This window comes from Hemiscyllium ocellatum, chromosome 22, assembly GCF_020745735.1.
Source record: "Hemiscyllium ocellatum isolate sHemOce1 chromosome 22, sHemOce1.pat.X.cur, whole genome shotgun sequence".
NCBI lineage: Eukaryota > Metazoa > Chordata > Chondrichthyes > Orectolobiformes > Hemiscylliidae > Hemiscyllium > Hemiscyllium ocellatum.
Window position 1 is genome coordinate 648,723 of NC_083422.1, and position 72,089 is coordinate 720,811.

General features: G+C 43.9%; 2 protein-coding genes across 4 annotated transcripts; one reads left to right on the top strand and one right to left on the bottom strand.

The window, feature by feature from the left end:
• Positions 1–37,915: 37,915 nt before the first annotated feature.
• On the bottom strand, positions 37,916–43,418 carry LOC132826398 (gastrula zinc finger protein XlCGF7.1-like). 2 transcript variants are annotated; one of them, XM_060842292.1, is made up of 3 exons: positions 43,280–43,418; positions 41,074–41,241; positions 37,916–40,995 (listed from the first exon to the last, which is right to left on the bottom strand). In XM_060842292.1, exon 3 carries the CDS (start codon positions 40,941–40,943, stop codon positions 39,990–39,992), a length of 954 nt encoding a protein of 317 aa, XP_060698275.1. In that variant the 5' UTR covers positions 40,944–40,995; positions 41,074–41,241; positions 43,280–43,418; the 3' UTR covers positions 37,916–39,989. The 2 variants fall into 2 exon arrangements, with proteins under 2 accessions (XP_060698275.1, XP_060698276.1); XM_060842293.1 differs by having other exon boundaries at positions 37,916–41,241; positions 43,333–43,417.
• A 7,034-nt stretch (positions 43,419–50,452) lies between these two features.
• On the top strand, positions 50,453–57,222 carry LOC132826399 (zinc finger protein 239-like). 2 transcript variants are annotated; one of them, XM_060842295.1, is made up of 3 exons: positions 50,453–50,608; positions 55,465–55,609; positions 55,712–57,222. In XM_060842295.1, the coding sequence occupies exon 3, from the start codon at positions 55,739–55,741 to the stop codon at positions 56,678–56,680; it is 942 nt and encodes a 313-aa protein (XP_060698278.1). In that variant the 5' UTR covers positions 50,453–50,608; positions 55,465–55,609; positions 55,712–55,738; the 3' UTR covers positions 56,681–57,222. The 2 variants fall into 2 exon arrangements, with proteins under 2 accessions (XP_060698278.1, XP_060698277.1); XM_060842294.1 differs by having other exon boundaries at positions 50,453–50,555; positions 55,465–57,222.
• The last annotated feature ends 14,867 nt before the right edge of the window (positions 57,223–72,089 follow it).

Consider the following 72,089-nt stretch of genomic DNA (forward strand, 5'->3'; position numbering starts at 1 on the left):
TGACCCATGAGGTTTTGGTATGGCCTCTATTACTATAGATTGACCTGGGCCACTTCATTCAGGACTTAGGCATATTATAGGGTTTTCTCACCTCCCCACATCAGGATTATTTCCAATGCAGGCAGAGGGAGTCAGGTATCAGTCGTCATAAGTCTTCCCATTAGAGTTTCAAACAGGGTGAGGTCAGTGGTTCTATTAAACTGGTTTCAGATGGTGTACAGGGGAATAGGCAAGGCTTCAGGCCACATAAGTCCAGTTTCCTGGAAAGTCTTTGCAAGGATATTTTTCATCATCCCATTGGTTTGTTCCACCATTCCTGAGGACTGGGGTTGATAGGGGCTATGAACTATCCACACACATTCCAATATTGCACATATTGCTGTTACAATTTTTCCTGGAAAGTGTGTGACATATGCAGGATAAAGCACTGCCCACAATAAGTTGTTGATAAGAGCCACATGTGGAAAAGGTTTATGGGATGAGATAATAAACCCACGATTTTTCCAGAGTGTACTGAAGTCATGAAAGACCCCAGAGGCATAATGGGAATCAGTGTAAATGTTAATGGATTTTCCCATGGCAAGGATACATACTTGAGTAAGGCCGAGGAGTTCAGCAACTGGGCTGCAGTCCCAGACAAGGGGCGACACGGTGGCACAGTGTTCAGCACTGCTGCCTCACAGCGCCAGAGACCTGGGTTCAATTCTCGCCTCAGGCAACTGTCTGTGTGGAGTTTGCACATTCTCTCCGTGTCTGCGTGGGTTTCCTCCAGGTGCTCCGGTTTCCTCTCACAGTCTAAAGATGTGCAGGTTAGGTGAATTGGCCATGCTAAATTGTCCATAGCGTTAGGTGAGGTGGTAAATGTATGGGTCTGGGTGGGTTACTCTTCGGAGGGTCGGTGTGGACTTATTGAGCCGAAGGGCCTGTTTCCACACTGTAAGTAATCTCATCTAAACTAAACAAGACAGCGCAAACCTTTAGTGTTTCGAAGGGAGTAACGACCGTGTAACTGGCAAGGGAATGACTTATTTATCCCGGTATTCCAAATCCAGGGATTATATCTTTCATATGACATTACCAACTGTTCGGGCATCGTCCCTTCTGGTGGAAAATGCCTCTATCCATCTAGAGAACATATCTAATATGACCACAATGTATTTAAATACTCCAGAGGGAGTCATATTTGACAAGATCAATCTGCAAGTTTGTAGGGAGAGGTAGATGATCAAAATGTGCAGGGGTTCTTCCTCTATTGTACTGTTGGCAAATAACACAGGTTTTGGCTTTTTTTTAACAGGGTAGGTATGCCGGAAGCAAAACATTGTTGGGCAATTTGATGTAACATCCCTCCTTTTTCTACAGGACCCTTCCCATGCACTAACTGGGCAAGGGTATGGAGAAAACTATGCGGACAGACCACCCTACCATCAGGATGCCGCCAAAGACCAGAAGCAGCAGGGGAACATCCAGCACGAGCCCAGAACTCGCGCTCCACCTCTGCAGCTGCATCCTGGATGTGGGGAGCTGCTGTAAGGCCGATAGTGGAGAGGACTTGTATCCTAATGAAGGAGGGTCCTGCACCTGAGAGCTGCTGTAATTCCAATGATGGAGGGGACTTGTATCTTAATGAAGGAGGATCCTGCACCAGGAAAGCAACTGTAAGGTTGATAGTTGAGGGGACCATGAACGCACATGTCCAAGTAGCCTTACTGGTGGCCGCTTCTGTGGCAGCGTTGCCATGGGACAACCCGTCCTGAGAGGTGGTATGAGTACATCATTTGAGTTCACAACCATGACACATGCAGGATAAAGCACTGCCGACAACAGTTTGTTGATAAAAGTCATGTGTTAAACCCATGATGTTTTTCAGCATGTACCAAAGTCATAGACTATCTCAGAGGCATAACAGGAATCAGTGTAAATGTTAATGCATTTTCCCATGGCAAACATGCTTGGGTAACGCCAAAGCATTCAGCAACCTTGGCTGCAGTCCCAGACGGGAGAGTGCATGCCTCTAGAGTTTTGAAGGGAGTAACAACCGCCTAGTTGGCAAGGGAATGATCATCAGAAGGACACATGGACGAGTCATCAATGAACAGGACAAGGTCAGGATTATCAAGGGGCAAGGAAAGGTCACGGAGACCACCACCTGTAGGCAGTCAAGGTGGTAGGATTCCAAGTCAGAGGAAGTAGGAAAAAGGGTAGTGAGATTCACTGGAGGGGCACGGCGAAATGATAGTTTTGGCTTGGACAACATCATGACCACATGCCCAATCCTGCAGGCTTGGGTGCCAGCATGGTAGCACTTGCAGCGATGGTGCAGAGGCAGGTTGGCAGGTTATGGACCACCCGTAGTAATTGAGATGGGTAACAGGCCACTGGGTGGTTCAGACTGCTATGATTTTGGATGAGGACTTCACTGGTGAAACCATCTCATTCATTAGCACAGAGGATGAAAGACTTACAGTAATCAGGTAAGCCCAAGGTTGAGCCCTTTGTCAGAGTTTCTCAAATGCTTGCAGCCGCTTGGGGGTTCAATCAATAGGACAAGGTTGACTCTTGAGGGTAACCTGATGCAAAATCACATCCATTCATTCAGGCACCCACTGGCAGCAATAGTTCACCATGTTGAGAAAAGGCAGCATCTCCTGTTGTGTAGAAGGTTGTCAAGCATCGAGAATGGCAGCAACATGATAGGACCCAGGCGATGGGTACTGTTCACCAGGATGCATCCTAAATATTCTACTGAGGTCTGACATCCCCATTGTAGCTTGGCAGCAGAAACGTGATACGCACAGGAGGCTGAGTGCATCAACAAGGTCACAGAGCCCCGCTGACAGTCAATGTGGGACTCCGAGATGATGAGCAGGTTGTCAGCATATTGCAACACAATGCTGCCACAAGGCAGAGAGAGCTGAGACAGATCCCTTCGCACCTTAACAGTGTACACTGCAAGGCTTTTCATACTCACCTGAGAAAGGCCAGTCCAGGTGAATTATTGTTTCCCATTGGTGAAAGCAAAGAGATCCTGGCTATCCTCATGCAGGGGAATGGAGAAAACTGCTAAGCAGAGGTCTATTACAATGGAACATGCCACATCAGAGGGCAGTGAAGAAAAGATGACTTGATATCAGGGACGACTAGGGGCCGAGGGAATAACAATCTGATTTACGGCACACAAATACTGAATAAACGGTCACTTATTGTTCCTGTCTAGTTTAGGAATAGGTAAAATGGGACTATTACAGGGACTTGGAGTACAATGCAACACCCCTGAGAGAGCAGAATATCAGTAACAGGCTGAAGGTATATTTCAGCACCAGGGGACAGTTATATTGACGGATGCAAGAAAGGACCACACCAGGAAGGACAGTAACACAGAGCAGAAAGCACCAACCCCACATGATTTTTAATGGAGTGACAACAGAGAGGAGGGGATGGACACGAGGAGCAGTGGTGGCACACGGTCATGGAACGAGGTTGGCTGATACCGGAGAAAAATCACCGGTCAGTGACTGGTGGAAGCCAGACGCAACCAGCCTCAACAGAAAATACAGTAATATGAAAGTTCCCGCAATGGGTCTCCCTTAGAGATTCATCGCAGGGCAAGCATCGGGTCACAGGACCAATTTCCTCAGGCTTATACGGGGACTTAACAGAGACAGTGACATGGGACCCATTGCGAACAAAGGTGATTTGTACAGTATCAAGCTGGACGGAAGCATCCCGGCTCACGGGACTGAAATAAACTCACCTTCTGAACTGCAGTGAACCTGACTGACCTAAACAAGGTGCCATGAGGCTTGCATGTAAGTCAGGGACTGGACAGTGGATAAAAAAGGCTGTGCAATGGGTGGTTTCGGGAGAGCAAGATGTAAGGAGTAGGTGATGGGGAAACTTTAAAAAGGGATCGGTGTTTCCTTCTAGATCTGCTATCAAGGGGTGCAGGACAGGTTCAACAGGATTATTCAGTAGCTGCCAGCTGTACAATACAGCCTGTGTCATAGGGTCAGAGCACTGCATCAGCAAACTCAGCTCTGCGCCACAGAGTGATCAGTGAGCACCAAGAACAAGCCCTGATCAGAACAGTGGATCAAAGCACTGGGTTTTCGTGACTATCGGAAGTTCCGGGCGGGGGTATACTGACAAAATGGTCACACTAAAGCCTTAACACACTTCCTCTCTTATCAATTTCCATCATTGGGTCTTCGAGGGGAGAGGAGAATAGCTAGATCAAGGCAGCCTGTACCAATAAAGCCTCACGGCACCTTTATTGTGTAAACTGGAAGGGGTCCGTGAGTGTCAATTGCGACAGGCAGAGAGCTGAATTCCTGCAGTTGTAGGGACACCAGCCAACTGCACCCAACAATCTCTAACCTAATAACAATTCTGACATCACTGATGGCAAATGTCATTATCCTTTGAATGAACCAGCCCCTGCCCCCCATCTATTCTAGGTGGGTATTATTTTTGGGGCCTTTTATTATACGATTGGTGATATTGGACAAACTGACCCTTGGGACCGCCAGACCTCTATTGAATAGAACTTGTCAGTCCATATTAGTGAGGGAGTAACTACAGCTCCCCCCTCCTCCCCCACCACTCAAATCCTGCTGTTGCCAGTTAAGATTAGTAAACTTGAAAGCCTGAGCTATCTGGGGCTCAACACAATTTGAGTCTGGACCGCCAAAGGACTGCTTTCTTCCGGAGACACTCCCTTGGGTGATTCTCATGTGTCCTTAAAATGGGCGACAAAATCGATAAAGGTTTCCCCTTTCTTTTGAAAGCTTCAAGTGACCCTCCCCAAAGTCACTATGCTTCCTGGCCCCATTGGAAATATCCTGCATAGCTCAGTTCTGGAGCCATGGGATATTCTCTTATCCCTCTGCTCCTCTGTGGGTTCCTGTATTCAATCCCAATTTTCCACAGCGTGGACTGAAAAGGAACCCTGAACTGCCGCCTGGAGGTGCCAGATGCAAATTTGAATAGGAGAAGAACATCTCCAGATAAGAGGCCATAAATGTGGCAGGGTTGGACCAGCCAGTTATGGAAGGGGATTTGTTTCTTCAATGGGTTAGGAGCCTCATTAATCATGCTTCTAACGTCAGGGGGACCCTAGGCTTCAGGACAGCTTTATCACTAACCATCAGTCAGGGCAGTTGGGTGGCAAGATGGGTGGAACTAGAAGGTTCATTAGCATCAGAGAGTATCCCAAATGTTATATTCAGGTGGCACATTTTAGTCTGATGACAAATCTCTTTTGTAGTAGGTTGGGTAGAACAGGTAGGGCATTCGGGAGGCTGGTAGAACGGACTAAATCCATTGAGGTTATTGAGGCCAGGGCGGCTGTTCTTGCACAGCCATTCCCAAGACAATGTTCTCCGAAACTGTATCCTCCTGAAATTCAAACGGGGATAGAGCCCCATCAAGGCACTGGAAGGTATCTCCTTTTGTGCACCAGCATCTTTCTGAGGTTTATATTTGGGAGATTAGTGATGGTTAGCAACCTCTAACCATTTAATGAAGCAATGCGTCATATAATAGGGAAAATCCTAGGAATTACAGAACAGTCAGTCTTACATGAGTGGTGGGCAAAGTATCGAAGAGGATTCTGAGAGACAGGATTTAGGATTACTTGGAAAACCAGAGTTTGATTAGAGGTAGTCAGCACAGCTTTGAGAGGGGCACGTCATGACTCATAAACCTCACTGAATTCTTTAAGGACGTCACAAAACACATTGATGAAGGGAGAGCAAAGGATATATTGCACATGGATTTTAGCAAGTCGTTTGATAAGGTTCCCCATGGTAAGCTCATTCAGATAGTAAAGAGGCATGGGATACGGGAAACCTGTCTATCTGGATACAGAATTGGCGGCCCATAGAAGGCGGAAGGTATATGGGAAGTCTTCAGCCTGGAGCTCGCTGACCAGTGGTGTTCCACAGGGATTGGTTCTGGGACCTTTGCTCTTTGTGAGTTTTATAAATGCCTTGGAAGGTGAATTGGAAGATTGGGTTAGTGAGTTTTCCAATAACTCAAAGGTTGGTGGAGTGGTGGATAGTGTGGAAAGCTGTTGTAGATTGCAACAGGACATTGACAGGATGCAGAACTGGGCTAATAAGCAGCAGATGGACTTCAACATGGAAAGGTATGAAGTCATTTACTTTGAAGGTCAAATTTGAATGCAGGGTTTAAAGGCAGGATTCTTGGCATTGTGGAGAAACAGAGGGATTCTAGAGTCCATATCAATAGATCCTTCAAAGCTGCCACCCATGTTGATAGGGTTGCTCAAAAAGCATATGGTGTGTTTGCTTTCATTAGTGGGGAGATTGAGTTTAAGAGCCATGAGGTTTTGCTGCAGCTCTATAGAGTTCTGGTTAAGCCACACTTGAAATTTTGTGTTCAGTTCTGGTCGCCTCATTATAAGGAGGATGTGGAAGCTTGAGAGAGGATGCAGAAGAGATTAACCAGGATGCTGCCTGGACTGGATGACATATCTTATAAAGAGATATTGAGGGAGCATTTCAAATTGGAGTGAAGAAGGATAAGAGGTGATTTGCTAGAGGTGTACAACATGTTGAGAGGCACAGATAGAATGGATAGCTAGAGACATTTTCCCATGGTGGAAATGTGTCTCATGAAAAGGCGTAATTTTAAGGTCATTGGAGGAAGGTTTAGGGGAGATGTCAGAGGCAGGTTCTTTACTCAGAGGGTGGTCAGTGCACTGCCAGCAGTGTAGTTGAGTCAGATACATTAGAGACACTTAAGTGACTCTTTGATAGGCACATGGAAGTAATTACAATGAAGGGCATGGAGGTTAGCCTGATCTAAGTTTAGGATAGCAGGCCGGCACAACATCAAGGGAACGAAGGGTCTGTACTGTTCTATGTTCTATGAAAGGTAAAGCTGGTATGATTAGAGAACAATGGTTAAATAAAGATATTAAGGCACTAGCCAAGAATGAAAAAGAATCATATATTAGATATAGATAACAACTACAGGACAAAGAGTGTAGGGGCTTTCTTAAGAGGGAGATCAGGAAAGCAAAGATGGGATAAGGAGATATGATACCTGCCAAGGATCAGGATGGTCCAAAGAGATTCTACAAGTACATAAGAGCAAGAAACCAAATAGAGAGAGAATTGGGCATCATAAACATTAAGGAGCTCATCGTTGTGTTGAAACTCGGGAGTTGGGAGAGTTATTAAATTAATATTTTGCATCAGTTTCTACTGTGGAAAAAGCTAGCCCAAATGTTCACTCTCCGACTATGATGCTGGAAAGTTCTTGTTGCCAAAGTCTTTGACCAAGCATCAAGGAAATAGACATTAGGTGATGTTTCTAGCGGCTAGGTTGACTTTCCACCCTGTGTGGCTCCATGCTATTCTCAGAGCCTATATGTTATTGGGACAGGAGGGTTTGAATTATGAGGAGAGACTGGATAGGCTGGGACCTTTTTCACTGGAAGTTGAGTGATGGATTTACAGAGGTTTATAAAATCATGAGGGGTTTAAAATAAGATGAACAGCAAAGATTTTTACCCTTGGATAGGGGAGTCCAAACCTGGCAGAGGTGGGCATGATAGTGTCATTTAAGATGTACCTAGACAGAAACATGAATGGGCAGGGAGCAGGGGATTTCAGATCCTTAGAAAATAGGCTCCAGGATTTAGATAGAGGATGTGGATCAGCGCAGGCTTAGAGGGTCAAAGGGCCTATTCCTGTGCTGTAATTTTTGTTTGTTCGTTGTTATAGATAGAGTCATAGAGATGTACAGCATGGAAACATACCCTTCGGTCCAACCTGTCCATGCGACCAGATATCCCAACCCAATCTAGTCCCACCTGCCACCACCCGGCCCATATCCCTCAAACCCTTCCTATTCATATGTCCATCCAAATGCCTCTTAAATATTGCAATTGTACCAGCCTCCACCAATTTCTCTGCAGCTCATTCCATACATGTACCAACCTCTGCGTCAAAAAGTTGCCCCTTGGGTCTCTTTTATATCTTTCCCCTCTCACCCTAAACCTATGTTCTCTAGTTCTGGACTCCCTGACCCCAGGGAAAAGACTTACCCTATCCAGGTCCTTCATAATTTTGTAAACCTCTATAAGGTCACCCCTCAGCCTCCGACGCTCCAGGGAAAACAGCCCCAGCCTGTTTAACCTCTCCCTATAGCTCAAATCCTCCAACCCTGGCAACATTCTTGTAAATCTTTTCTGAACCCTTTCAAATTTTACAACATCTTTCCAATAGGAAGTTCTTTGTTCTAGGTACATGAACAGGAGAGGTTCAGACAGACATAGACAAAATGCAAGCAAATGTGACTAATTCAGTTTGGGAAACCTGATCGCCACAGATGAGTTGAATTGAACGAGGCTGGAGAACTCAGGGAAATAAATATTGATGTTTTGAAAACAGCTCACATTCCAGGAGTGGTGCTGCTGGAGGTCTTAGAAAATATAAAAGTAGAACAATGTCCGATATCTGATCTATTATATCCCAGGTTATTGTGGGATGGAAGGAAGAAAATTGCGGGGCTCTGTGCAGAAATATTTGTGTCATCTACAAATATGGATGAGGTGCCGGATGGCTGGAGACTGGTTAATCTTGCAACTTTGTTTAAGAAGGGTTGGAGAGAGTAGCCTGGGAACTACAGACCTATGGGCTTGACTTTGGTGGTGGGTAGGTTTTTGGAGGTGATTCTGAAATATAGCACTTAGACAGGCAAGGAATGATTAGGGATAGTCAGCATGAATTTATCGAGGGAATTTGATTGAGTTTTTTGATAAAGTAACCAAGAAGAATGATGAGGCCAGAACAGTAGAAATTGTTTAATTGGACATTCCGAAAGACTTTGACAAGGTTCCATGTGGTCAACTAATTAGTAAAGTTAGATCATATGGGAATCAGGTTAATCTTGCGAATTGGTTACAAAAATTGCTGAAAGAAAGGAATCAGTGCGGTGATGGAGATTTGTTTTACCATCTGGAGGCACTGTTCAGTAGGGATTGATGCTGTTTGTCATTTATGTAAATGATTTAGATGAGAAGATAGAAGGCATGGTTAATACATTTGCAAATGACACCAAAACTATTCTCCACAACCATATGAAGAAGAAGCAGTGTTTGAAAGCTAGTGCTTCCAAATAAACCTGTTGGACTATAACCTGGTGTTGTGTGATTTTGAACTATGTCCATCCCAGTCCAACATCGGCACCTCCAAATCATGACCAAAATTGGTGGTATTGTGGACAGTGAAGAAGGTTATCAAAGATTACAAAGATATCTTGATCAATGGAGTGTATTGGGGAAGGAATGGCAGATGGAGTTTAACTTTGATAAGTTGGAGGTATTGCATTTTGGTAAAACAAACAAGGCAGGCAGGACTGGTACAATTAAAAATAGGGCCTTGGGTAGAGCAGTAGAATAGAGACACTCCGGAGTTCAATTGACTAATTCCTTGAAGTTTATTTATAAACAGGGTGGTTAAGAAAGCTTTTAGTATGCTTACCGTCATTGCTCAGACGTTGTGTACAGGATTTGGGATGTCATGTTGATGTTGAACATGACCTTTTTTTAGAGGATTGTGTCCAGTTCTGGTCACCTTGATATTAGAAAAGATATTATTAAGCTGGAGAGGGTTCAGAGAAGATTTACCAGGAAGAAAGCTAAGCAGGAATTTAAAAAGGAGATCTTTGAGGGTAGTAAAATCTGGATTACTCCCTGTGCTATGAGCTAGAGAGGGAGGGAATAGAAGAATGGAGCAGATGAATGCATGACTTAGGAGCTGGTGCAGAAGGGAAGAGTTCACATTTTTGGATCTTTTAAACCTCCTCTGGTGTAGATGTGATCTATGCAAAAAGGACGGATTGGAAGTCCTGAATTGGAAGGTGACTAATATACAGGCAGGGAGATTTGCTAGAGCTGCTCAGGAGGATTTAAACTTGTAAGGTGGAGCAGAGAGACCCAAGGAGATGGTGGGGAAAGAGATCAATCTGACACTGGTACAGTTTGGAGAAGGATGAGGCAAACTGTGAGGGGAAGCAGGAACAAAACAGAGAACAAGATAGGACTGATAAATTAAACTACATTTGTTTCAAGTAAAAAGTGAGGTCTGCAGATGCTGGAGATCAGAGCTGAAAATGTGTTGCTGGTTAAAGCACAGCAGGTCAGGCAGCATCCAAGGAACAGGAAGTTCGATGTTTCGGGCCAGAGCCCTTCATCAGGAATGAGGAGAGGGTGCCAGGCAGGCTAAGATAAAAGGTAGGGAGGAGGGACTTGGGGGAGGGGCGATGGAGATGTGATAGGTGGAAGGAGGTCAAGGTGAGGGTGATAGGCCGGAGTGGGGTGGGGGCGGAGAGGTCAGGAAGAGGATTGCAGGTTAGGAGGGCGGTGCTGAGTTGAGGGAACCGACTGAGACAAGGTGGGGGGAGGGGAAATGAGGAAACTGGAGAAATCTGAGTTCAAATTTCTCCAGTTTCCTCATTTCCCCTCCCCCCACCTTGTCTCAGTCGATTCCCTTGAACTCAGCACCGCCCTCCTAACCTGCAATCCTCTTCCTGACCTCTCCGCCCCCACCCCACGCCGGCCTATCACCCTCACCTTGACCTCCTTCCACCTATCACATCTCCATCGCCCCTCCCCCAAGTCCCTCCTCCCTACCTTTTATCTTAGCCTGCCTGGCACCCTCTCCTCATTCTTGATGAAGGGCTCTGGCCCGAAACGTCGAATTTCCTGTTCCTTGGATGCTGCCTGACCTGCTGTGCTTTAACCAGCAACACATTTTCAGCTACATTTGTTTCAATGCAACAGGCCGAACAGGGAAGTCAGATGAACTCAGGGCATGGTTATGAAAATGGGAATGGGATTACAGTGCTGAAAATGTGTTGCTGGTTAAAGCATAGCAGGTTAGGCAGCATCCAAGGAACAGGAAATTCAATGTTTTGGGCCAGAGCCCTTCATCAGGAATGATGAAGGGCTCTGGCCCGAAACGTCGAATTTCCTATTCCTTGGATGCTGCCCCTAACCTGCTGTGCTTTAACCAGCAACACATTTTCAGCTCTGATCTCCAGCATCTGCAGACCTCACTTTTTACTCAATGGGATTACAGTGACATGGCTCAGGAACAGACAGGACTGGCAGCTTAATGTTCAAGGATACAAATGCTATAAGAAGGATATGAAGGGTGACAAGATAGGAGGTGGAGTGGCTGTACTTAGGGAGGATATTTCTGGGAATACATTCAGGGATATTATTTGGGTGTAACTGAGAAATAAGAAAGGGATGATCACCGTATTGGGATGGTACTATATTTACCGCAACATTCAGCAGGAAATGGAGAAACAAATTTGTGAGGAGATTCCAGTTATCTGTAAGAATAATATGGTGGTTATGGTCGGGGATTTTAACTTTCCAAAGAGAGATTGGGACTGCCATAGTATTAAGGGTTTAGATGGAGAGGAATTTGTTAAGTGTGTACAAGAAAATTTTCTGATTTGGTATGCGATTATACCTAATAGAGAAGGTGCAAAACCTGACCTACACTTGGGAAATAAGACAGGGCAAGTGACAGAGGTTTCAGTGGAGGAGCACTTTGGGACCAGTGACGATAATTCTATTTTTAATGTAGTGACAGAAAAGTATAGACCAGACCTAAAAGTTGAAATTCTAAATTGGAGGGAGTTGATTGAGGGAGGATGTTTGCAGGTAAAGGGACAGTTGGAAAATAGGAAACCCTCAAAAATGACAGTCCAAAGACAATATATTCCTGTGAGGTTGTTCGGTGTAGGCAATACTGGATGACTAGAGAAATTGAGGTTTGATTAAGAAAAAGAAGGAAGCATATGTCATATATTGACTGCAGAGATTGAGTGAATCCTCAGAAGAGTATAAAGGCAGTAGGAGTATATTTAAGAAGGAAATCAGGAGGGCAAAAAAAGGGACATGAGATAGCTTTGGCAAAGAGGGAAGCTTGGAAAGGGATTGCTGGGCCCGTTGCTGAGATATATGTATCATCGATAGTCACAGTGAAGTGCCAAGAGACTGGAGGTTGCCCAGTTGGCCAAGGGATAGTGCTGGGTAAGCTAATGGATCTAAAGATAAACAACTCTCATGGCCCTGATGAAGTGCATCCCAGGGTACTAAAACATCTGGTGCGAGAGACAGGAAGTGGCCTTATGGTAATTTTCTAAAATTTGCTGGACGCTGGGGCAGTTCCAGCAGATTGGAAAACAGCAAACGTGACATCCTGGTTTAAAACAGTAGTAAACAAAAGATGGGGAATTATAGACCGGTTAGCTTAACTTCTGTAATTGAAAAATGCTTGAGTCTATTATCAAGGAAGAAATAACAAGACATCCAGGTAGAAAGTGTCCCATTGGGCAGACGCAGCAAGGACTCTTGAAGGGTAAGTAAAGCTGAATTAATCTTTTGGAATTCTATGAAGACATTTCAAGCAAGGTAGAAAACGAGGACCCAGTAGATAGTGTGTATCAAGATTTCCAAAAGACCTTCAACAAGGTGCTGCTGCATAACATCCAGATGCATGGCATCATGGGTTAAGTATTAACATGGATTGAGGATTAATTAACTAACAGGAAGAAAAAAGTGGGGGTAAATGAGTGCTATTTTGGTTGGCAATCAATAACTAGTAGTGTGGCTCAGAAATCAGCATTGGGACCACAATTATTCACAATTTATACAGATGCCTTGATGGAGTAACTTTAAACTAGATTGGCCAGGGTGCAGGATGCTGATAAATATTTCAGAGGGCAGATGGAATCCAAAATGCTAGTAACCCAGTCTGCCAGGCAGAGGAAATGTAGGCTAGCTAAAAAAAAGTTTTACACTAGATTAGATTCCCTACAGTGTGGAAACAGGCCCTTCAGCCCAACAAGTCCACACCAACCCTCTGAAGAGTAACCCATCCAGACCCACTTCCCTCTGACTAATGCACCTAACACTATGGGCAATTTAACATGGCCAATTCACCTGACCTGCACATCTTTGGACTGTGGGAGGAAACCGGAGCACCTGGAGGAAACCCATTCAGACACAGGGAGAATATGCAAACTCCACACAGACATTTGCCCGAGGCTGGAATTGAACTAGGGACCCTGGTGCTGTGAGGCAGCAGTGCTAACTACTGAGTCACCATGCCGCCCCTTTTAACTAGGTGTTGTTGCCTGTTACGGAGGGATGATTTTACAAGGAAAGGCTGAGGGACTTGAGGCTGTTTTCATTAGAGAGACATATAAGATTATCAATGGGTTAGATAGGGTGGACAGTGAGAGCCTTTTTCCTTGGATGGTGATGGCTACCATGAGGGGACATAGCTTTAAATTGAGGCATGATAGATATAGGACAGATGTCAGAGGTAGGTTTCTTACTCAGAGAGTAGTAGGGGTGTGGAACGCACTGTCTGCACATTGAGTAGACATATGGAATAGTGTAGGTTAGATGAGCTTCAGATTGGTTTCACAGGTCAGCGCAACATGGAGGGTGAAGGGCCTGTAATGCGCTGTAATGTTCTATATTCTGATTTGGAGTTGAGGACCATGTGTAGTGTGTCAAAGTTTGCAGATGACACTGTAATGAGTGGAAGAGCAAAGTATGCAGAGGACTGTGAAAGTTTGCAGAGGAACACATATTTTAAGTGAGTGGGAAAAGGTCTGTTGTGGTTCTGCTCGCCGAGCTGGAAGTTTTTGCTGCAAACGTTTCGTTCCCTGGCTAGGGAACATCATCAGTGCTGTTGGAGCCTCGTGTGAAGCGCTGCTTTGATGTTTCTTCCGGTATTTATATTGGTTTGTTCTTGCTGCTTCCGGGTGTCAGTTTCAGCTGCAGTGATTTGTATGTGGGGTCCAGGTCGATGTGTCTGTTGATGGATGTTCTTGCCGTTTCCGGGTGTCAGTTTCAGTTGTAGTGGTTTGTATATGGTGTCCAGGTCAATGTGTCTGTTGATGGAGTTTGGGGATGAATGCCATGCTTCTAGGAATTCTCTGGCTGTTCTCTGTCTGGTTTGTCCTATGATAGTGGTGTTTTCCCAGTCAAATTCATGTTGCTGGTTGTCTGAGTGTATGGCTACTAGAGATAGCTGGTCGTGTCGTTTTGTGGCTAGCTGATGTTCATGGATGCGGATTGTTAGCTGTCTTCCTGTTTGTCCTATATAGTGTTTTGTGCAGTCCTTGCATGGTACTTTGTAAACTACGTTAGTTTGGCTCATGCTGGGTATTGGGTCCTTTGTTCTAGTGAGTTGTTGTCTGGGCGTGGATGTTGGCTTGTGTGCTGTTATGAGTCCTAAGGGTCGCAGTAGTCTGGCTGTCAGTTCTGAGACGCTCCTGACGTATGGTAGAGTGGCTAGTCCTCAGTGGCTAGAACATACAGCCATACCACAAATCCAACCCAAACTCTGGATCAGATATGTTGATGACACCTTTGTAATCATCAAAAACACAGATATAGAAAAAACACACCGAATCATCAACGCCACACTCACAGGAATCCGATTCACACGAGAAGAGGAAAAGGATAGCCAACTCCCATTCCTAGACGTGTTAGTAGAGAGAACACCCAACGGAGAATTCACCACAAGGGTACACAGGAAACCAACACACACAGACCAAGTCTTAAACTATGAAAGTAACCACCCCAACACACACAAACGAAGCTGCATCAGGGCACTATTCAAAAGGGCCACAACACACTGCAGTACACCAGAACTGCGAAAAGAGGAAGAGGAACATCTATACAAGGTATTCGCCAAAAACGGATACCCATGCAACTTTATCACCAGATGCCTAATAGATAGACCGAGGAACGAGGACATGCCACAACCAAAAGGACTAGCCACTCTACCATACGTCAGGAGCGTCTCAGAACTGACAGCCAGACTACTGCGACCCTTAGGACTCATAACAGCACACAAGCCAACATCCACGCCCAGACAACAACTCACTAGAACAAAGGACCCAATACCCAGCATGAGCCAAACTAACGTAGTTTACAAAATACCATGCAAGGACTGCACAAAACACTATATAGGACAAACAGGAAGACAGCTAACAATCCGCATCCATGAACATCAGCTAGCCACAAAACGACACGACCAGCTATCTCTAGTAGCCATACACTCAGACAACCAGCAACATGAATTTGACTGGGAAAACACCACTATCATAGGACAAGCCAGACAGAGAACAGCCAGAGAATTCCTAGAAGCATGGCATTCATCCCCAAACTCCATCAACAGACACATTGACCTGGACACCATATACAAATCACTGCAGCTGAAACTGACACCCGAAAGCAGCAAGAACAAACCAATATAAATACCGGAAGAAACATCAAAGTAGCGCTTCACACGAGGCTCCAACCGCACTGATGATGTTCCCTAGCCAGGGAACGAAACGTTTGCAGCAAAAACTTCCAGCTCGGCGAGCAGAACCACAACAACGGATACCCGAGCTTCAATCAGATTTTAAACACTTACGGAAAAGGTCTAGAATACAATGCTAAGACTGAGAAGCTTAATTGATTAAGAGCTTATTCTCAAAACATTGATCCTCCTGTTCCTCAGATGCTGCCTGACTGGCTGTGCTTTTCCAGCACCATACCTCGCGACTATCGCCACTGGCAGTACTTTGTATGCACCCACCATACTCTGCACAAAGAACCTGCCTCTGACATCTCCCAGATACCTTCCTCTAATCACCTTAAAATTATGATTCCTAGTGACAGTCATTTCTGCCCTGGGGAAAGGTCTCCGGCAATCTACTCTATCTATCCCTCTCATTACCTTGTATGCCTCTATCAAATCCTTCTTCTTCTCCTCTCCAGTGTGAAAAGTCCTAGGTCACTCAATCTTTCTTCATAAGACAATGCTCCAATCCAGGAGGTAAATCTCCTCTGCACTCTCCCTAAAGGATCTACATCCTTCCTATAATGACACAATCAGACTGAAAACAATATTCCAAATGTGGTCTAACTAGAGTTTTATAGAGCTGCAGCAAAACCTCCAATTCCCCTGTTAATGAAAGCCAAAAATCCACACGCCGTCTAAATAACCTATCACCTACCTCCAGGCAGAATACTTGCCATTCACTAATATTGTAAATAAATTCTGTTTTGTTTAAAACTAAGTAGTTTGACCAGCTGCATCTCTCCTGGAACATCTGCATTACACCTGCTTAAAACAATTAGCAAAGTTAGTGTCTGGGCTACCTTCTTGAGGTATTTTGAGGGGGTCTGGCCTGGTCCATAACAGATTGGATGCTATTTGTGAGATTTATTCTTTAATTCCAATTTGAGATTAGGGTTGCTGGACTCAAAGGCAGCGTGCGGTAGGTGTTAGTGTTTTTTATTCAGTGAGTTGATTTGGTTGGTTTAAACAGTGCTTAAGATAGCAATGGCTCTTTCAGTCACCAAGAGTTTTCTGGGATGGAAGAAGTGACCTTGGGGGCTTTACGAAATGTGATTAAGGCCAACCTGCTGGAATTAGCAGACAAGCTGGAGCTGCCTCCTTCTGTGAGCAATAGCTCAGCCTTTGAATTTGCTGGAAATACCATCAGAATCTTTACAGATGGCTAAAATTCAGATGAAAATGAAGCAGCGTTAGAGGCAAAAGACACAGAAAAGGCAACAGAAATGAAACAATATGAATTTTGATTAAAATCAACAAAAGAGAAACAGAATGGATTGCTGCAGTAGAAAAAAATGAAGAAGATACAGAAAGAGAGAAAAGAGAGAAGGAAAGGAGATAAAGGAAATGAAGAAAGAGATAGAGTTTGAACTATAGAAATTGACACTTAGACAGGAGTTCAAACATTCACTTTCTGAAGTAGTGAGAACTCATGTGGAAGAGCTGAGAGTTAAAACAGCAAGATGAGCAGCTGAAATTGCCGATGATTATGAGTTGGCCCATAAATCAAAATTTGGCTTCCAAAATCAAATTTCAATCTGTGAGGGATAGAAATTGGGGAAAAGAGAAATCCTCATGTGGAAAAGGAAAGGTAGATCTCGGTGAAATCATAAGGATAACCTACCACAGGGTAAAAAGGATGTGTAGGACCCCTAACTGAAACAAAAAGTGGGAATCAGTATTTGTTAACAATAACGTGTGTGTCCAGAGGGCATTCCATTACACAATATCACAGCCAAAAGGATTGTAGTGGAATTATTCAAATGTTTCACTGGATATGGACGATCCACAGATATACAATCAGATCAAGGGTCAAACCTCACATCAAAGTTATTCAAGGAAGTTATAGACAGCTTAAAATAGAACAATTCTAACTTAAACCAAAAGAGAAAATGCTGGAAAATCTCAGCAGATCTGGCAGCATCTGTAAGGAGAGAAAAAAGCTGACATTTCGAGTCTAACTGACCCTTTGTCAAAGCTCTTTTTTTCTCTTTTGGTTTCAGATTCCAGCATCCACAGTAATTTGCTTTTATACAATTCTAACTTAATTAGGCATGATGTAGGCAAGAGATGCTGTTCTGATTAAGCAACATCCTGAAAGGCATAACCCTCCAAAGTTGGCATAGGTTAAAAGGAGATTGAATGTATGCTCCAAGACAACATAATCAAAGTGAGTTACAGTGACTGGAACTCACCCATAGTGTTATGAAGTTGAAGACATGTACTGCAGCTTTAAGAGAGAGTAAATGCTGTTCTGCTCTGAGATCTTAAAAGCACTTGTGCACATGACTAGATAACAGTATCAGAGTATACTGGAAAATTTAAAATATGCAACATTTGGCTATGAAATGGAGCCTGAGTTGGTTGCTGTTTTGACAACAATTCAAATTTAAACAACAAGATAAAATTATGTCCAGGATACTAAAAGCCAATCGAATTTGAATTTATTGTTTTGCCAACATCAAGCCAACGAGATGATTCAATGTTGGGCATATAAAAAAGGCAGGCAGTTTGAAAATCAGACAATGCAACTGCCATCAACACAGATCCAAGAAATCAGGATACACTCTCTGTCAAAAGTACCTTTTCATACAAAACATTTATACCCACCGTGGCTCAGTAGTTAGCATTGCTGCCTCACAGCACCAGGGACCCAGGTTCAATTCCAGCCTTGGGCGGCTGTCTGTGTTGAGTTTACACATTCTCCCAGTGTCTGCGTGGGTTTCATCTGGGTGCTCTGGTTTCCTCCCACAGTCCAAAGATATGCAGGTCAGGTGAATTGGCCATTCTAAATTGCCCATAGTGTTAGGTGCATTAGTCAGAGGGAAATGGTTCTGGGTGGGTTACTCTTTGGAGGGTCAATGTGAACTTGTTGGGCCAAAGGGCCTGTTTCCACACTGTAGGGAATCTAAAAATTAAATTCACAGTAAAAAGAAAGAAGACAACCCAAGGAGATCGTCAGCCAGAAAAAGTCAGACACCAAAGGTGACAGCTGCTGCATGGTTTTGAAATTAAGTTGGTGTAATTTTAATAAGTGTTATAGGGTTGGAGGCAGGTAATAAGCAATTAAGAGAAAAGGGGCTTAGAGTCATAAATAGTTGTTTAATGTTCACTTTTAGAGTTAAAGAATAAATTGATGTTCTTTTCTTTACGTAGTAGATTTTAGGAGTTTTCTGTCACTCACATTTTAACAGATTACAGAGTAAGGTGAGCTTTTTCTGGGTGTTTAGTTTAATTAATAGAAGAGTTCACTGCTGTGTGGTAACAGTCTGGGGGCTCAGGTCTGTGATTCGGACAGGTTGAGTCAGGTCCAGTCTGAGACTTGGACAGGTTTGAGCAGATTTGGGGTATGAAAGATCCCAGCAAATTTAAGGACTTGCCGATTAGTGTCCTAGATCCTTAAATAAAATGTTGGTGAGACAATTTGTTTAATTTTGGTTACTGTGGCCAAATTAAACGTGAGAGAAATGGCTTTCAAAATTGCTAAAGAGGTTCTGGGGTTGAAGATGATTCCCAAATGTGCCAAGAAAGTTTAGAAAGACAGAAGGAGGACATACTTTTAGAATTCATAAATATGTTAGAACTGGGTCTAACCGGCAACAATAGGAAAGTTGAAATTGCAATGGAGTTGGTCAAGTACTTAGGTATGTCAGTGAAACTGACAAGTGCAGCAGAGTTAGAAAATGTTAAGTTATAATTGAGATAAATGGAGTTAGAATATAAAGAAAGGGAGAGAAGGGTCTTAGCTGAGCTAAGAAGGAGAGAAACAAGAGAGACAAAGAAAGAGAGAAAAGAGAAAGGGAGAGAGAATTTGAACTACAGAAGCTGTGAATTAGTCAGTAAAGTCAAGTTAACAGTATTGAGATGAAGAGATAAGGTAGTGATATATACAAATACATCAAGAGATCATCATTTTTTGATGACAACGATGTTGCAGCCTTCTTTCTTTCATTTGAAAAATTGGCTAGGCAGATGGAGTGGCCAGGGAACTTGTGGGAAATGCTAAGCTGGGAGACAGATTTAGTGAAGTATTTGCAGTCAAATGAGGGGTCAAGAGCTCATGTAGATATCAGACAGGCTATTTTGAGCATTTATGAATTGGTACCAGAAGCTTCTAGAAAGCGGGTCAGAAATGTATAGAAGAAACCAGGTCAGACTTATGTTGAGTTCCAAAGAATTAAACATAGTAATTTTGATAGATGGATGCAGGCCTTAAAAATAGATAAGATCTATGAGGCTCCAAGAGAGATTATTCTGTTGTAGGAGTTTAAAAACTCACTTCCAGAAATGATAAGAATTCATGTGGATGAACAGATAGTTCAAGAAGTCAAGAAAGCAGCAGAGATGGCAGGTGAATATGCATTGGTGCATAATGCAAAATTTAGTCTCCAGCAAGAATTTCATCCTGTGAGGAATAGAAAATGGGAGAAGGGGAGGTCCCACACTACGAAATAAAGATTGGAGCACACTGGCAATAGTTTACCACAGGTTGAAAAAGCCCAAGAGGTTGAATGGGAGGTAAGAGGCCTCAGGAGTTTCCATTGTGGTAAAATAGGTCATGTAAAGTCACAGTGCTGGCCGTTAAAGAAAGGTGCTGTGGGAAAAGGTGTGGTAAAAGAAGCTAAGCCAGTGGCATTAGTGAAAGTAGTAAAGGACACCCCAAGAAAGGTCAAGGGGCTGCAGGAGAGTGCACAGCCTAGGCAGGGGCTGGGTATGGAGTTAGTGCCTGATCTCGAAAAGCTTCACCCCTGTGGGTAAAGTTTGCTCAGAAAGAACAGTGGGAGAAGGGAAAGACGTTATAAGTTTGAGAGATACAGGATCTAATCAGTCTCTAACAGTAAGAGTTGAACTACAGAAGCTGTGAATTCGTCAGTAAAGTCAAGTTAACAGGATGGAGATGAAGAGATAAGGTAGTGATGTACACAAATACATTAAGAGATTGCCATATTTTGATGACAAAGAGAGCATTTGCTCTCTTTTTAATCTGTTACCCAAGAGAGTGGTAATTTGTGGGATAGATGGATAGAAATTTAATGTTCTTTTATATAAGATCAGGTTGGTGAGCCAACTCAAGACTGGGGAAGTAAAGGGGGAATCATTCATAGAGTGTCAGTTCCAGGAATACAATTTGTTCTTGGAAATGATTTAGCAGGTTCCAAGGTGGAATTGGCCCCCCATGTTGTGGAGAAGCCAACGGAAGACCAAGGAACTGAGGAATTAAAAGAAAAATACCTTGGATTTCTTTTCAGACTGTAGTAACAAGATACCACTATCATAAGTCACAGCACAAAGCAAAAACTAAATAGGAAGATGAAGGAGTTGAACTTCAGTCAGCAGACACTTTGTTTAATGTAATGGTGCAGGAAAAACCCGACAGGCTAATGGACATACAATAGAAAGACAAGAAAATAAAAAAAAATGTATATTGATGCATACTCAGAAAAGGAGTCAGGATATATACCTGAGGGTTATGATCTCAAAGACATTTCTGCAACAGAAATGGAGACCACAGCAGGTTAATGCAGAGGATAAATAGGCTCAAGTGCCCCAGATTGTGTTGCCAGTAACATACAGACGGGAGGTGTTTATATGAACTACCTGTAGGAGGTCACCGAGGTGAGGAAGATATAGGCAAAGGTCCAAAAGCATTTGAATTGGCCTGGAATGCACAAGAATGTGGTTAACTTTTGCAGTACATGTCATACATGCCAAATGGTAGTTAAGTCACAAGAAGGAAAAATATCAAGCACCTTTGTTGCCAATTCTTGCATTCGAAGAACTTTTCCCGTGGGTTAGAATTGATTGTGTAGGTCCCCTCCCTAATAATAAAAGTGGGAATCAGTACTTGTTAACCATAATGGATGTGTCTACCAGATGTCCACAGGCAATTCCATTACGGAGTTAAAACATAGAACATTACAGCACAGTACAGGACCTTCGACCCTCGATCTTGCACTGACCTGTGAAACCAATCTGAAGCCCATCTAACCTACACTTCTCCATTCTTGTCCATATGCCTATTCAATGACCATTTAAATGCCCTGAAAGTTGGCGAATCTATTACTGTTGAAGGCAGTGCATTCCATGTTCCGATTACTCTCTGAGTAAAGAAAGTACCTCTGACATCTGTCCCATATCCATCACCCCTCAATTTAAAGCTATGTTCCCTTATGCTAGCCATCGTCATTCGAGGAAAAAGGCTCTCACTGTCCAACCTATCTAACCCTGTGATTATCTTATATGTCTCAATGAAGTCACCTCTCAACCTTCTTCTCTCTAATGAAAACAGCCTCAAGTGGTTCAGCCTTTCGTCTTAAGACCATCCCTCCATACCAGGCAACATCTTAGTAAATCTCCTCTAAACTTCCACATCCTTCCCATAATATACGCAATTCTGTCCACAAATGTGGCTGCACCAGAGTTTTGTACAGCTGCAGCATGATCTCATGGTTCTGAAACTCAATCTCTCTACCAATAAAAGCTAACATACTATATGCCTTCTTAACCAGCCTATCAACCTGAGTGGCAACTTTCAAGGATCTATGTACCCGGATACCGAGATCTCTCTGTTCATCTGCATTACCAAGAATCTTACCATTAGCCCAGGACTCTGCATGCCTGTTACTCCTTTCAAAGTGAATCACCACACACTATTAACCTCCATTTGCCAGCTCTCAGCCCAGCTCTGCAGCTTATCTATGTCCCTCTATAACCCACAGTATTCTTTGTCACTATCCACGATTCTACTGGCCTTAGTGTCATCACAAATTTACTTACCCATCTTTCTATGCCCTCATTCAGGTTATTTATAAAAATGACAAATAACATGACCCAAAACATATCCTTGCGGTATACCACTAGTAACTGAGCTCTAAGATGAATAGTTCCCATCACCCACCACCCTCTGTATTCGTTCAGCTAGCCAATTTCAGAACCAAACTGCTAAATCACTCTCAATCCCATGCCTCCATGTTTTGTGCTATAGCCTACCATGTTATCAAATACTTTACTGAAATCCATATACACCACATCAACCACTTTACTCTCATCCACCAACAGGTGACCAAACAGGTGTATAGAACTGGAAAGAACTCAATAAGATTTGTGAGGCACAATCTACCCTTTACAAATTTGTGTTGACTATCCCTAATCAACTTATTTCTCTCAAGAAGATTATAAATCCTATCTCCCTTTATAACCCTTTCTATTAGTTTACCCACAACCAAAGTAAGGTTTACTGATCTGTAATTTCCACACTTGTCTCTACTACCTTTCTTGAACAAGGGAACAACATTTGCTATCCTCCAGTTTTCTGGCAGCATTCCTGTAGACCATGATGACATGAAGATCAAAGTCAAAGGCTCAGCAATCTCCTTCCTGGATTCCCAGAGAATCCTACGATAAATCTCATCTGGCTGGAGGACTTGTGTTTTTACACATTCCAGAATTGCTAACACTTCCTCCTTGTGAACCTCAATCCCATCTCGTCTAGTAGCCTGTATTTCAGTACTCTCCTCGACCACATGTCTTTTTCCTCATGTGAATACTGTTGAAAGGTATTCATTTAGTGCTTTCCTAGCTCCTCTGACTCCACGCATAACTTCCCACTACTATCCTTGACTGGCACTAATCTTACTCTAGTCAAATTAGATAGGGGGAGAGTGAGAGCCTTTTTCTTCGGATGGTGATGGCCAGCATAAGGGGTCATAGATATAGGACATATGTCAGAGGTAGGTCTTTCCTGAGAGTAGTAAGGACGTGGAATGTCCTGCCTGCAACAGTCGTACACTCACCACCTTTAAGGGCATTAAAATGGTTCTTGGATTTATATGTGGATGATAATGGAATAATGTGGGTTAAATGGGATTCAGTTTGGATTCACAGGTTGGTACAACATTGAGAGCCAAAGGGTCCGTGCTGCACTGCTTCTTTGTTCATAGGAATTCTGATCCGCTGAAACAAAACCCCAACTGACTTAATCCATTCAAAGCCACACAGGTCCAGAAGGAAGTGGATGTGATGCTCAATAAAGATGTCATTGAACTGAGTCAAAGCAAGTGGAGTTCGCCAATCGTGTTAGTTTGCAAACTTGATGGGACTCAATGATTTTGTGTGGACTATTGGAAGGTCAATGCCAGAACAAAATCGCACTCATACCCAATATCGAGATTGGAAGACTGTTTTGAGAAAGTTGGACAAGCCATTTACATCACAAAATTGGGCTTACTGTATGGTTATTAGCAGGTACCTCCATCAGAGAAAGTGAAAGAAGTTTCTGCATTTCTAACTCCAAATGGGCTATATCAATTCAAAGTGTGCCGTTTGGAATGAAGAATGCACCAGCCACATTCCCAAGACTCAAGAACAGAGTTGTGGCTGGATTAACAAATTGCGCAGTCTGTTTGAATGATGTAGTGATCTTTAGTGAGTCATGGAAAGATGGTACAGTTGGCAGAGCTCTTTGAAGAATTACAAGAAGCAAAACTGGTAATAAATTTAAAGAAAACTGAATTTGCAAAGGCAGAGGTGTCATTCTTGGGATATAACATCGGTCATACAAAGTTGACCCCAAGAAAATTGAGGACAAAGACAAAGTACTGGCTCATTTCCTGTCCAGTTCTCAAAATGTTGAATGTTCTGAGAAAAGGAACATGGCAGATAGGAAATAAGAAAACAGCTTTGGAAGTTTGTTGAGACTGAGTGAAGGGAGGAATGGATTGGTATTGGTGGAAAGGGAAAGAGTGAGAGAAAGAATGTGCCAGATTTTGTGAACATCCCCAATTGCCACCACATGCGGTTCTCCACGTACACTCCTTGCACTATTCTGTCAGCATGTTTGAAATCGGTAAATAGCTCAGTAACAAAGATGTGCATATGGACAGTTTTCCATCAACCTCAGTCACTAGCTATTCTCAACAGCATACTGCACATACTCTTCAGTGATCACAGCATGACTTAACCTAATAATATTTGTTGTCAACTCCATTCACACCAAAGACAGATAAACAAAAAGTCAAAGGATACATTACAAAAGCAAAAACAAAACTGGCCATATTATTGAAGCAGTTTCCATGATGCATTGTTTCGTACGTGCACAGGATTGTCAAGGTTTACCTTATAGAGGTTTATAAACCTGAAAAAGGTTTATAAAATCATGAGGGGCATGGATGGGAGAAATAGACAAAGTTTTTTTCCCTGGGGTGGGTGAGTCCAGAACTAGAGAGCATAGGTTTAGGACGAGATATAAAAGAGACTAAAGGGGCAACTTTTTCATGCAGAGGGTGGTAGTGTATGGAATAAGCTGCCAGAGGGAGTGGAGGCTAGTACTATTGCAATATTTAAGAGGCATCTGGATGGGTATATGAATAGGAAGGGTTTGGAGGGAGGTGGTCCAGATGCTGGCAGGTGGGACTAGATTGGATTGAGATAGCTGGTCGGCATGGATGAGTTGGACAAAGGGTCTGTTTCCATGCTGTTCACAGTTGAAAGAATATGCATGTTCTATCCATTGGATTGGATTTATCTGATTATCCAGCCAGGATAGACAGAACTCCCGACAATATGGCAATACTATGGAAATATCAGGACAATGACGGATACAGTTCCCCACCAGAGTTTGCCACCCAATGGTGCAGTCTCACTGGGGACAGAATGTGCTCCTGCTCCACGAGCAGGAAGGATTCAGTCAGGCATCAGGCTACTGACACATGTATAACTTTACAGGGGGTTACAGGAGTTGGATTCTGGTGGGATTGCTGCTTTTAATCACATCCAGCTTCAACTCCCGGAGTAACCAAACAAACCAGCATAGCGCCAGATGGAGACATTGGGATTAGATTAGGAACTTTTCAGCTCAGACTCTGCCATCCTCACTGCCCACTCGCTATGACATCACCACGCCTGCGCACTCCCCCTCCCGCTGAGTGAAGATGGCGGCATTTGACCCGGGCTTGTTTCTGGTAAGAAGACTGAGGTTTGTGTGCATTACATCACGACACTGCAAAACTGATGTCTGGGGATAGAGGCCTCAACTGAGTAATTATTAATCCTTCTTGTCGGAATATTGCGCCAATCACTGGCCTACGCTTTATCTTTACTTACTGCTTGTGCCTGTGATAGACCAACATTCTTTTCCGTAAGTCACGCTGCGCATGCTCAAACTCCCAATTCACTGTTGAATTGCAAATAAACCACCCAGATCTCCTCAAGTAGATTCCAGTCTTAAGCAGCTGAATAACCCAACATTGTCTCCATCGCCCACTCTCTGGACAGGCAAAGCTTTGCTTTTATGGGATATAGGTAAAGTAGTGTTACTTCTGCAATCATAATAATTTATGCAAGGTAAATGAACTCACACTAGTATATAATTATTCCAACCAAGAGCTGAGTCAACAAGAATGAAAACTATGTGAAGGAAACACATAATTGTTTTTGTATTAGCTAAAGTGTGCATACAAGAATGAAATGTGCCTGCAAACAATGGAAGATGTTGCAGACAAATAGATAAGGTGCTGTGAGGGGAGGGGGTGAAGCTAGATATGCCTGTACAAACAGTAGTTATAAGCATCTATTTCCCGCTTCTGCAAAAACAAGAATAAACCACAATCAAGAAGTCATGAGGTCATAAGATCATAACAAGTAAGGGAAACAGATGATAGTGAAGGAGGATATGTCTAACAATGGACCATGGCAGGATGTGGTCAAACAACCTTGTGAGGCTAGAAATAAGCATTTTGTCACAGACAAGGCCGGATAAGGCAAGAGATGAACAAGAGTAATGGGCGCCGGTCTTAGAGAATTGGGAGATGTAAACAGGGGAGAAGCAATGGGAGGAGAGAATAGGAACAAATTATGTAAATATTGTTGAACTCTGTGTGGGTGACTGCCTTTGTACACAGTAGACAGCATACCCCTCTTGCAAGAGTGAAATAAATGACACTACTGAGTCAGATCTTGTCTTGGACTGAAATTATTGAAGTGAGTGAGCTTCGTTTCTCATACTTTCATACATAGTAAAGTTCTCTCGGTGTTGGCAGAATCAAAAATGTGAAGACCAGATATAACCTGAGGAGAGACAAATAATTAAACTCACTGTCAACTCTCCCTATCTAACTCCACCACTAACTATCCGATCACTGAGACATGTACCGGGAGTGAGTAACACCATGGAATCTAATTGAGGATATCAGGGATAGAATGACAGATGCCATGGAGTGAGGTAGAGACTGGAATCTGAGGGGTTCGGGGTGCTTTGTATGTGGAAAACCAGATACAGTGTACGGGAATAATTACAGACTGGAATGTGATTGTGGTTTACATATCAAGTAATAGATACTCAGGAGTGAGTTACAGACTGGAATCTAATCAAGGCGTTCAGAATCGTTTATGTGCAGATCACATATATGGTGGGGATTTACAGATTGGAAACTTATTAAGGGGTTCGGGGTAGTTTATATTCAGAATAACAGATACATGGAAGTGAGTTACAGATTGGAAGCTAACTGAGGGGTTTGAGGTGGTTTATATAGAGATTAACAAAATGATGTTCATGAGTTACAGAATAACAGCCGTGAGGATGAATCTAATCAAGTTGTTCAGTATGATTTATATATAGAATAACAGATACATTGGAATGTGTTACAGATTGGAATATTATCGAGGCATTTGGGATGATTTCACATAGAATAATTAGATACCCACATGATGATGATGTTACTGCTTTAACTATGTCACCCTCATACTTTTTCTGGAGGTCATAAATAGCCAGGCTCCGAAATGTCTGTCCCAGAGATATGTACCAGGAGTGAGTTACAGCATTGATCTACTTGGAGAAGCTTTTAATTTTAAAAAAAACACTTGTACAATGAAAGGGAAACGGCTAGTTCTGCCAGTTCAGCATTCCTCTGGTTTGGTTTAGTTTTAGCAGTCTGTCTGTTCTGGTAAAGCAGTCAGTCAGATTTAAGGCTGCTGATCATAGAATCATCATTGAATCTCTACATTGTGGAAATAGACCCTTCGACCTAACACGTCCATACCGACCCTTGGAACAATAACCCACCCAGACCCATCCCCTTACCCTATTACTCTACATTTACCCCTGACCAATGCACATAAGAGTTGTCAACAAAACAGCCATAGGGAAGATGATGTTCCATGCTGAATCTCTCTCTGACATCTCTCTTGTAAGACCCTGTGTTTGAGTTTTCTTTTTTTTTGCCAAGGGGTGTTTATGGGGATTGTTGCAAGTAGTTGGAACAGCATCGTTACATTGGGATAATATGTTGGTTTTTCAGATAAGTTGTTATCCTGTACTCTTTTATTTGCATTTCATTTGGTAATCTTGTAAATGATCAGATGGGCCAACGGGCTCAGGAGTGGCAAATGGAGTTTAATTTAGATAAATGTGAGGTGCTGCATTTTGGGAAAGCAAATCTGAGCAGGACTTATTCACTGTGTGGTAAGATCCTAGGGAGTGTTTGCTGAACATAGAGACCTGGGAGTGCAGGTTCATAGCTCCTTGAAAGTAGAGTCGCAGGTAGACAGGATAGTAAAGAAGGTGTTTGGTATGCTTTCCTTTATTAGTCAGAGCATTGAGCAAAGGAGTTGGGAGGTCTTTTTGCAAAAGGATGTTGTCAAACTTGAAAGGGTTCAGAAAAGATTTACAAGGATTTGAGCTATAGGGAGAGGCTGAATAGGCTGGGGCTGTTTTCCCTGGAGTGTTGAAGGTTGAGTGGTGACCTGATAGAGGGTTATAAAATCATGAGAGGCATAGAAAGGTTAAATAGACAAAGATGTTTTCCTTTGGGTGGGGGAGTCTAGAACTGGAGGGCATAGGTTTAGGGTGAGAGGTGAAAGATATCAAAGGGAACTAAGGGCAACTTTTCCACGCAGAGGGTGGTGCATGTATGGAATGAACTGCCAGAGGAAGTGGTGGAGGCTGGTACAATTGCAACATTGAAAAGGCATTTGGACGGGTACATGAATAGGAGGGATGCAGAGGGATATGGGCCAAGTACTGGCAAATGGGACGAGATTAGGTTGGGATATCTGGTCAGCATGGACGAGTTGGACGGAAGGGTTTGTTTCCTTGCTTAACATCTCTATGACTCTAAATAAACTCTGTTTTATTTAAAACAAAGTAGTTGGGCCAGCAGCATCACTCCTGGAATATCCACTTAACACCTGCACAAAACAGTTAGCAAAGTTAGGGCTGGGCTACTTTCATGAAATGTTTTGAGGGGTCTGGCCTGGCCCACAACACCCAGGAGTGAGTTACAAAATAAATCTAAATGAGGGGTTCAGGATGGTTTACGTACAGAGTCACAAATGCATGGAAGTGAGTTACAGATTCGAACCTTATCAAGGGTTTTGGTGTGATTTGCATTCTCAATTAACAAATACCTGGATGTCAGGGGTTATACTGTCAGGAGAGATTATACAAATGAGCCATGATATCTCTAGAATTTAGAAGGTTAAGAGGTGGTCTGATTGTAGTCTTTAAGTTATTAACAGGACAAGACAGGGTTGATACAGATAAACTATTTCCACTGTTGTAGGTTAGAGAGTGAGGGAGCAGAGTCTGAGAATTCAGGCCAGAGCATTCAGGAGAGATATTAGGAAGCACTTCAACATGCAAAAGATGTTAGATGTTTGGAATTCTTGTCCACAAATGGCAGTGGATACTGGACCAGTTGTTAAGTTTAAACCTGAGATAGATAATTTTTTGGTATAAACAGGGTAGCAAGGGATATGGGCTCAACATTCTCAACAAGAAGTGGGACGAGCCCACAAATTCAACACAACTGCTTTACTTGATTCTCTCTAATCTGTTTCTCCATTAGATTCCTGGTCCTTAATATCTACACGTATCGTCCTAATACCATGTCCTTCTCCCAAAACCAACATCTGATTCCAGATCTGATTAGTCCCAGGAGCTTTAATGTTTGAAAACCCTAATATTATTTTGTCATTCCCTGCCCCTTAGTAACTCTTTGTGTTGCACCAGAGCCCTGTATTATTGGGTCAAGAATGTAAGTTATTAAACATTAGAACATACAATATTACAACACAGTACAGGCCCTTCGGCCCTTGATGTGTCGACCTGTGGAACCAATCTGAAGCCCATCTAACCTACACTATTCTGTTCTCATCCATATGCCTCTGACATCTGTGCTATATCTATCACCCCTCAATTTAAAGCTATGTCCTTTCGTGCTAACCATCGCCATCCAAGGAAAAAGGTCTCTATCATCCGATCTAACCCTTTGATTATCTTCTATGTCTCAGTGCTACAGCGGGCGCACAGAGAGGGGAGCCGGAAGGTAAGCGGAGACCAGTTTAAATTAACATTTTTCTTTTCACAGTCTGTGGGTTTTTTTCAACTAGGAGTGGGAACCCGAAGTCGTCAACAGAGGCTTCTGGGAAGGAAAGAAGTTTGAGTGGAGAAGGAACCCGAGACACTACATGTGTAGTGTCTCCCAACCTCCCTCCCTCCTCTAACCTAAAAAAAAGGACTCATTTGGCTGAACAGGTAAGCTACTTAGTGTTCTTGTTTTGGAGACTAAATGTCAAGTTATGGCAGCGCAGGCAGTAGAATGTTCCTCGTGCAGGATGTTTGAGGGAGGGGTGACCACTGATGCTCCTGCAGACTTCACCTGCAGGAAGTGCAGCCAGCTCCAGCTCCTCACAGACCGCGTTAGGGAACTGGAGCTGGAGTTGGTTGAACTGAGGATTATTCGAGAGGCTGAGAAGGTGATAGATAGAAGCTACAGGGACATAGTTATGCCAGAGAACAGAGGTAGCTGGTTAACAGTCCCCTCAACAATATGTATACCACTTTGGATACTGTTGGGGGGGACGGCCTAACAGGGGTAAGCTGCAGTGACCGGGTCTCTGGCACGAGGTCTGGCTCTGAGGCCCTGAAGGGAAAGGGGGAGAGGAGGAGAGCGCTAGTTATAGGAGACTCTATAGTTAGAGGGACACTCAGGCGGTTCTGTGGACATGGGCGAGACTCTTGGATGGTTTGTTGCCTCCCGGGTGCCAGGGTCCGAAACGTCTCGGACCGTGTCTTCAGAATCCTTAAGGGGAAGGGTGTGCAGCCAGAAGTCGTGGTGCACATTGGCACTAGCAACATAGGTAGGAAGAGGGGTGGGGAGCTCATTCAGGAGATCAGGCTAGAAGCTGAAAGCTAGGATGGACAGAGTCGTTATCTCTGGGTTGTTGCCGGTGCCACGTGACAGTGAGGCAAGGAATAGGGAAAGAGTGCAGTTGGACACGTGACTGCAAGGATAGTGTAGGAGGGAGGGCTTCAGGTATTTGGACAATTGGACTGCATTCTGGGAAAGGTGGGACCTGTACAAACAGGACGGGTTGCACCTGAACCAGAAGGGCACCAATATCCTGGGGGGTAGGTTTGCTAGAGCTCTTCGGGGCGGTTTAAACTAATTTGGCAGAGGGATGGGATCCGGACTTGTAGTCCAGCAAGTAGGTTAGCAGTTTTTGAAGATGTCCAAGAATGTAGGGAGACTGTGGAGAAGGTAGCACTGACAGGGAATACTTGCAGACACAGAGATGGGTTCAAGTGTTTATACTTCAACGCAAGGAGTATCAGAAATAAGTTGGGTGAACTTAAGGCATGGATTGGTACTTGGGACTACGATGTTGTGGCCATCAAGGAAACGTGGATAGAAGAGGGACGGGAATGGCTGTTGGAGGTTCCTGCTTACAGATGTTTCAGTAAGATTGGGGGGGGGGGGGGTGCATTGCTAATTAGAAATGGTATAACAGCTGCAGAAAGGCAGTTCGAGGGGTATCTGCCTTTGGAGGCAGTATGGGCTGAAGTCAGAAATAGGAAAGGAGCAGTCACCTTATTGGGTGTTTACTATAGGCCCCCCAATAGCAGCAGAGTTGTGGAGAAACAGATTGGGAAACAGATTTTGGAAAGGTGCAGAAGCCACAGGGTAGTAATCATGGGCGATTTCAACTTCCCAAATATTGATTGGAAGCTCTTTAGATCAAGTAGATTGGACGGGGCAGTGTTTGTGCAGTGTGTCCAGGAAGCTTTTCTAACTCAGTATGTAGGTTGTCCGACCAGAGGGGAGGCCATATTGGATTTGGTACTTGGTAACGAACCGGGACAAGTGATGGGCTTGTTAGTGGGTGAACATTTTGGTGATGGTGACCACAATTCTGTGACTTTCACCTTAGTTATGGAGAGAGATAGGTGCGTGCAACAGGGCAAATTTTACAATTGGGGTAAGGGTAAATACGATGTTGCAAGACAGGATCTGAGGAGCATAAATTGGGAGCATAGGCTGTCAGGGAAGGATGTCGTTGAAATGTGGAACTTTTTCAAGGAACAGATACAACGTGTCCTTGATATGTATGTACCTGTCAGGCAGGAAAGAGATGGTCGTGTGAGGGAACGTTGGTTGACAAGGGAGGTTGAATGTCTTGTAAGGAGGAAGAAGGAGGCTTACATAAGGTTGAGGAAACAAGGTTCAGACAAGGAGGGATACAGGATAGCCAGGAGGGAGCTGAAGAAAGGGATTAGGAAAGCTAAAAGAGTGCATGGAAAATCTTTGGTGGGTAGGATCAATGAGAACGCCAAGGCCTTTTATGCGTATGTGAGAAACATGAGAATGACGAGAACGAGGGTAGGTCCGATCAAGGACAGTAGTGGGAGACTGTTTATTGAGTTGGAAGAAATAGGAGAGGTCTTGAAGGAGTATTTTTCTTCAGTATTTACAAATGAGAGGGACCGTATTGTTGAAGAGGAGAGTATGAAACGGACCGGTAAGCTAGGGGAAGGAAGATTAGATTAGATTACTTACAGTGTGGAAACAGGCCCTTTGGCCAACAAGTCCACACCGACCCGCCGAAGCGCAACCCACACATACCCCTACATTACCCCTTTACCTAACACTATGGGCAATTTGGAATGGCCAATTCACCTGATGTGTTGGGCATTTTGAAAAACTTGAGGATAGACAAGTCCCCCGGGCCTGACGGGATATATCCTAGGATTATGTGGGAAGCAAGAGAGGAAATTTCAGAACCGTTGGCAATGATCTTTTTGTTTTCACTATCAACGGGGGTGGTGCCAGGGGACTGGAGAGTGGCGAATGTTGTGCCCCTGTTCAAAAAAGGGACAGGGATAACCCCAGGAATTACAGGCCAGTTAGTCTTACTTCGGTGGTAGGCAAAGTACTGGAAAGGGTACTGAGGGATAGGATTTATGAGTATCTGGAAAGAAACTGCTTGATTAGGGACAGCCAGCACGGATTTGTGAGGGATAGGTCTTGCCTTACAAGTCTTATTGAATTCTTTGAGGAGGTGACCAAGCATGTGGATGAGGGTAGAGCAGTGGATGTAATATACATGGATTTCAGTAAGACATTTGATAAGGTTCCCCATGGTAGGCTTATGCAGAAAATCAGGAGGCATGGGATAGTGGGAAGTTTGGCTAGTTGGATAGAGGACTGGCTGACCGGTCGAAGTCAGAGAGTGGTGGTAGATGGTAAATATTCAGCCTGGAGCCCAGTTATAAGTGGAGTTCCGCAGGGATCAGTTCTGGGTCCTCTGTTGTTTGTAATTTTTATGAATGACTTGGAAGAGGGAGTCGAAGGGTGGATCAGTAAATTTGCAGACGATAGGAAGATTGGTGGAGATGTGGATAGTGAGGAGGGCTGTTGTCGGCTGCAAAGGGACTTAGATATGATGCAGACCTGGGCTGAGGAGTGGCAGGTGGAGTTCAACCCTGGAATATAGGGTTAACGATAGGGTTCTTAGTAAGATGGAGGAGTAGAGGGATCCTGGGGTCTATGTTCATAGATCTTTGAAAGTTGCCAGTCAGGTGGATAGAGCTTGTAAGAAGGCCTTTAGTGTATTGGCGTTCATTAGCAGAGGGATTGAATTCAAGAGTCGTGAGGTGATGTTGCAGCTGTATAGGACCTTGGTAAGGCCACATTTGGAGTACTGTGTGCAGTTCTGGTCACCTCATTTTAGGAAAGATGTGGAAGCTTTGGAGAGGGTGCAGAGGAGATTTACCAGGATGTTGCAGGTTGAGAGTGCTAGGCCTTTCCTCATTGGAACAGTGAAGGATGAGGGGTGACCTGATAGAGGTTTATAAGATGATCAGGGGAATAGATAGAGTAGACAGTCAGAAACTTTTTCCCTGGATACAACAGAGTGTTACAAGGGGACATCAATTTAAGGTGAAGGGTGGAAGGTATGGGGGGATGTTCTTTACCCAGAGTGTGGTGGGGGCATGGAATGCGCTGCCTGTGGGAGTGGCAGAGTCAGAATCATTGGTGACCTCTAAGCGGCAATTTGATAGGTACATGGATAGCTTAAGCTAGGACAAATGTTTGGCACAACAATGTGGGCTGAAGGGCCTGTTCTGTGCTGTATTGTTCTATGTTCTAAGTAACCTCTCAACCTTCTTCTAATGAAAATGCCACAAGATCCTCAGCCTTTCCTTGTAAGACCTACCCTCCATACCAGACAATAACCTCATAAATCTCTTCTGAACCGTTTCCAAAGCTTCCACATCCTTCAGCTAATGCAGTGACCAGAACCGTATGCAATATTCCAAATGTGGCCGCAACAGAGTTTAGTATGGTTGCAGCATGACCTCAAGGTCTCCTCCTTATGCACCTCAATCCCAATTAGTCCTGTAGGCTGTATCTCAGAATTCTCCTTGTCCACATTGTCTTTTTCTAGTATGAACACTGACGAAAAGTATTAATTTAGCGCTGTCCCATCTCCTCTGACTCCACGCACAACTTCCCATTCCTCTACTTGATTGGCCCCAATCTTAAGACCATAAGACATAGGCCATTCGGCCCATCGAGTCCACTCTGCCATTCAATCACGCCTGATGGGCATTTCAACTCCGCTTACCCGCATTCTCCCCGTAGCCCTTAATTCCTCGAGACATCAAGAATCTATCAATCTCTGCCTTGAAGACATTTAGCGTCCCGGCCTCCACTGCACTCTGCGGCAATGAATTCCACAGGCACACCACTCTCTGGCTGGAGAAATTTCTCCGCATTTGTGTTCTGAATTGACCCCCTCTAATTTTAAGGCTGTGTCCACGGGTCCTTGTCTCCTCGCCTAACGGAAAAAATTTCCTAGCGTCCATCCTTTCCAAGCCACGTATTATCTTGTAAGCTTCTATTAAGTCTCCCCTTAATCTTCTAAACTCCAATGAATACAATCCTAGGATCCTCAGCCGTTCCTCATATGTTAGACTAACCATTCCAGGGATCATCCGTGTGAATCATATTCGAGTCATTCTTTTATTCCTGATGTAGCTCGAGAAGGCCTTCAGGTTTTCCTTGATCCTATCCGCCAAAGACTTCTCATGTCTCGTCCTGGCACATTTTTGCTCTCTCTAGGTCATTATTGTCCAGATCCTTGTACTGAAATCACAGAAATCTAATGTGATGGTGTCACCAAATATTAGGAAGACAACCAACAGATTGACAGTTATTACCAAGGGTTGGGACTTGGGTAGTGAGGAGGTCTTGCCGTGATTGTACAGGGAACACATACATCATGAACCAACTTAAAAAAGGCTAACAGACGTATGTGAAATTTACAGATATTTCAGGACAGCAGAGAGAAACAGACAGACACACACTGATCAAGGGAAAGAGAGCAACAGAAGGATATTTGAATTTCCACCAGGCATCAGTTCAGGCCAATCTTCAATTTAAAAAAAATTAAACATGGTCTTAGATTAGATTACTTAGTGTGGAAACAAGCCCTTAGGCCCAACAAGTCCACACCAACCCGCCGAAGCGCACCCACCCAGACCCATTCCTCTACATTTACCCCTTCACCTAACACTATGGGCAATTTAGCATTGCCAATTCACCTGAACTGCACATCTTTGGACTGTGGGAGGAAACCCACACAGACACGGGGAGAACATGCAAACTCCACACAGTCAGTCACCTGAGGCGGAAATTAAACCCAGGTCTCTGGCGCTGTGAGGCAGCAGTACTAAACACTGTACCGTCCACAACTTGCTGAAAATAGTTTGGCAGATAAATCATGAATGGGACGCAAGGGATGTTCAAAGTAAGTGATGTAGAGATGGTGTGGTACAAAGTGGAGTGTGTCATGTTTGTAAAGAAGAATCCATAAATAGCCTTTAATTTAAATGGAGATATGTTGCTGGACCCTCAAGTATTAAGGGATGTGTGTGTTCTGAGTTAGAATGTAGGGGCAAGTGTTGAGGAAGGCAAAGGCATTATATTTTTCATTTGTTCATAGGAAGACAGCATCACTGGCTCAGCCAGCATTTGTCACCCATTCCTATCTGCCCAAGCAAAGGTGGCACTGAGCTGCCTTGTTGAACCAATGTACTCTACAAAACTAATTTTTTTTGGAGAAACAGAGTGTAACAAATTTAACTGCAGCTGTTTCTTCTCCTGCTCTCATTCAACCATTCAGTTTCTACTGAGTTAGAGTTTGGAATCTGATTGTTTCTGTCTCCGTGTTTATAAATAGCATAGTTACAGTTTGGAATCTCATCAAAGGGATTGGGCATTTTATACAGAACATAGCTTACCAGGGAGTGGGATACAGTCTAAAATCTAATTGAGGGATTGTAGGTTGTTGAAATCTATGGAATAATAGAATCATGAGTGAGTTATAGACTATAACCTAACCATAGGATTTGAGGTGTTTTTTTCTTTACAGTCACATGGAGCGAGTTATAGATTGGAATTTATATATAGAATACCAGAGACATGGAGTTACAGGAGAATTAAAAATTGGAGGGTGCAAGCAAAAGGGTTGGGGGATGTGATTGAATTGGAAAAACATTGGGAGGGTATGCAATGGAGGGAGTAGTGACATGAAACTTAAGGTGAATGTAAGAGCACAAAATATGGGGCAGAAACAATATTTTGGAAGGTCAAAAATTGTTTGGGGGGGGGGGGGGAAGGCAAAATATGAGGGGAGGTGCAAAATTTGGGACACAATTTGAGGGTTTGCAAAATATTTAGGGGGCACAAAATTGAGGACAGGCTGCAACTTTTGCAGACACACATAATTTGAGTGGGCATATTTTGTGAAGGGCCTGATAAATCTGGGGTGCAGAACTACATATGGTGATCATCAAATCAGAGAAGGGTTCTGGAGTTATGGAGGGTTGCATCATTTGGTGGGGAAGCTGCCAGTAGGGGAGTACAACATTGAGTGTGAGAAAATTTGGTAGCGGCCCAAAACTTTGGATGTGCAAAATTTGGGGAAGGGTGCAAAATTTTGGGGGTCTTAGTAAAATTGTGATTGTTGTACAATTGGTCTACAAGATAAAATAATATTGGGGGGGGGGGGGGGTGGGGTGGGGGGAGATGGGTGTAAAACTAGTTTTGACACAAGATTGGGGACACAAAACTGAGGGTATACTTGGGGGTGTCAGATTAGGGTAGGACACAAAGTCTGAGGAGCACAATATTTGCAGAGGGGCAACATTTGGGAGATGCACAGCCTCATGTTTTGCACTATGTACAATATGGTGTCCATTTTCAGGAGTGCAGAGCATGGAAGGTACAATATTTGCAGAGTTGCAAAATTGAAAGGGGCACAACATTGTTGTGATTACATAATTTGGGGAGGCTCACAAATTGTGGGGGGTGAAGGGTGAGAGAAGACCAAGGTTCGGGGGTACAAATTTGAGAGTGGGTGCAATATTGTTTTAAGGATTTTAGATTAGATTACTTACAGTGTGGAAACAGGCCCTTCGGCCCACCAAGTCCACACCGACCCGCCGAAGCGCAACCCACCCATACCCCTTCATTTACCCCTTACCTAACACTACGGGCAATTTAGCATGGCCAATTCACCTGGCCCGCACATCTTTGGACTGTGGGAGGAAACCGGAGCACCCGGAGGAAACCCACACAGACACAGGGAGAACGTGCAAACTCCACACAGTCAGTCGCCTGAGTCGGGAATTGAACCCGGGTCTCAGGCGCTGTGAGACAGCAGTGCTAACCACTGTGCCCACGTCCATTGTGGGACTACATAATTTGGTGGGGACACAAAACTAGCAGGTCGACTGAATCATTTGAGTGTATATAATTTGTGGAGGCGCTGCATAACGTGGCAAGGGTCTGCAGGGAGATTAGGGGTGGAAAAAACAAGGAAATTAACAAAGGGAATAGAAAAAGGGGAACAAAGACTCTGGATTGCATCTGTCCCAGATATGGACCACACCAGATAGGTTTGAGGGAGGAGATATGAGAAAAAGCACCATTTCGATAGTTTAGTCCAGACTGCATCTGTCTGTCCCTCTCTTTATCTTAAACACCGGCCCTAGAGTTAAATTCCACACAGAGACAAAGCTGCAGTTTCAAACCAACAACAGCCTTCTGCTATTAATGAACACGTTTATTTCACAAGCGAATACATGATTTTCACACAGATCAACACAATGTATAAGTGAACTGAAATGAACAAGTCAACAAATTTACTTCTAATTAGCTTCTGACAATTTCAAAAACGAATCAATCCATTTTACAAATGGATAGCGATTACACAGATCTATTGTACAAATGAACTTGAATTTATGAAACACAACCCAAACAATATACTGAGGGATAGTGTGTTTCTACGTCTCTCCAGATGGATTTTTTTTGAGTGCTTGTGTTTGTCCCTATTTCTCTGTCTGTGTATGATTCTGTCTCGGTGTGTTGGTGTGACCTGTCTATGTATCTCTCTGCCAGTGTATATGCGTGCCTATAAATCTGTTTTTTGCCTCTGTATGTCAGTGTGTGTGTGTGTGCCAGTTCTGTTGCAATGGCACACACTTTGAACGAATGAGTTAAATGCTGGATGCCTTGAAACGGTTAAAGGTGAATAAATACCCCAGGACCTGATCAGGTGTACCCGAGAACTCTGTGGGAAGCTAGAGAAGTGATTGCTCGGCCTCTTGCTGAGATATTTGTAACATCGATAGTTACAGGTGAGGTGCCTGAAGACTGGAGGTTGGCAAACTTGGTGCCACTGTTTAAAGACAAGCCAGGGAACTATAGACCGGTGAACCTGACCATGGTAGTGAGCAAGTTGTTGGAGGGAATCCTGAGGGACAGGATGTACATGTATTTGGAAAGGCAAGGACTGATTCAGGATAGTCAACATGGCTTTGTGCATGGGAAATTATGTCTCACAAACTTGATTGAGTTTTTTGATAAAGTAACAAAGAAGATTGATGAGGGCAGAGCAGTAGATGTGATCTATATGGACTTCAGTAAGACGATCGACAAGGTTCCCCATGGGAGACTGGTTAGCAAGGTGAGATCTCATGGAATACACGGAGAACTAGCCATTTGGATACAGAACTTGCTCAAAGGTAGAAGAAAGAGGGTGGTGGCGGAGAGTTGTTTTTCAGACTGGAGGCCTATGACCAGTGGAGTGCCACAAGGATCGGTGCTGGGCCCTCTACTTTTTGTCATTTACATAAGTGATTTGTGTGCGAGCATAAGAGGTACAGTTAGTAAGTTTGCAGATGACACCAAAATTGGAGGTGTAGTGGACAGCGAAGAGGGTTACCTCAGATTAGAACAGGATCTGGACCAGATGGGCTGAGAAGTGACAGATGGAGTTTAATTCAGATAAATGCGAGGTGCTGCATTTTGGGAAAGCAAATCTTAACAGGACTTATACACTTAATGGTAAGGTCCTAGGGAGTGTTGCTGAACAAAGAAACCTTGGAATGCAGGTTCATAGCTCCTTGAAAGTGGAGTCGCAGGTAGATAGGATAGTGAAGGCGGCGTTTGGTATGCTTTCTTTTATTGGTCAGAGTATTGAGTACAGGAGTTGGGAGGTCATGTTGCAGCTGTACAGGGCATTGGTTAGGCCACTGTTGGAATATTGCATGCAATTCTGGTCTCCTTCCTATTGGAAAGACATTGTGAAACTTGAAAAGGGTTCAGAAAAGATTTACAAGGATGTTGCCAGGGTTGGAGGATCTGAGATACAGGGAGAGGCTGAACAGGCTGGGGCTGTTTTCACAAGAGCGTTGGAGGCTGAGGGGTGACCTTATAGAGGTTTACAAAATTTTGAGGGGCATAGATAGGATAAATAGACAAACTCTTTTCCCTGGGGTTGTGGAGTCCAGAACTAGAGGGCATAGGCTTAGGGTGAGAGGGGAAAGATAAAGAACAGACCTAAGGGGCAACTTTTTCAGGCAGAGGGTGGTACGTGTATGGAATGAGCTGACAGAGGATGTGGTGTAGGCTGGTACAATTGCAACATTTAAGAGGCATTTTGATGGATATATGAATATGAAACATTTGGAGCGATATGGGCCGCAAACTGGCAGGTGGTACTAGATTGGGTTGCGAAATCTGGTCAGCATGAACGTGTTGGACTGAAGGGTCTGTTTTCATGCTGTAAATCTCTACGACTCTGCGTGATTAACCAAAGTCACAATGTCTTTTTCTCTCTCTCTCTCTTTCTCTGTACTTTTCCAGATCACATCACAAGCTGTACGTATTTCCATGTGCCACTGCGTCTGCTTCCTTCTCCTTCAGGGGATGGATCAATCCTCCATCATATTGATCCAGCTCCCTGGAGGACTGAGTGATGAATCGAAGTTTCATTAACAACAATATCCGCAACAGATATCTGCCCTGCAATCACTTGTGAACTCGCTGGTGTCTCAGAGGGTGGGCTGACTGTGTAAATGCTTTCCCAGAAGGCAGTGGGTAACAACTTCTCACCAATGTGTATTCGCTGGTGTCTCAGAAGGCTTTTTGAACGGAGAAATTGTTTTCTACACACTGAGCAGGGGAATGGCCTCTCCCCAGTATGAATGTGTTCATGTGTCAGCACTTCACGTTTGCATTTAAAGCTCTTCTCACAATGTGTACACTTGAAAGGTTTCTCATCAGTATGAACTAGTTGGTGTGCCCGGAGATTTGATAAGAGAGAGAATGCCTTGCCACACTCAGAGCAGGGGAATGGCCTCTCCCCAGTGTGGAGTCGCTGGTGTGTCAGCAGGTAGGATGAGTCACTGAATCCCTTCCCGCACTCTGAGCAGAAGAACGGCCTCTCCCCAGTGTGAACCCGCTGGTGTCTCAGCAGGTGGGCTGACTGACTGAATCCCTTCCCACACTCACAGCAAATGAATGGCCTCTCCCCAGTATGAACTCGCTGGTGTCTGCACAGGCTGGATGAATCACTGAATCCCTTCCCACATTCAGAGCAGGGGAATGGTCTCTCCCCAGTATGAACTCGCTGGTGTGTCAGGAGGTTGGATGAGTCACTGAATCCTTTCCCACACTCGGGGCAGATGAACGGCCTCATCCCAGTGTGAGTACGTTCATGTTTCAAAAGGTCAAAAGCCCGTGTGAATCCCTTCCCACACATAGAGCAGGTGTACGGTCTCTCCCCAGTGTGACTGTGTCGATGAGTTTCCAGCCGGGATGGGTATTTGAATCCCTTCCCACAGTCCACACATTTCCATGGTTTCTCCTTGGTGTAGGTGTCATCATGCCTCTCCATTTTGGATGCCTCTCCTCATCCATACACAGGATACAGATAGAGTTTCTCCCCACTGAAAATGGCGTGACGTTAGTCAGGCTATGTGACGTGTGTACAGGTCTTAAACTAGTCAGTTCACTGGAACACTTACTTGGGTGAATGTGTTGAGGTGCATTTCCAATCACGCTGATGTTGGAAATCTTTTCTCCCAGATATATGTTGGAAGTTCAATGATTTTCAAGTTCTGATGAATTGAGTCAGTCTCAGACCTTGATGAGATGTTTGGAATTCTTGCTGATAAATGTGCTTTTGAGATTCTCTATAAAACAAAGTTAAATCAGGAAATGGTGAGTACGAGAAAGAGAACTGTTTAACACACTAAAGGAGATTGCGAAATCCAGCTCATTAAATCCAGTATTTTCTGTGAAAGACACTTAAATAGTGACCATGAAAAGTTACTGGATTGTCATAAATACTCAACTAGTTTCTAAATATGCTTCAGGGAAGGGGACCCACTGGCTATGCTGGGCCTTTACAAGACTTAGTGTTCAGTGGGCAGGGAGAGAGTGAGAGCAGTAGGATGAATAAGGGCATGGTTTCCTCCATCTACATCTCAGGAATAACACTGTCAGATCCTACTTTCAAGAAGATTAAGACAGCCTGTGTGGGGAACTATCACGTATAAACTCCTTCACCAGGCACACACTCGTGTAGATACATTCACTGTTCCTTTATATCTGCTGTCTGACAATTCTGTAAATCCTCACTGAACAGCACTATGGGAGAACTGTCACAGCAGTTAACACTGTCATCTTTAGCATTCCTCATGGCCTAGGAATAAAATTAGGATGAAGACGCTGAGAAATACCTTCTCCAAAAACAAATTCCTGAACTTTGAACAGATATCTTCAGTTTAGCAGCCAACTCTGGGAATACTTCCCATGACATCTTCCCATTGGAAGATTTGGCAGCCAAAATGTGGCCTACACAGGAGGCTAGGGACCCACTTCCACATTCAACCACCACCCCCTGGATGTCAAGCAACTCTAAGTTATCCATCTATGGTTTGAGATTGGGTTCTGGGAGCAGTCACTATAACTGACAAGAATGTGCAATAGTGGAAAGTCTACAAAAAGTGAAAGTACTGCAACCCTCAGTAGGTCAGACAGTATCGTTGGAAAGAGAAAGACAGAAATAAAAGGTGGGAGGGTGCAATTTCCAGTTCACTGACCTTAGACTTTCAATAACAAACAGTTCCAAAGCCTATCCTTCTCAGTCCAGGAAAGACAAATGTTTCTTGTACTTCGAATTTGCTTTGTGTACATCCTTTCACTTCAATCACTCCCCCATTCCAGCAAAAGGAATTTCCTGGACTTGGTACAAACTAAGCTCCAGGACTTTTTAAACAAAGCACCTGGTCCTGTGCTGTAATGTTCTTTTCGCCATCTCCACCCCAAACAGATGCAATTAAAAAAGATACACACATACAAGACCAGGGACTGTCCACCTCATCCAATCTCCACATACTTGTCCTCCTGCAATTCTACAGCAGGTTCTGGGATCAATCCTAGAAACAAAAGCAAAGTGGAAGACTGCAACAAGAGAAAAACACCTTTTTGAGATGTATAAGACCATAAAGCCGTTTAGATAAGGTGAATATACATCATCTTTTTCCCAGGAATGGAAAACACAGGCACAAGTTTAAGGTGAGAGGGGAAAGATTTAGGAAGGACCTGAACTTCTTCAATCAAATAGTGGTACATATAGGGAATAGGCTGTCAGAGAAAGTGGTTGAGGTAGTCACAATAGCAACATTAAAAATGTGGATACATACATGGATGGGAATAGAGGGATATGGAGCAAATGCTGCCAATTGGAACGAGCTAGGTGGGCACCATGGTCAAGTTGAACCTATTTCTATGCTGTATTAGATTAGATTCCCTACAGTGCATTTGGTGCAACAGGTTCACATTGACCATCCGAAAACCCACCCACCCAGACTTTTTACCCTCTAACTAATGCGGTGGACAATTTATCATAAAAACAAGTTGACAAAGGGTCAGTTAGACTCGAAACTTCAGCTCTTTTCTCTCCTTACAAATGCTGCCAGACCTGCTGAGATTTTCCAGTATTTTCTCTTTTGGACAATGTATCATGGCCAACCCAACTGACCTGCACACTGTGGGAGGAAACCGGAGCACCCAGAAGAAACCCACGGGGAGAATGTGCAAAGTTCACACAGTCAGTCACTCGAGGCTGGAATCCAGCCTGTGCCCCTGGCGCAGTGAGGCTGCAGTGCAAACCACTGAGCCACCGGGCCGCCTACTCTATGACTTTAATATGCTGGAAATACTCACCAACTCAGACGTTATTCCAGTTCAGGTATATTAACTCCATAGTTTCCCCATACCTTTACTGCAGAAGGCGGTGTCCCCAGGTTCTGCTATACGCTGACACTCACGACTGAGGTCACATTCAGCTTCCGAAGCGCAACGCGCATGCTCCATGGAAAATATCCGCTTCCGTGGTGAGGCCTTCCAGCGCCTGCGCAGTAAAGCACTGGTGATGGAATTCGGCCCCATTCATTCCAGTTTGGCCTTCCTAGCCATTGCCCCCATTCAGCAGCAAGTGTCCTCACTAGCAATGAAGATCGACCGGTGGTCAAATGCTTATTTCAAAGAGTAAGAAATAGTGAAGGACACGGCAATGAGGGAGATTCGGCATTTTATAACTGAGTGGCTACGTTATCAGGAGCCTTTATGTGTCAGCAAGCGTAGGGATCATCGGTTATACGAACTTGGTATGGGAGACGCTTTTGCAGAGTGGAATAGAGTCAGGTATCGTTCCTGATTTGTAATGACAGGATCGTATTGGAAGCTTATCTTCGAGGCAAATCATTCACCAAGCTTTTAAGAGCTTGATTTAGTCTCTCTCTCTCTCACAAACACACGCACACAAACACCCTCTCTCCCTCTGTCTTTCCTCCTGCGGGGGCAGGGTCACATGCACACCCAGACCATGAAGTAGGATTTAATTAGATTAGATTACTTACAGTGTGGAAACAGGCTCCTCGGCCCAACAAGTCCACACCGACCCTCTGAAGAGCAACCCACCCGACCCATTGCCCTACCTTTACCCCTTCACCTAACACTACAGGCAATTTAGCATGGCCAATTCACCTAACCTGCACATTTTTGGACTGTGGGAGGAAGCATCTTCACTGAAAGAAATTATTCAATCATAGAATCCCTACATCCGCCCCTTGACATTCAACACTATTAAAATCTGTTTGAATAGATGAAAGACTCAACAGACAATCAAGGTATTTTTCAATGTATAATTTCAGTTAAATCACACTGTAATTTTTTGCTATACATTCTGTGCCTTACAATTGTATCCTCCACAACCACCTGATGAAGGAGCGATGCTCGGAAAGCGAGAATGCTTCCAATTAAACCTGTCCAGTCCAATACCAGCATTTCCAAGTAGTGGCTACGAGAGCTGGTCAGAAATCAGGAAGATTATGGCGAGGAACTCAACTCCTGACACCCCAAAGTCTACCCACCATCTATAAGGCAAAAGTCAAGAGTGTGGTTGAATACTTCCCACTTGCCTGGATGGGTGCAACTCCAACAACACTGAAGAAGCTTCATACCATCCAGGACAAAGCAACTCACTTGATTGGCACATCTGCAAACACTCAATCCCTCCACCACCAGTGCTCAGTAGCAGTAGTGTGTACTATTTACAAGATGCATGAGAGAAATTCACCACAGAACCTTCCAAGTCCATAACCACTTCCATCTAGAAGGACAAAGGCAGCAAGTACTTGGGAACACCACCAGCTGCAGGTTCCCCTCCAAGCCATTCACTACCCTGTCTTGGAAATGTACAGTCATTGGGCCTAAATCCTGAAATTCGCTTCCTACCGGCTTTGTGGGATGGCCCACAGGAAGTGAACTGCAGCAATTCAAGAAGGCAGTTCACCACCATCTTCTCAAGGTCAAATAGGATTGGGCTAACAATGCTGGCCAGTCAGCAATGCCCAAGTCTCTCAAATAAATAAAAACAAGTGTGAACACAGGCCATTTTGCTCAACATGTCCATATCAACCATCAAAGAAAGGTCCATCCACACCCACCCCCCTGGCCTGCATTTTCAATGGGTAATGCACTTAATCGTCACATCCCTGAAGACTATGGGTAATTTAGCATGGCCAATCCACCTAACTTGCACATCTTTGGACTGAGAGGAAACTAGAGCATCTAGCAGAAACGAACCCACGCAGACAAGGGAAGAATGTGCAAACTCTGCATAGACAGTCGCCTGAGGGTGGAGTCGAACCTGGCTCCCTGTCACTGAGGCCACAATACTAATCACTGAGCCACCATGTCGCCCAAAGAACCAGTGACAATTCAGCAATAATCATGCTCACTATTTCCTAGTTTTGACCCCACAAATGAGCAAGGAAATTTATGTCAATTTTACAATCTGCCTTTGTGATTTGTGACTTCTCACTCTGTCCCTTTTTTAGTTATGATTTGGAGACACCAGTGTTGGACTGGACTGTACAAAGTTAAAAATCACAACATCAGATTATGGTCCAACAGGTTTATTTGGAAGCACCAGCTTTCATAGCGCTGCTCTTTCATCAGGCGGTTCTGACCACCTGAGGAAGGAGCAGCACTATGAAAGCTAATGCTTCCAAATAAATCTGTTGGACGATAACCTGATGTTGTGTGATTTTTAACTTTATCCCTTTTTTAGATCAGTTACATAAGATACTGGATCAGAATAATTTGCAGGCAGGACCTTAAGTCACACATCCCATCAGAATCTAAAAGAGTAATCTAATTTCTCAGAACCTGAACACCATCTTGAATTGTGAACATGGAAGGTTACAGCACATTCACATTGGAAAGAAAGTATACACTTGCTGTGTGGGGGGAGTGAGGATTCAGGCAATCATCTGGCCTGTCCACACACAAATGCAGTCACAATAGGGAGTACATGTGGAAACGTGGGGATTTTGGGAAAGACCTAAATTGCCAATACAAACTAGAAATTCATCTGTACATTCACACAAGTGATGCCATTCACCTCTTCCCAGTATGGAAAAGGATTTACTCATTCATCTCTTCTGCTGAGACACTGGTGAACTCACACTATGGAAAATGTTAAAAATCACACAACACCAAGTTAGAGTCCAACAGGTTTAATTGCGAGCACACCAGCTTTCGGAGAGCTGATCCTTCATCACGTGGTTGTGGAGGACACAATTGTAAGGCACAGAATTTACAGCAAATGTTTACAGTGTGATGTAACTGAAATTATACATTGAAAATACCTTGATTGTCTGTTGAGTCTTGCAGCTGTTCGAATACCATGATAGTTTCACTTCTTTCATGTGTAAATCACAAATTTTTTTTTAAAGTTGCATTCTCAGGTTAACCGTAACAACTGGTCTTAGCAAGACAATATGTTGAAGGTGTTCGCCCCCTGTGTTCTCTGTCTGTGCCATGATGTTTAGATTGATTCTAATTTAAAAAGTGAGATAGCAGAGTTTTACATGAATTCATGCAGTTTTTGAGCAAAGTACAATGTAACTCTGCAAGTACAAATTCATGCCACAAATATATGTGTATATGTGTGCATGTGGGTCTTTGTGTCTGTGTGTGTGTCTGGGTTGGGGGTTGTGAGTGTTAGAGAGAGTGTATATGCGTGTGTATGTGAGTGTAGAGTGTCTTAAGTCTGTGAGGGGTTGCATGTGCGAGTGTGAGCGTGTGTGTCTGGGATGGGGGGTTGTGAGTGTCTGTGAGAGAGTGTATATGGTCTAATTCTCTGAGAGGATGTGTGTGTGTGTGTGTGAATGTCTGTGTGCGTGTCTATGTACATGTATGTCCATATGTATGTGTGCGTATAGGAGTGCATGTGTGTGCATGCATGTGTGTATGGTGCAATGGTGGTCACCTGTAGCGTGACATGAACCCAAGGTCCCGGTTGAGGCCCTCCCTATGGGTATGGAACTTAGCTATCAACCTCTGTTCGGCCACTTTTTGCTGCTGTCTGTCCTAAAGTCTGCCTTGGAGGATGGTCACCCAAAGGTCCGAAGTCGAATGGCCTGGCCTGCTGAAGTGTTCCCCAACTGGGAGGGAACATGCCTGTCTGCAACTTTTCAGAGGCTTACAGAAAACTCCCAACGGGGTGACCTGTCCTTTCCTGTTTCTAACCTCAGCTCACTCTACTACAGTAAACAGGTCCTCAAATGTCGGGAGCTTCCGGAATAAAGTGGGTGAACTTGCAGCATGGGCTGGTACCTGGGACTTCGATGTTGTGGCCATTTCGGAGATATGGATTGAGCAGGGACAGAAATGGTTGTTGCAGGTTCTGGGGTTTAAATGTTTCAGTAAGATCAGGGAAGGAGATTAAAAGAGGGGGAGGTGTGGCATTGTTAGTCAAGGACAGTGTTACAGTGGCAGAAAGGACTTTTGAGGATCATCTACTGAGGTAGTAAGGGCTGAGGTTAGAGACAGAAAAGGAGAGGTTACCCTGCTGGGAATTTTCTATAGGCCTCCTAATAGTTCTAGAGATGTAGAGGAGAGGATTGCAAAGATGATTCTGGATAGGAGTGAGACTAACAGGGTAGTTGTTCGTAATATAGTAGTTGAATCTCTTCGGAGGGATTGAGTTTCGGAACCAGGAGGTCATATTGCAGCTGTACAAAACTCTGGTGTGGCCGCATTTGGAGTACTGCATACAGTTCTGGTCGCCACATTATAGGAAGGATGTGGAAACATTGGAAAGGGTGCAGAGGCAATTTACTAGGATCCAAAAGCTGGAAAATCTCAGTGGGTCTGGCAGCATCTGTAAGGAGAGAAAAGAGCTGATGTTTCGAGTCTAACTGACCCTTTGTCAAAGGGCGCAATAATTTGTTTTTATTCAATTTACTAGGATGTTGCCTTGGATGGAGGGAAGGTCTTGTGGGGAAAGACTGAGGAAACCGAGGCTGTTTTTAAAACAGAGAAGGTTGAGCAGTGACTTAAAGAGGCATACAAGATGATTAGAGGTTTAGATAGGGTAGACAGCGAGACCCCTTTTCCTTAGATGGTGATAGCTAGCACAAGGGGATATTAGTTTTAAATTGAGGGATGATAGATATCGGACAGATGTCAGAAGTAGGTTGTTTACTCAGTGAGTAGTAGGGGAGTGGAATGACCTGCCTGCAACAGTAGTAGACCAGCCAACTTTCAGACCATTTAAATGGTCATTGGATTATAATGGAATAGTGTAGTTTAGATAGGCTTTTGATTGGTTTCACAGGTTGACACAACATTGAGGGCCGAAGGACCTGTGCAGCACTCTCACGTTCTGTGTTCTGTGACAAACAGAACACAATAACCATTGGTCAGTGCCAGATATGATTAACTGAAAAATCCATTCACTGCAGTTACTTGTGAATTTGTTGGTGTCTCAGGAAAGTGGATTTGAATTCACAGGTCCACACACACAGAAAGGGAATGGGCTCTCATCAGTATGAGTACCCTCGTGTCCAGTGAGCTTATCTTATTGCCAGTCCCACAGTGGGAGCACCTGTTTAGTCTCTGATAAGTGTGAACATGCTCATGGGACTTTAGGACCTCTACAACATTTCCATGATGTGAGTTCACCAGTGTCTCAGCAGAAGAGATGAATGAGGAAATCCTTTACCATACTGGGAAGAGCGAATGGTGTCACCAATGTGAATGTACAGATGAATTTCCAGTTTGTATCGGTAATTTAATTCTTTCCCACAGTCCCCACATATCCACGTGTATTCCCTATTGTGACTGCACTGGTGTTTGGACAGGTCAGATGATTGCCTGGATCCTCACTCCAACACAGCACGTGTATACTTTCTTTCCACTGTGAATGTGCTGTAACTTTTCATGTTCACAATTGAAGACAGTGTCCAGGTTCTGTGAAATTGAGTTCCTCTTTTCAATTTTGATGGAATTAGATTAGATTCCTTACAGTGTGGAAACAGGCCCTTCGGCCCAATAGGTTCACACTGACCCTCCGAAGAGCAACCCACCTAGACCCATTCCCCTACATTTACCCCTGACTGATGCACCTAATATTACGGGCAATTTAGCATTGCCAATTCACCTGACCCGCACATCTTTGGATTGTGGGACAAAACCGGAGCACCCGGAGGAAACCCACACAGACACGGGGAGAATGTGCAAACTCCACACAGACAGTCACCCAAGGCTGGAATTGAACCTGGTGCTGTGAGGCAGCAGTGCTAATCACTGAGCCACCATGCCACCCGATGTGTGATTAAAGTTCCTGCCTGCAAGTTATTCAGATCCAGTATCTTATGTAACTGATCTAAAAAAGGGAGTGAGTGAGACCTGCTCTTGTCATCATTATGTTTATGTGGTAAGTCGAGTTGAGTTTCTGGTCAATGATAACCCCAAGGATGTTGACAGTGGGGGATTCAGAGCTGAAAAATGTGTTGCTGGAAAAGCACAGCAGATCAGACAGCATCCAAGGAGCTGGAGAATCTACGTTTCGGGCATAAGCCATTCCTGAAGAATGGCTTATGCCAGAAACGTCGATTCTCCTGTTCCTTTGATGCTGCCTGACCTGCTGCGCTTTTCCAGCAACACATTTTTCAGCTCTGATCTCCAGCATCTGCAGTCCTCACATTCTCCTAGTGGGGGATTCAGTGATGGAAAAAGTGAGGACTGCAGATGCTGGAGATTTGAGTCGTGAGTGTGGTGCTGGAAAAACACAGCAGGTCAGACAGCATACCAGAAGTAAAAGAATTTACGTTTCGGGCAAAAGTCCTTCATCTGATGGTAATACCGTCGAATGTCAAGGGGCGGATATAGGGATTCGGTTGTCGGTTCTATGGTTGCATGATGTATTTCAGTGAAGAAATCCCACTTCATGGTCTAGACATGTATGCGAGGAAGAGAGGATGTTTGTGTGTGTGTGTGCGCACGCGTGAGAGAGAGACTAAATCAGGCTCTTAAAAGCTTGGTGAATGATTTGCCACGAAGATAAGCTTTCAATACAACCCTGTCATTACAAATCAAGAACAATACTCTAGAACTAGCTGGGTAGGTACCCTGGTCAGCATAGACCTGTTTCCTTGCTGTATTAGATAAGATTCCCTACAGTGTGGAAACAGGCCATTTGGCACAAGTTCACACTGACCCTCTGGGGTGTGTTACTCTGCAAAAGCGTCTCCCATACCAAGTTCGTATAACCGATGATCCCTACGCTTGCTGACACATAAAGGCTCCTGATAACGTAGCCACTCAGTTATAAAATGCCGAATCTCCCTCATTGCCGTGTCCTTCACTATTTCTTACTCTTTGAAATAAGCATTTGACCACCGGTCGATCTTCATTGCTAGTGAGGACACTTGCTGCTGAATGGGGGCAATGGCTAGGAAGGCCAAACTGGAATGAATGGGGCCGAATTCCATCACCAGTGCTTTACTGCGCAGGCGCTGGAAGGCCGCACCACGGAAGCGGATATTTTCCATGGAGCATGCGCGTTGCGCTTCGGAAGCTGAATGTGACCTCAGTCGTGAGTGTCAGCGTTTAGCAGAACCTGGGGACACCGCCTTCTGCAGTAAAGGTATGGGGAAACTATGGAGTTAATATACCTGAACTGGAATAACGTCTGAGTTGGTGAGTATTTCCAGCATATTAAAGTCATAGAGTAGGCGGCCCGGTGGCTCAGTGGTTTGCACTGCAGCCTCACTGCGCCAGGGGCACAGGCTGGATTCCAGCCTCGAGTGACTGACTGTGTGAACTTTGCACATACTCCCCCTGTCTCTGTGGGTTTCCTCTGGGTGTTCTGGTTTCTTCCCACATTGTACAAGTCAGGTGAATTGCATGCTAAATTTTCCACCGTGTTAGGTACATGAGTCAGAGGGAAAAAGGTCTGGATGTGCGTGTTACGTTTGATTACATTAAATTCCCTAAAGTGTGGAAACAAGTCCTGCAGCCGAACATCTCCATGCACACCCTTTGAAAAGTAACACATCCCAGAGGGTCAGTGTGAACTTGTGCCAAATGGCCTGTTTCCACACAGTAGGGAATCTTATCTAATACAGCAAGAAAACAGGTCTATGCTGACCAGTGTACCTACCAAGCTAGTTCTAGTTGGCAGTATTTGGTCCATATCCCTCTATTCCCATCCATGTCCATATCCAGTTTGTTTTTAATGTTGCTATTGTACCTACCTCAAGCACTTTCTCTGACAACCTATTCCATAAATGCACCACTCTCTGCTTGAAGAAGTTGCCCCTCAGGTCCTTCCTAAATCTCTCCCCTCTCACCTGAAACCTGTGCCCTTGTTTTCAATTCCCCATCTCTGGGAAAAAGACATTGTGTATTCACCCAATCTATGTAGCTCATGATCTTTACACTGCTTGTTGTAGACTTTCTCTTTGCTTTTGTTTCAGGGAATGATCCCAGAACCTGCTATAGAAATGCAGGAGGACAGGTATATGGAGATTGGGTGAGGTGGACAGTCCCTGGTCTTGTATGTGTGTTTTTTTATTTGGAGTGGAGATGGAGAAAAGAACAAAGAACATTCCAGCAGAGGAACAGGTGCTTTGGCCCACGAAGCCTGTGCTAATCAGATCCTCTATTTAAACCTGCTGCCTATTTTCTAAGGATCTGTATCCCTTTGCTCCGTACCCATACTTGTATCTGTCTAGATACATCTTAAATAGAGTCATAGGGATGTACACCATGGAAACAAATCCTTCGGTCCAACCCGTCCATGCCGACCTGATGTCTCAACCCAATCTAGTTCCACCTGCTGGCATATGGCCCATATCCCTCCAAACCCTTCCTATTCATTTACCTATCCAAATGCCTTTTAAATATTGCAATTGTACCAGTTTCCACTTCTCCTGGCAGATCATTCCATACACGTACCACCCTCTATGTGAAAACGTTGCCCCTTAGGTCCCTTTTATATCTTTCCTCTCTCACCCTATAGTTCTGGACTCCCCCACCCCAGGGAAAAGACTTTGTTTGTTTGTCCTATCCATGCCCCTCATAATTTTGTAAACCTTTATAAGGTTACCTCTCAGCCTCTGACGCTCCAGGGAAAACAGCCCCAGCCTGTTCAGCCTCTCCCCATAGCTCAGATCCTCCAACCCTGGCAACATTTTTGTAAACCTTTTCTGAACCCTTTCAGGTTTCACAACATCTTTCAGATAGGAAGGAGACCAGAATTGTACACAGTATTCCAACAGTGGCCTAACCAATGCCCTGTACAGCTGCAACATGACATCCCAACTCCTGTACTCAATACTCTGACCAATAAAAGAAAGCATACCAAACGCTGCCTCCATTATCCTATCTACCTGCGACTCCACTTTCAAGGAGCTATGAACCTGCATTCCAAGGTTTCTTTGTTCAGCAACACTCCCTAGGACTTTACCATTAAGTGTATAAGTCCTGCTAAGATTTGCTTTCCCAAAATGCAGCACCTTGCATTTATCTGAATTAAACTGCATCTGCCAATTCTTGGCCCATCTGATCAAGCTCCTGTTGTAATCTGAGGTAACCTTCTTCACTGTCCACTACACCTCCAATTTTGGTGTCATCTGCAAACTTACTAACTGTATCTCTTATGATCACATCCAAATCATTTATGTAAATGACAAAAAGTAGAGGACCCAGCACCGATCATTGTGGCACTCCACTGGTCACAGGCGTCCAGTCTGAAAAACAACCCTCCACCACCGCCCTCTTTCTTCTACCTTTGAGCCAGTTCTGTATTCAAATGGCTAGTTCTCCTTGTATTCCGTGAGATCTAACCTTGCTAATCAGTCTCCCATGGGGAACCTTGTTGAATGCCTTACATCCATATAGATCTCATCTACCGCTCTGCCCTCCTCAATCCTCTTTGTTACTTCTTCAAAAATCTCAATCAAGTTTGTGAGATATGATTTCCCACTCTCAAAGCCATGTACTATCCCAAATCAATCCTTGCCTTTCCAAATACATGTACATCCTGTCCCTCAGGATTCCCTCCAACAACTTACCCACCACCGAGGTCAGGCTGTCTGGTCTATAGTTCCCTGGCTTGTCCTTACCACTGTTCTTAAACCATGGCATCATGTTAGCCAACCTCCAGTCTTCCAGCACCTCACTTGTGACTATCAATGATACAAATATCCCAACAAGAAGCTCAGCAATCACTTCTCTCACTTCCCACAGAGTTCTAGGGTATACCTGATCAGGTCCTGGGGATTTATCCACCTTTACGCGTTTCGAGACATCCAGCACTTCCTCCTCTGTAATATGGACATTTTGCAATATTCATTTAGTATTTTGCATCAGTATTTACTCCTCTGTCATTTCCGCTTCACCACCTCCACTGGCAATGCATTCCAGGCACCCACCACCCTCTGAAGTACTTTCCATACAACTTCCCTGAACCTTTCCCCCCCTCGCACTGAATTCGTGACCTCTAGCTCTTGGTTTTCATTGCGAATTCAACTAAACAATTTCCAGTGTGGGACAGTTAGGGGAGGCAAGTTCCAAGAGGTATTGAGTTGTTAAGCAGGCATTATACATGTGATGTGAAAAAAAATACTGTTTTAGACAAAGGGGGAATTGGTACCCAGTCAAGGTTGACCGCACTCAGATTAGAAAGTCCTGGAGCTCAGTTTGTATCAAGCCCAGGAAATTCCTGTTACTGGAATGGGGAGTGGATAGAGTGAAAGGATCTACATAAAGCAAATTCAAAGAAACAGAAACATGTATCTTTCCTGGACTGAGAAGGATAGGCTTTGGAACAGCTGGTTTTGAAAATTTAGGGTCAGTGAACTGAAAATTGCACTCTCCCACCTTTACTTCTGTCTTTCTCTTTCCAGAGTTGTAGTGACTGCTCCCAGAACCCAATCTCAAACCACAGGCGGATCATTTAAAGAGTTGCGTTACATCCTGGTGGCGGTTGAATGTGGAAGTGGGTCCCTAGCCTCCTGTATGGGCCACTTTTTGGTTGCAATAACTTCCAATGGGAGAATGTCACAGGAAGTATTGCCAGGGTTGGTTGCTAAACTGAAGATACCTGCTCAAAGTTCAGGAATTTGTTTTCGGAAGAGGTATTTCTCAAAGAGAGTCCTCATCTAATTTTATTCCTAGGCCATGTGGAATGCTAAAGATGACAGTGTTAACTGCTGTGACAGTTCTCCCATTGTGCTGTTCAGTGAGGATTTACAGAATTGTCAGACAGCAGATGTAAAGGAACAGTGGCATTTATCTACAAGACAGTCATGATTTGGAAATGCCGGTGTTGGACTGGGGTGTACAAAGTTAAAAATCACACAACACCAGGTTATAGTCCAACAGGTTTAATTAGAAGCACACGAGCTTTCAGAGCGACGCTCCTTCATCAGGTGGTAGTTACTATCACCTGATGAAGGAGCGTCGCTCCGAAAGCTCGTGTGCTTCCAATTAAACCTGTTGGACTATAACCTGGTGTTGTGATTTTTAACTTGCTACAAGACAGTGTGTGCCTGGCAAGGGAGTTTATAGGTGATGGTTCCCCACACAGGCTGTCTTAATCTTCTTGAAAGTAGGATCTGTCAGTGTTCTTCCTGAAATGTAGATGGAGGAAACCGCGCCCTTTTTCATCCTACTAGGAAGTGGTGGAGGCTGGTACAATTGCTTCATTTAAAAAGGCATCTGGGTGGTTATATGATTAGTAAGGGCTTGGAGGGATGTAGGCCAAATGCTGGGAAATGGGACTAGATTTATTTAAGATATCTGGTCGACATAGATGATTTGGACCGAAGGGTCTGTTTTCATGCAGTGCATCTCTGTGAATTTATGTTCTAATGGAGCCCTCTCTTTTTGTTGAGAAATTGAGAGTTTGGAATAGAATGTGTCCTCTCGATTATGGCATCATCCTGTGATTTGTTTTTGCACCTTTTCTTAAAAAAATCTGAAGCTGAGAATGACACAGGCACAAGTTTATTTTAACCAGCGTACAGTATAACTTTAACATAAAGTTATATGAGGGGGCATAGCTTTAAATTAAGGGGTGGTAGGTATAGGACTGATGTTAGGGGTAGATTCTTTACTCAGTGAGTCGTGAGTTCATGGAATGCCCTGCCAGTAACAGTGGTGGACTCTCCCTCTTTATGGGCATTTAAACGGGCATTGGATAGGCATATGGAGGAAAGTGGGTTAGGTGGGCTTGGATCGGCGCAACATCGAGGGCCGAAGTGCCTGTACTGCGCTGTATTTTTCTATGTTCTATGCTTTCACTTTTTCCCTGCCCAGTGAATGCTAAGTCTTGTCTTTACAGCACAGGCAGTGCGTCCCCTTCCCTGAAGCATATTTAGAAACTAGTTGAGTATTTGACAATCCAGTAACTTTTCATGGTCACTATTTCTAAGTGTCTTTCACAGAAAATACTGGATTTACTGAGCTGGATTTCACAATCTCCTTTAGTGTGTTAAACAGTTCTCTTTCTCATACTCACCAGTTCCTGATTTAACTTTGTTTTACAGAGAATCTCAAAAGCACATTTATCAGCAAGAATTCCAAACAAATATCTCATCAAGGTCTGAGACTGACTCAATTCATCAGGAATTGAAAGTCATTGGGCTTCCAACATCAGAGTGACTGGAAATGCATCAGAACACATTCACCCAAGTAAGTGTTCCAGTGAACTGACTGTGTCTTAAACTCGTCACACAGCCTGACTAACGTTACACCGTTTTCAGTGGGGAGAAACTGTATCTGTGTCCTGTGTAGGGGCGAGGAGTCAGCTAATCATCCAATATGGAGAGACATGACGACACCTGCACCAAGGAGAAACCATGGAAATGTGTGGACTGTGGGAAGGGATTCAAATACCCATCCCGGCTGGAAACTCATCGACACAGTCACACTGGGGAGAGGCCGTACACTTGCTCTATGTGTGGGAAGGGATTTACACGGGCTTTTGACCTTTTGAAACATGAACGCACTCACACTGGGGCGAGGCCGTTCATTTGCCCCGAGTGTGGGAAGGGATTCAGTGACTCATCCAACCTCCTGACACACCAGCGAGTTCACACTGGGGAGAGACCATTCCCCTGCTCTGAATGTGGGAAGGGATTCAGTGATTCATCCAGCCTGTGCAGACACCAGCGAGTTCATACTGGGGAGAAGCCGTTCATCTGCTGTGAGTGTGGGAAGGGATTCAGTCAGTCAGCCCACCTGCTGAGACACCAGCGGGTTCACACTGGGGAGAGGCCGTTCTTCTGCTCAGAGTGCGGGAAGGGATTCAGTGACTCATCCTACCTGCTAACACACCAGCGTTTTCACACTGGTGAGAGGCCATTCCCCTGCTCTGAGTGTGGCAAGGCATTCTCTCTCTTATCAAACCTCCGGGCACACCAACTAGTTCATACTGATGAGAGACCTTTCAAGTGTACACATTGTGAGAAGAGCTTTAAATGCAAACGTGAAGTGCTGACACATGAACACATTCATACTGGGGAGAGGCCATTCCCTTGCTCCATGTGTGGGAAACAATTTCTCTGTTCAAAAAGCCTTCTGAGACACCAGCGAATACACATTGGTGAGAAGTTGTTACCCACTGCCTCTTGGGAAAGCATTTACACAGTCAGCCCACCCTCTGAGACACCAGCGAGTTCACAAGTGATTGCAGGGCAGATATCTGTTGCTGATGTTGTTAACAAATCTTCGATTGATCCAGCTCCCTGGAGAACTGAGTGATCCATGTGATGGAGGTTTGATCCATCCCCTGAAAGACAAGAAGTAGATGCAGTGGCACAGGGAAATACGTGCTGCTTATGATGTGATCTGGAGAAGGGTGGTATCATGTAACTTTAAACACCAGAAGTACCGACAGAGAGATGTTGTAAGTTTAATTCATCGCAATTAATTCATTCATTCAAAGTGTGTGCCATTGCAGACAACTGGGGGCACACACACACTGACATATGAGGCACAAAACCAGATTTATGGGCATGCATACACATTGACAGAGAAATACATAGACAGGTCACACCAACACACCGAGACAGAAACACAGACATAGACAGAGAAATAGCAACAAACACAGGTTCTCTCAAAAACATCCATCTGGAGATACATTGAAACACGCTATCCCTCAGTATATTGTTAGGGTTGATGTGTTTAATAAACTCAAGTTCATTTGTATAATAACTAGTGTTAATTTGTATAATACATCTGTGTTAATTGCTATTCGTTTGTAAAATAGATTGATTCATTTTTGAAATTGTCAGAAACTAATTAGAAGTAAACTTGCTGACTTGTTCATTTCAGAGCACTTATACGTTGTGTTGATCTGTGTGAAAATCATGTATTCTCTTGTGAAATAAATGTGTTCATTAATAGCAGAAGGTTGTTGTCTAACTGAACCTATGTTTTGGCTGCTGCTGGTTTAAAACTGCAGCTTTGTCTCTGTGTCGATTTTAACTCTGGGGTCAGTGTGTAAGATGAGGAGAGGGACCGACAGAAGTAGTCTGGACTAAACTGTTGAAATGCTGCTTTTTCTCATATACCTCCTCCCTCCCCCTTTGAACCCCTCAAACCTACCTGTTGGTGTGGCCCATATCTGGGAGAGATGCAGTCCAGAGAGAGGAAGCTGGGTGCTGACAGGATGAGGTGGAATGTGGGTAGAGAAGAATCTTTTGAGTGACAGACCTGAAGGTACTTAAAGTAGGTCCTGGTTTCCTTTGCAATGTGGACACAGGAGGTGGTGAGTATCAGAGGGTTTCTGTCTGTCTCTGCATCTTTGTAAGTATGTGTCTCTGTATTGTTAGAATCTCAATGCTAGTTTTGACCCATTTACCTCTACCCTCATCCCTTCCCTGAAGAAAGCCCCAGGAGCAGGTTGTCTCCCCTATGGGAGATGGGGAGTTAGAATGGTGAGCAGTCCACCTCGGTTTCTACACATTTTTCCTTAACTCCTGTTATGTTTTTCTGATTTTTGTTTTCTTTGGCCTTTTCTTGTTCTCTCTCTGCACGCGTCTCTCTTTTTTTCTTTTTCTCTCTCTCTTTTCTCTCTCTCTCTTCTCTCTCTCTCTCTCTCTCTCTCTCTCTCTCTCTCTCTCTCTCTCTCTCTCTCTCTCTCTCTCTCTCTCTCTCTCTCTCTCTCTCTCTCTGTCCCTCTCTCTCTCTCTCTCTCTCTCTCTCTCTCTCTCTCTCTCTCTTTCTCTCTCTCTCTTTTCTGCCTTTGTCCATTGTCTTTACCATTTATTTTTCACCCCACACCTCTTTTACACCTTGTCTTTTTCTTTTGTTTCATTCTCTAGCGTAATTTTCTGCTTTTTCCCATACTATTTTTCTTTTTAACTCTAAATTTATTTGTCACTTTGTTCTCCTCTTTTTCTTCCCTTTTTTAAATTCCCTTGTCTCTTTCAAGCCCATCTCTCTGCAGACCCCTGCCAAGTTATGCAGCGCCTCCACAAATTATACACCTTCAAATGATGCAGTCTTCCCCCAAGTTTTGTGTCCCCACCAAATTATGTAGTCCCACATTATTGCACCCTCTCTGAAAGTTTGTACCCCCAGATTTTTGCACATCCCCAAACTTGGTTGTCTCTCACCTTCCAATCCCAAAGTTTGTGAAATTATGTGAAAAATTTCTCAAATCCCTTGATTAGGTTCTAGTCTATAACTCACCTGTGATTCTATTATTCTATAGATTTTAACAATCTACAATTCCTCAATTACTATTTAGATTGTAACCCACTCCCAGCTATGCGGGGAGTGTTCCATGTAAAACCTCTGACCCCCTCGATTAGATTCCAGTTTGTAACTCCTACCCCATTGTTTCTGTCTCAGTGTTTATAAATAGCAGAACACAATCAGATTCTGATCTCTAACTCCTAGAGATTGAATGGTTGAATGTTAAACTGAGAACAGGAGAAGAAACAGCTGCAGTTAAATTTGTTATAAAGAAAATTAGTTTATGGAGTACAGCAGTTCAATAAGGCAGCTCAATGCCACCTTTGCTCGGTCTGATAGGAATGGGTGATAAGTGCTGGTCTAGCCATTGCTGTCTTCCCATAAACAAATGAAAAATATAATGCCTTTGCCTTCCTCATCACTTGCCCCTGCAGTCTAACTCGATGTGATGTGATTAATATCGCAGAACACCTCAATACGTGAGAGTCCAGCAACATATTTCCATTTAAATTAAAGGCTATTTTTTTTTCCCTGACAAACATGACGCTCTCCACTTTATACCACGTCAGACAATGTTTTGCCCACTTACTGACCATATCTGCATCACTCAAATTGAATACCCCTTACATCCCATTCATGATTTATCTTCCAAACTGTTTTCACTAAGACTATGTTTAATTTTTTTAAATTGAAGACTGGCCTGAACTGATACCTGTTGGTAATCCAAATATCTTTGTCACTCTCTGTCCCTTGATCACTGTCTCCTGGACTATCTATATTTTGCCTTATACATCCATTAGCCTTTTTTTGAGTTGGTTCATGATGAATATGACCTGTACAAGCACAGCAAGTCCTCCTCACTACTCAGGTTCCATCACCTGGTAAGAACTGGTGATCCATCAGTTGTCCTCCGAATCTTTGGTGACACCATCACATTAGATTTCTGTGGCTTGTGTGCAGGATCTCGACAATAATATTTAATGTGTTATATTCTACAGTCAAGGAGTACTTGACCCAATAATACAGGGCCCTGGTAACTAAGGGGCATGACAAGATAAAATAATATCAGGATTTTCAAACATTAAAGCTCCATGAAATAACTCCTGTACATCAGATCTGGAATCTCATGCTGTTTTTGGGAGAAGCATATGGTACATGGTATTAAGATGATACATGTGGTTATTAAGCAGCAGGAATCTAATAGAGAAACAGAACCGTACAGAGAGAATCAAATGAAGAACTTGTGTTGAATTTTTGGAGTGGACGGATTTCTTGTTGAATAGTTCCATCACAGTTGCGCGTTCAGGAATGAGAGAGTGTGTGCGTGTGTGTGTGTGTGTACGTGTGCAAATATTGCAATGTTTTACCTGTCCTGGGAGGGTTTGATGGGGGTCATGTGTAGCGAGCTTTACTCTGTATCTAATCCCATTTTGTACCTGTCCTGGGAGTGTTTGATGGGGGATGTGTCGGGGATCTTTACTTTAGAACATAGGAACAGAAGTAGGCTATTCAGCCCATCAAGCCTATTGAGTCCCTGAATGGGATTATGACTAATCTGAGTTCTAACCTCTCATACCTTCTTTGGCCCATATCCCTTGCTACATTTTCATACCAAAGAATTATGTATTTCAGATTTAAACTTAACAACTGATCCAGCATCCACTGTTGTTTGTGGAAGAGAATTCCAAACATATAGCACCTTTTGCGTGATGAAGTGCTTCCTAATATCTCTCCTGAATGCCCTGCCCCTAATTCTCAAAGTCTGCTCCCTTGTTCTTGAATCTATGACCAATGGAAATAGTTTATCTTTTATCAACCCTCTCTCTTGTTCTGTTAATAACTTAAAGACTTCAATCAGATCACCCCTTAACCATCTAAATTCTAGAGATAACATGGCTCATTTGTATAATCTCTCCTGACAATGTAACCCCTGACATCCCGGAATCTGTTAACTTCGAGTGTAAGTCACACTGAAATCCTTGATATGTTTCCAATCTGACTCTGTACATAAACCACCCTGAACCCCTCAATTAGATTGTTTGTAATTCAATTCTGGGTGTTATGGGCCAGGCCAGACCCCCTCAAAACATTTCAAGAAAGAAGCCTGGACCCTAACTTTGCTAGTTGTTTTGAGCAGGTATTTAGTGGATATTCCAGGAGTGATGTTGCTGGCCCAAAAACTGTGTTAAGTAAAACAATTTATTTGCAAGATTACTAATTGAAATGCAAACAAAAGAGTGCAGCATATAGAATAACTTATCTGAAAACTCAACAGATTATCTTCCAATTTAGTGATGCTGTTGCAACCACTTACATCAATCCCCATTAACACCCCTTGGTAAAAAAAGAAAAATTCAAACACAGGTTTTACAAGAGAGATGTCAGAGAGAGAGGGATTTAGCTTGGAACACCTTTTTCCCTGGAGCTGTTTCTTTGACTGTTCTTAGATGTATTAGTTCTTAGATGTAGAGTGATAGGGTAAGGGGATGGTTCTGGATGGGTTACTGTACCGAGGGTTGGTATTGACTTTTAGGTCAAAGGGCCTGTTTCCATACTGTAGGGATTCTATGACCAGCAGCCTCAAATCTGACTAACTGCTTTGTCTGAACAGGCAGAACTGTTCAAACCAAACCAAACCAGAGGAATGCTGAACTGGCCACTTCCTTTCTTGATACAAGTTCTTTTTTAACTTAAAAACTTCTCCAAATAGATCATTGCTGTAACTCACTCCAGGTACATGGCTCGGGGGCAGATATTTCAAGCCTGTGTATTTACAATCTCTAGAAAACCAAATGAGGGTGACATACCCTAGCTAAAGCAGCAGCATCATCATCATCATCACATGGGTATCTAATTATACTGTGTGTAAATCATCCCAAATGCTTCGATAAGATTCCAATCTGTAACAAGCTTCCATGGTTCTGTTACTCTGTATCTAGCCACCTCAAACAATCTGATTAGATTCTAGCCTGTAGCTTACTCCTGAGTATATTTTATTCTTATGTACAGCACCAAACACCTTGATTAGATTTCGACCTCCAACTCACAACATCATTTTGTTTATCTCTATACAAACCATTTCAAACCCCTTGGTTAGATTTCAATCTGTAACTCACTTCCATGCATCTGCTATTCTGAGTATAAACCACCCTGAACTCTTTGATAAGTTTCCAATCTGTAGAACAGTACCACGTATGTATGACTCTGTGACATAAACCATTCTGAATGCCTTGATTCGATTCCACTCATTCCTGAGTATCTATAACTTGATATGTAAACCACACCGAACCCTCGGTCACGTTTCAGTCTGTAACGCATTCCCGTGTATCTGGTATTCCATATACAAAGCACCCCGAACCCCTCGGATTCCAGTCTCTACCTCACTCCATGGTATCTGTTATTCTACATAAAACTACCCCTGATATCCTCAATTGCATTCCATGCTGTATTTCACTGCTGGTACATGTCTCAGTGGGAGGGTAGTTGGTGGTGGTGTTAGATGGGGAGAGTTGACAGTGATGAAAATGTGTTGCTGGTTAAAGCGCAGCAGGTCAGGCAGCATCCAAGGAACGGGAAATTCGACGTTTCGGGCATAAGCCCTTATTCCTGATGAAGGGCTTATGCCCGAAACGTCGAATTTCCTGTTCCTTGGATGCTGCCTGACCTGCTGCGCTTTAACCAGCAACACATTTTCAGCTCTGATCTCCAGCATCTGCAGACCTCACTTTTTACTTGAAGAGTTGACAGTGAGGCTAACTATTTTTCTCTCCTCAGTTTACACCTGCCCTTCACATTTTTGATTGTGCTATCACAGAGGGAACTTTATTCTGTATCAAATGCAATGATTTACCCATCCGGGGATTGGTTGATAGGGACAGTGTTGGAAATCTTTACTTTGGGACAGAGGATCATGAGTAGGTCATTTAGCTCCTTAAGACTGGAATCTAATTGAGAAAATTTAGGTGGTTTATTTACCATTCGACAGCGAGTTGGGATTTGAGCATGCGCAGCGCGAGTGACAGTTGGAAAAGAAGTTGGTTTATCACAGGCGCAAACAGTAAGTAAAGGTAAAGCTTAGGCCAGTGTTTGGCACGATATTCCAGCAAGAAGGATTAATAATTACTCAGTTGAGGCCTCCATCATCAAACATTGGTTTTCCAGTGCAATGATATATTCCACAGAGAACCTCAGGCTCCTTCTCAGAAACAGGCCCCGATCAAATGCTGCCATCTTGGTTCAGTGGGATGGGGTGTGCGCAGGTGCAATGATGTCATAGTGAGTGGGCAGTGAGGAGAAAGTAAGGACTGCAGATGCTGGAGCGTCTGAGTCAAAAAGTGTGGCACTGGAAAAGCACAACAAGTCAGGCAGCATGCAAGGAGCAGGAGAGTCAACCTTTTGGGCATTAGCCCTTCCCTAGAACATGTTGACACCAAGAACAGCTACATAAAAATCCTACTCATTGCCTACAGTTCAGCCTTCAACACCATTATCCCCTCAAGACTGATTGCTAAAATTAGGAGCTCAGACTAAGCCTCACTCTCTGAAACTGGATCATCAGTTTCCTGACCCACAGTCCACAATCAGTGAAGACTGGTCATCCTCACTCACACTCAACATGGGAGACCCCACTCCCCTCACTGAGTGCATATTCAGCCCCCTACTGTATTCGCTGTATACCCATGACTGTGTCCCAAGCACCAGACTAATGCCATTTACAAGTTTGCTGATAATACCATAGTCAGTCAAATCTCAGATGGCGATAAAACAGACTACACACAGGAGGTGGAAGATGTGGAAAAATGGTGCATTGAGAACAACCTAGCTCTCAATGCTGACAAAACCAAGGAACTTATTATTGAGTTTCAATGGGATGTTACTCATGCCCTCCAACACATTAACAGTGCAGAGGTGGAACAAGTGAAGAGCGTCAAGGCTCTGGTCATCAACAACAAGCTTTCTTGGACTCTTCATGTGGACGCACTGGTTACAATGGCCCAGCAAACGTCTCTTCTTGCTCAGGCAGCTGAGGAAATTTGACATGATGGGGAATACCCTTGCCAACTTTTATAGGTGTGCCATTGAGTGCATTTTGTCTGGATGTATCACTACCTGATATGGCAACTGTGCCATTCAAGATCGGAGACGGTTACAAAGAGTGATGAACTTTGCCCGGACATTCACAAAGGCCAATCTTCTCCTATCTATAGAATCCATCTACCAGGCCCACTGTCAAGGAGAGGCACCAGCAATCTGAAAGATCCATCTCACCTTGGCAATGTTTTTCTGCAACCTCTACCATCGGGGAGAAGGTACAGAAGCCTGAATACTCGCACCAGCCGGTTTCAAAACAGCTTCTACCCTACTGTTGTTAGAATACTGAATGGACCCACAAACCCTTCACATTTGCCTGTACTTGTGGTTTTGTTTTGCCACTGAGTACCTATTATTTACTCATCTATGCTATTTAACTATGTGATCTGCCTCTATCGCTCACAAGACTAAGCTTTTCACTGTGCCTTGGTACATGTGACAATACATTCAACTGAATTCAATTCATCAGGACCTGCTGTGTCTTTCCAGCGCTGCACTATTCGACAGAGTGGGTGGTGTTGTGTGTTGCCCCTCCCCCCAGTTCCCAAGGTCCCTCTTATCCTCCTCCGTTCCCAATCTGATCCCAATGTCTCCATCTGGGTCTCTGCTTGTTCGTTTGATAACTCCTGGTGGGAGGGTTACTGCGGGAGGAGTGCAATATGAAGGGAAGTTGGAGTTGGATGTAATAAAAAGCAGCAATCCCACTAGAATCCAACTCCTGTAACCCCCTGTAAACTTACAGGTGTCTCAGCAGCCTGATGTCTGAATCCTTCCTGCACATGGAGCAGAGGAATACTCTGTCCCTGGTGAGACTGCACCATCGGGTGGCAAGTTCAGGTAGGGAACTGTATCCATATTTGTCCTGATATTTCCACAGGATTGCCATAGTGTAGGGAGCTCTGTCTCTCCTGGCTAGATAATCAGATAAATTTTAATCCAATGGACAGAACATGCATATAGTTTCTCACAACTGTGTGATCTTTTGTTCCTAGTCTAAGTTATAGCTCCCTGGACAGTGTTAGAACCTCTTTAATTTAAACAAAATATATTTTTGATTTGAATCTGAGAGCTGAACAGTGGCTTGTGTTAAAAATAATAAAGCTGTTATTTTCTTTTTGAGGCCAGACCTGGAAGTTAATTACATGTTGGGTCTGGATCTTGTTCAGTCTGATGACACATGACTGTGCAGCGATGGACAGGTCGAATCACATCATTACATTCACTGATGATACGATTGTAATGGGTCTCATTAGCATGAACAACAAATCAACATACAGAGAGGAGGTGCAGCAACTGATGAACAGATGCAGAGCCAACAACGTGTCTCTGAATGTGGACAAGACAAAAGAGATGTTTGTTGACTTCAGGAGGTCACGGAGCAACCACTCTTCGCTGGACATTGATGGCTCCCTCATGGAAATCATGAAGAGCACCAAATTCCTTGGCATACACCTGGTGGACAATCTCACCCTGGTCCCTCAATAGCAGCTCCATAGCCAAGAAAGCCCAGCAGTGTGTCTACTTTCTGCGCAGCCTGAGGAAAGCCCATTTCCCACCGTGCTCACCACCCACCCCATCCTCACCACATTCGACAGAGGGTTTATTGAGAGTACCCTGGGCTACTGCATCACTGCCTAGTTCAGGAATTGCACTGTCTCGGATCATAAGACCCTACAACTGAGAGTGAGAACAGCTGAGAAGACCATCGGGGTCACTCTTCACTCCATTACTGACATTTATACCACACTGCATCTGAAAGGCTGACAGCATTGTGGAAGACCCCACAGTCCTCTCTCTCAACCACTTCTTCCTCCTGCCATCTGGTAGAAAACACCGGAGCATTTGAACTCTCACAGCCAGACTGTGCAACAGTTTCTTCCCCAAGTTATCAGGCTCTTTAATACTGTATGATCGGACTCTTTTCCATATGAAATTCTTTGCATGACTTTGAATTTATGCTCGAGAAAGGTTTTTTTAAATCAGATTTCTCCAGTACGACGGTTGGAGGAGGAGCGCCTCATCTTCCGCCTGGAAACCCTCCAACCACAAGGGATGAACTCAGATTTCTCCAGTATGCAGGTCCTTGGACTCCTCCATCGCCAGAACATAACAACACGACGGTTGGAGGAAGAGCGCCTCACCTTCCGTCTGGGAACCCTCCAACCATAAGGGATGAACTCAGATTTCTCCAGTTTCCTCATTTCCCCTCCCCCCACCTTGTCTCAGTCGATTCCCTCGAACTCAGCACCGCCCTCCTAACATGCAATCTTCTTCCTGACATCTCCGCCCCCACCCCACTCCGGCCTATCACCCTCACCTTGACCTCCTTCCACCTATCACATCTCCATCGCCCCTCCTCCAAGTCCCTCCTCCCTACCTTTTACCTTAGCCTGCCTGGCACCCTCTCCTCATTCCTGATGAAGGGCTCTGGCCCGAAACGTCGAAATTTCCTGTTCCTTGGATGCTGCCTGACCTGCTGCGCTTTAACCAGCAACACATTTTCAGTTCTATTACACTGTAACTTGCGCGTTTTACATTTCGAATGCACTTTATGCCATGTATGAGTGTCTAGTTTGTGCTGTCCATGTAGTACCCTCAGTCCTGGAGGAAGGCTGTCTCTTTTTTTTTACTTGAATCTGTTGTATATAGTAGAAATGCCAATTAAAAAGTACTACTACGATGATGACTACTGTTACTCAAAAACCCTTCTGGTCAGTATGTGGGAAATGATGACAGCACATCTGGGAGAGCACCTGATCAAACACAAGGAAGGGTGGGAGTTTTTTGAACTGACGTTTTCTGAGAAAAGGAGTTTGGCTGTTAATGTTACAGCATGAAGGTTTTGACAATGCTATGTAGATATGAAACAATGCATCATGGAAACTGTTTCAGTAATATGGTCAGTTTTTTTATTTGCTTTTATAATTTATCCCTTGACTGTTTGTTTATCTGTCGTTGGTGTGAATGGAGCTGAAACAAATGTTATTGGTTTAGTCATGCTGTGTTCACTGAGGTGTATGTGTTGGGAGATGCTAATGACTGAGATTGATGGAAACTGTCCACAAGCACACCTTTGGCTCTGAGCTAGCTGGCAATTTCAAAGAGGCTGACAGAACGGAGCAGGGACTGGAGGGAGGAAATGGTGCGGGTTGACAATTGGACATATTCTTTGCCCACCCCCACCACAAAACCTGGCCAATTGTTTCTCTCACTCTTCCCTTCCCCACCCTGACCCCCATCCCAAACCTCCCGTCCCCCTTCCACAGATATTTCTTTTTTCCTACCTGCCATGTTCCTTTTCTCGGGACATTCCACATTTTGAGAACTGGACAGAAAATGAGAGACAGAGCAGCCAGTCCAGTGGTGATAAGTTAGTGCTGATAGTGAGGACCGCAAATGCTGAAGATCAGAATCAAGAATGTGGTGCTGAAAAAGTACAGCAGATCAGGCAGCATCTGAGGAGGAGGAGGAGAATCACTGTTTCAGGCAAAAGCCCTCAGGAATGAGGCTTGTGGGCTGGGGGGCTGAGAGATAAATGAGAGGGGAGTGGGGTTGGGGGGAAGGAGCTGAGAGTGCAATAGGTAAATGAAGGTGTGGGAGAAGATGATAGGTCAGAGAGGAAGGTAGAGCAGATAGATGGGAAAGGTGATGGACAGGTCGAGAGGGCTGTGCCAAGTTGGAAGCTTGGGATTGGGATAATGTTGGGGGAGGGAAAATTGAGGAAACTGGTGAAATCCACATTGATCCCATGTGGTTGCAGGGTCCCAAGGCAGAATATGAGGCATTCTTCCTCCAGGCATTGGGTGATAAGTATTTGGTGATGGAGGAGGCACAGGACCTGCATGCCCTTGGCAGAGTGGGAGGGGGAGTTGAAGTATTCAGCCAAAGGGCAATGGAGTTGGTTGGTGCCGGTGTCTCAGAGATGTTCTCTGAATCAATCTGCAAGTTGGTCTCCTGTTACCCCGATGTAGAGGAGACCACATTGGATGGAATGGTTCATCTGCTTCTCCTACTTTTGAGGCTATGCCCTTTTGTCCTGGTTTTACTTGCCAGTGGAAACGTCATGGTGGCTCAGTGGTTAGCAAAGTTGCCTCACAGCACCAGGCACCCGGTTTCAATTCCTGTCCCGGGCAACTGTCTGTATGGAGTTTGCACATTCTCCTCATGTTTGCGTGGGTTTCCTCCGGGTGCTCTGGTTTCCTCCCGCAGTCCAAAGATGTGCAGGTTAGGTGAATTGGCCATGCTAAATTGCCCATAGTATTAGTTGCATTAGTCAGGGGTAAATGTAGGGGAATGGGTTTGGGTGGGTTGCTCTTCAGAGGGTCAGTGTGGACTTGTTGGGCTGCAAGGCCTGTTTCAACGCTGGAGGGAATCTAATCTAATCTAATCCTCTGTATGTCTATGTTCTCTATTCCCTTCATAATTTTATATATTTTTGGAAGATCCCCCCCATTCTTGTAAATTCTAATAAATGTAATCCCAGTCTACTTAGTCTCTTCTCATAAGCCAATCCCGTCAAATCTGAAATCAACCTAATGAATTTCCTCTGCAACCCTTTCGTGTCAGTACATCCTTTCTCAAATAAGGAGACCAAAACTGTACATTCGTACTCCAGGTGTGACCTCACCAGCAACTGCAACATAACCTTCTTGCTTTTAAACTCCATCCCTTTAGCAGTGAAAAACAAAATTCCATTTTCCTTCCTTCCTAATTACCTGTTGTAGACCAATCCTCTATGATTCATACAGAAGGTCACCTAGGTCCCTCTGCATAGCAGCATGCTGCAACTTTTTACCATTCAAGTAACAGTCTTTTTTTATGTCAGCCCTATCAAAATGGATGACTTCACAAGTATTAGCATTGTATCCCAGACCTTTTCCCACTCACTTACAGTATTTATGTGCCTCTGCAAAGTTTCACAGTCCTCTGAATGCTTTGCTCTGCCCCTCATCTTAGTGTTAACTGCAAACTTTGACACATTATACATGGTTCCCAACTCCAAATCATCCATGTAAATTGTGAATAATTGCAATCCCAACATCGATTCCTGAGGCACACCATTAGTTACTGATTACCAACCAGAATTGCACTCATTTATCCCCACTCTTTGCTTCCTGTTCATCAACCAATCCTCTATCCATGCTAAGACTTTACCCATAATGCCATGCATTTTCATCTTACGCAGCTACCTCTTGTGCAGCATCTTGTTGAAGGCCTTTTGGAAATCTAGGTACACCACATCTACTGGGTCCACATTGTCCACCATGCTCTTATAGAATTCCAAAAGATGAGTTGCCCTTCATGAACTGAAAATGTGTTCCTGATGAAGGGCTCTGGCCCGAAATGTCGAATTTCCTGTTCCTTGGATGCTGCCTAACCTGCTGTGCTTTAACCAGCAACACATTTTCAGCTCTGATCTCCAGCATCTGCAGACCTCACTTTTTACTGCCCTTCGTGAACTCATGCTGCATCTGCCCAACAGGACAATTACTATTTAGTGCCTTGCTATTTCTTTCATGATAATAGATTCAAGCATCTTCCCCACTAAAGAAGTTAAACTAACTGGTCTATAATTCCCCATCCTTTTCCAGTCTGCTGGAATTGCCCCAGCGTCCAAGGAATATTGGAAAATTACCACAAGTACACTTGTTGTTTCTCCCGCCATCTTTTTTAGTACCCTGGGATGCATTCTATCAGGGCCAAGAGACTTGCCTATCCTAAGATCCATTAGCTTGCCCAATACTACCTCTTCTATAATACTAATTATTTCCAGGTCCTCACCTACAATCAATGACTGGCATGTTATTTGTATCCTCCAATGTGAAGACTGACACAAAATATGTATTCACATAAATCCTGTCCCTCAGGATTCCCTCCAACAAGTTGCCCAACACCGATGTCAGGCTCACCGGTCTACAGTTTCCTGGTTTTTCCGTATCACCTTTCTTAAATAGTGGCAACATGTTGACAAACCTCCAGGCTCCAGTGACTATGGATTTAATAAATATCTCAGCAAGGAGCCGAGCAATCACTTCCCTAGCTTCCAACAGATTCCTTGGGTATCCCCTTAAGAAATTATAAGACCTCCAGCATCACCTTCACCCATAATATGGACATTTTTCAAAATGTCACCATCTATTTCCCCACATTCTATATCTTCCATGTCCTCTTCCATAGTAAACACTGATGCAAAATACTCCAGTATCTCCCCCATCTACTGTGTTCCACATACAGGCTGCCTTGCAGATCCTTGAGAGGCCTTATTCTCTCCCTCATTACCCTTTTGTTCTTAATGTATTTCTAGAATTCAATCGAATTCTCCTTCACCCTATTTGCAAAAGCTTTCTCATGTCCCCTTTTACACTCCTGATTTCCCTCTTAGGCATACACCTACTGCCTTTGTACTCTTCTAAGGATTCACTCAATCTCTGCTGTTGAGACATGACCTGTGCTTCCTTTTTTTTGTTAACGAAGATCTCATTTCTCTAATCATCCAGTTTTCCCGACACCTAACAACCTAACAGGAACATACTGTCTCTAGACTCTCATTTTTGAAGGCTTCCCATTTTCCAGCTTTCCCTTTACCTGTAAACATCTGCCCTCAATCAACTTTTGAAAGTTTTTGCCAAATTCTGCTAAAATTGGCCTTCCTCCAATTTAGAACTTCAACTTTTAGATCCAGTCTATCTTTCTCTATCACTACTTTAAAAATAGAATTATGGTCTTTGGCCCCAAAGTGCTCCTCCACTAATAACTCAGTCATTTGTTTGTCTTATTTCCCAAGAATATGTCAAGTTTTGCACCTTCTCCTATCATAAAATCCCCTATCATAACCTGCATATTATTCTGACAGATAACTGATATCTCCTTACAAACATGTTTCTCCATTTCCTGCTGACTATTGGGATATCCATAGTACCATCCCAATAAGGTGATCATCCGTTTCTTATTTCTCAGTTCCACGCAAGTAACATCCCTGAATGTATTCCCAGGAATATCCACCCTGATTACACAGTAATGCAAACCCTTATCAAAAATAACACTCCACCTCTTTTCTTGCCACCTTCTTCTAGCATTTGTCTCTTTGAACATTAAGCTGCCAGTCCTGTCTGTCCCTGTGTCTGTCCATATCTCTGTGATTGCAATGATATCCCATTCCTATTTCCTAACCATGCCCGAGTTCATCTGACTTCCCTGTTCGGCCTGTTGCATTGAAACAAATGCAGTTTAATTTACCAGTCTTACCTCATTGTCTGCTTAGTTCCTGCCTTCCCTGACTCTTTGAATCACTCCTTTTCCCAAACGTAACATTTTCAGATTCATCTGCTCCATCCTTCTATTCCTATCCTCACTAGCTGATAGTACTGGGAGTAATCCAGATTTTACGACCCTGAAGGACATGCTTTTCAAATTCCTGCCTAACTTTCTTCCTGGTAAATCTTCTCTGAACCCTTTCCAGCTTAATAGTACCTATCCTATAACAGGACGACCAGAACTGGACACATTGATGAAGAGCCTTCATTGATGTCCTGTCCAGCGTCAATGTGAGGTCCCAACTCCTGTACACAAAGGTCTGAGCAATGAAAGTAAGCAGACTAAAAGCCTTCTTAACCACCCTGTTTATATGTGATGCAGTCTACGAGGAATTAGTTAATGAAACCCCAGCATGTCTCTATTCTACTGCTGCATCCAAGGTCCTATTTTTAACTGTACCAGTCCTGCCTCCCTTGTTTGTTTTTACCAAAATGCAATACCTCATACTTACCAAAATTAAACTCCATCTGCCATTTCTTCCCCCATAAACCTAATTGATCAAGATAGAGTCATAGAGATGTACAACAGGGAAACAGACACTTTGGTCCAACTCGTACATGCCAACCAGATATCCCAACCCAATCTAGTCCCACATGCCAGCACCTGGCCCAGATCCCTCCAAACTCTTCCTATTCATATATCCATCCAAATGTCTTTTAAATGTTGCAATTGTACCAGCCTCCACCACTCACTTCCTCTGACAGCTCATTCCATACACGTACCACCCTCTGTGTGAAAAAGTTGCCCCTCAGGTCTCTTCTATATCTTTTCCCTCTCACCCTAAACTTATGCCCTCTAGTTCTGGACTCTCCTCCCCAGGGGATAAAAACTTTGTCTATTTATCCTATCCTTTCCCCTCATAATTTTGTAAACCTCTACAAGGTCACCCCTCAGCCTCCGTCGCTCCAGGGAAAACAACCCCAGTCTGTTCAGTTTCTTCCTATACCTCAGATCATCCAACCTTAGCAACACTCTTGTAAATCTTTTCTGAACCCTTTCTCACTAATATGGACTGACAAGTTCTATTCAATAAGAGGTCTGAGGATCCCTAGTGCCAGTTTGT

What these genes read in the sequence shown, in the direction of transcription:
- LOC132826398 (XM_060842292.1), bottom strand. Translation starts at nt 40,943, where the DNA reads ATGGAGAGGCATGATGACACCTACACCAAGGAGAAACCATGGAAATGT.
- LOC132826399 (XM_060842295.1), top strand. Translation starts at nt 55,739, where the DNA reads ATGGAGAGACATGACGACACCTGCACCAAGGAGAAACCATGGAAATGT.